The 70783-nt window shown below is 48.0% G+C and overlaps 2 protein-coding genes across 4 annotated transcripts; one reads left to right on the top strand and one right to left on the bottom strand.

Annotated features, from left to right (window-relative positions):
* The first annotated feature begins 38857 nt into the window (after positions 1–38857).
* On the top strand, positions 38858–49109 carry LOC120228596 (BLCAP apoptosis inducing factor). The gene is made up of 2 exons (XM_039227115.1): positions 38858–38940; positions 47164–49109. Exon 2 carries the CDS (start codon positions 47340–47342, stop codon positions 47601–47603), a length of 264 nt encoding a protein of 87 aa, XP_039083046.1. The 5' UTR covers positions 38858–38940; positions 47164–47339; the 3' UTR covers positions 47604–49109.
* On the bottom strand, positions 42920–45355 carry NNAT (neuronatin). Of its 3 annotated transcripts, none has more exons than XM_039227118.1 (3): positions 45176–45355; positions 44176–44251; positions 42920–43947 (listed from the first exon to the last, which is right to left on the bottom strand). In XM_039227118.1, the coding sequence occupies exons 1-3, from the start codon at positions 45245–45247 to the stop codon at positions 43718–43720; spliced, it is 378 nt and encodes a 125-aa protein (XP_039083049.1). In that variant the 5' UTR covers positions 45248–45355; the 3' UTR covers positions 42920–43717. The 3 variants fall into 3 exon arrangements, with proteins under 3 accessions (XP_039083049.1, XP_039083047.1, XP_039083048.1); XM_039227116.1 differs by having other exon boundaries at positions 43772–43947; positions 44171–44251; XM_039227117.1 differs by lacking the exon at positions 44176–44251 and having other exon boundaries at positions 43772–43947; positions 45176–45354.
* Positions 49110–70783: the final 21674 nt, after the last annotated feature.

Here is a 70783-nt window from a genome sequence, read left to right as displayed (position 1 = left end):
GGCTCATACTGCATTCTTCTCTGGGAAACCTTTTCCAGCTCTACAGCCCCCATCTGGGCCCTTCAGGCAACCTATCTCTACGGCACCACTTTAACCCCACCGGGAGCCCCCTCCACTCCCCCTGACTCGTTACCAGCTCTTCCTGTATCTTCCTAGGTCACCTCCCCTCCCTGTGAGCAATTACTACAGATGAGTGTTATATTTGTTTCTTGACCTGATCTACACCTGGGGTTCATCTTGTCTTCGGCTCTGGGCCACTCAGCTGCACAGAGCACACAGACAGAGGCTGGAATCTAGCTGGGTGAGATCCTGGGTGAAGACACACCAGATCGTCTCAAACCCTTCCTGACACCAAAGATCACAGGTCTCCTAAGTCCAGGACACTACAACTCAGGATTTTTTTTAAGTATGATTTTTTTTATTATGAATTCTTTCAAACCACTGAAGAATAATGTAATGGAGACCATGTACCCACTGCCCAGTTTTCACTTAAATCCAAACGATGCCTGATTTGCTTCAGTTCTGACCTTTTCTTTTTCCAAATTCCTTTCACCACCAAAGGAATATATTCAGGTTGGTGAGCTTTTGGGTTGTTTCTGGGTTTTTGCAGCTGTGGGCAGAAAAGTTTCAAGCAGTCTCATTGTGTGTCCTGTTGTGTATGTGCAAGTTTCTCTTGTCCTGAGATTGGACTTGCTAAATGTCCCGCTTCCTGAGATGCTGCCAAATTGTTTTCCAAACTAGTTGTATCAATTCACCAGCAATGCCTGAGAGGCCTTGGGGGTCTCCGCCCCCCCCCCCCCCCCCCGGGCCTGTGCATTTTCATACAACGGAATGCTACCCAGCAGCCAGAACGAGTGAACCATAACAAGCAACAATGAATATAAGCCTCGGCAGTAATCTAGGGAGAGAAAGAAGGATTCACAGAGCAGGCCACTCTATAAAAAGCTTTATAAATGACTGCCATACACAAACACGTATGTATATTTATCTATTTATTTTAATGTTTTACGTATTTTTGAGAGACACAGAGACAGAGAATGAGCAGGAGAGGGGCAGAGAGAGAGAGAGACACAAAAACAGTCTCCAAGCTCTGAGCTGTTAGCTCAGAGTCCAACACGGGCCTCGAACTTGTGAACTGTGAAATCATGACCTGAGCCAGTATTGGACGCTTAACCGATTAAGCCACCTGGGCACCCCTATATTTATTTATATATACACATTTTATTAGTTATTACCGTATAAAAGAAAATCTTACAGCTACAATTGAAGGCCCCTGCATGTACCAGTCTCCAAGTCAATTCCTTTCTCTTTCTCCCTAGCCCAAAGGAAACACTCTCAGGGAATAAGGCATGTAGCCTTCCCATCCCTGTTTTTAGATTTTATTTTTTTTAAGATTTTATTTTTAAGTAATCTCTACACCCAATGTGGGACTTGAACTCACAACCCTGAGATCAAGAGTCACACACTCCACCGACTGAGCCAATAGGTGCCCCCGTTTTTAGATTTTAATGGCTTATGAATATATCTAGACTGTTGGTGATTTTTTTTATATTTACATGAATGGTATCAAATCATACACAGTCTTCTGCAATTTGCTTTTCCCCCCCACTCACCATTATAGCTTTGAGATTCATCCATGTGCGTACATGGATACCTAAATGAGTGTGTTCAATTTGGTCATTTGCCACACTTTATATATCCATCTTCCTATAGATGGAAATTAAGTAATGCTGGATTTTGTGATTTCAAGATCCCAAGATCTCTGAATTGTGTCATTCTAATATTTCAATGTTGTCGAATGATTCTTGTAAAATATGAATCCATTTTCTTATCTCCTTGCCCTTGACTTCACCCCCATGGTCCGGCTGACGTCCTTTGGTCTTGAGTTTGCAAAGCCACAGACCTGGAGGGGCGGGGGAGGAAGGGATGGACTTGAAGACAGGGTAGGAGTGGGGCCTTAGGATGTAAGGAATGACCAGGCCTCCGGCAGCCACGAGACTCCAACACAGTCCCCTCATCTGGACTCTGGAAGGAGACTCAGAGGCAAACCACAAGCCCTATAACTGCAGAAAGGACTCCCCACCCCCACCCCCAGCTCCAGGGCTGAGAGTGATGACAGAACTCACTGCCAGGTCCAGAGAACCTGAGAGAAGCGGCAGTCTGTGCCCATTCCAGGCTGAGCCCCAGAGAAGAAGAGTCTGGGGACCCAGGCCTGAGATGGCCTCAGCGAAGCCCTGGTGCTTGGTGTGGCACGGAAGCATGAGGAAGACTGACCAGGCCCAGAGAGGCCTCGCAAACAGCAGCACGCGGCGGTGCCCAGCAATAGGCGGGCCGTGCGACCGATGGGTGAACTGACCTATGTCAGTCCCCAAAATGTCCTCCAACCCCATGACAGAGGGGGCCCCAATCTGCTTGGGCTTCTCCCACCCTAGCAGAACAGGGCCCCAAATGGCAACGACGTGTTATAGAAAAGCACAGGAGGGCGCCTGGGGGATTCAGTTGGCCGAGAGCCCGATTCTTGATTTCAGCTCAGGTCATGGTCTCACAGTTCATGGGTTCAAGCCCCCCATTGCATTCTGCGCTGATGGTGTTGAGCCTGCTCTCTCTCCCTCTCTCTCCGCCCCTCCCCTGCTCGTGCTCTCTCTCTCTAAATAAATAAATAAACTTTAAAAAGAAGAAGAGAAGAGAAGAAAAAAGAAGAGAAGAAAAAAGAAAAGAAAAGAAAAGAAAAGAAAAGAAAAGAAAAGAAAAGAAAAGAAAAGAAAAGAAAAGCATGGGAAGCTAGTGGAGAATGACACCCCCTGTACTCAGAGAGGAAGAATCTGGTTTCTCAGATAATAAGCTTTCCAGGTTCTAAGATTCCAAGTTCTCCAAACATGGAGGTTCAGGGATACTTAGGAAGTTAGGAAAATCTAGCTTTGGGGCTCCTGACACGTCTGCCAGAGTATGTCCATTGTTCTGCTTCTCCAGGCCCCTTCGGGAGGGCTAAGGAATGAGGAGGTGGGCCGCCTGGGTGGTTTAGTCAGTTGGGTGTCAGACTCTCAACTTTGGCTCAGGTCATAATCTCATGGTTCGTGGGATCGAGCCCCGCTTCGGGCTCTGCACTGGCAGCATGGAGTCTGCTCGGGATTCTCTCTCTCTCTCTCCCTCTTCCCCTCCCCCATCTTGTGCTCTCTCTCAAAATAGATAAATAAACATTTAAAAAATTTTTTAAAGTAAAGAATAAAGAGGTTTGGGGGAAAGTCCCTGTTCTCCTTTTGCCTCAAGGAGGCAGGGCACAGAGACCCTGTCAGTTGAAGCTATAGTGCCTTCCTGTGCATACAGTCCCTGGTCCACTCACTGTGCCAGAGGGGAAACTGAGGTCCAGAGAGGGCCCGGTTTGGCCTGGACACGTGGCAGTACAGACCCTCACACACACATCCCTCCCCTCCCATCATGACTCCGTCCCCAGTCCAAGCTCTGCTGAGGAGAGTAGCCTGGGGGGGGGGTGTGGGAGGCGAGGCAGGCTGGGAATGCGTCCCCACTGCCCAGTCAGCCATGGCCGCCTCCCCTGGCCCCGGGCCTCTCACTGCCGAAGGTTGCCATCCATTTTTCTGTCCACCTCATTTGTCTGCAAACCGTGAAGAAAAATCACTCCCGTCTCTCTGCCTCGGCTGCCGCTGTGATGTATGGCCTCCATCAGAGTCCCCTTCCCCAGCTGGCACCCCCCTTCTCCCCCAAACCCCCCAAGGCTGAGGGTTGGCGGGGATAGAGTGAGACCCGGCCAGCTAGCAGGGTGCACTTTCAGAGATGGTTCAGGAGATGATGTCCCTTGCCGCGTCTTTGTAGAGGGAAGGCAGTGTAGACATTACTGATCGCTGCTGTGTGGCCTCAGGCGGTTCGTGTCACCTCTCTGTGTGATAATGCCCCTCCTCCGCCCCCTGCACCCTCCCCCCAGAAGCCACACATGACAGTTTACAGCTCTTAGTTCCTTTGCTCTTTCCATCACCTCTGCAGGGTACCGGAGGAGAATAGCCCTAGTTTCTATCGGTCCTTTGTGCCAAGGCGCACACTGGGCACTGGGGACCCACAGCCACTGCCCTTGATGAGCCTTGGCATCTCGTGACACAGTCAGACATGCGAAAAATAAAAGGGCCGCCACAGTGTAGAAATGCAATACTCAAAGCCTTCCCGGATACAGGGTGCCTGAGATGAGGAAGGGTGTCTCTGCTGGGGTGGGGGGTGGGGGGAGGCGTGGTGCTGGTGAAGGGGACAGACACTGATACGTGTAGGGGAGGGGGAGCTCTGAGGAGCTGCCCTCTGTTGCTGGCTTCCTAGGCTCTCAAGCTGGACTCTCTGTACTGGCACCCTGCTGTGTGACCCTGGCCAACTCGCTTGGCTTCTCTGAGCACACTCTGATTTCTCCGAATCAGTGGAAGAGTCTCTATGGGAATCAGAGTGGCAAGGTCACATTGAGTATTAGAAAGACTCCACTGATGGCGCTGGGAAGAGAGGTTGGAGGGGTCAAGCTGGGATGCCCCTGCACCTTTCCAGTAAGATGGTCAATCCTTTATGTCAACCAGAGCCTGATTTCCTGAAGGCCCCAGGCACTGGCAAAGTTCCCATCTCAGATATGTGTGTTGGGGTGGGGGTGGGAATGGAGGAGTCCGGCTTCCGAGCAGGTCTGGGCTGTGGATGGGGTGGGGGGCTGGGCGGCCTCCAGCTCACCGGCCCCTCCACCTCCACCCCCCAGCCGGTAGAGCGTTCCTCCCTCGGAGAGCCGCGGTGGCGGTGGCTGTCAGGCGTGTCCGAACTGCGCTCCTGGCTGCCTCAATTTCGCATCCCCTAGGTAGCGCAGACACCGTGAATGGACCGGAAATTGAATGCAAAATCAAAATGCAGCAAATAAATGGATGCAAAAGTCATTTGGAGCCAATAATAAGAACCACCTCCGGACTCTAAAGCCGAGAAACTTCCGCGGAGGCTAAGCTGGCCTGGCTGAGAGGGAACAGGAGACTGGGCGCCCCCGCCCCGCCCCTTCCCGGGCGCCAGCTCCCCTCCCGCTGCCCCACATTACTGGAGGCTCTCAAGGTCACCCGTTCAGCTCCTGGGCCTACAGCCAAGGACACTGAGGCTTGGAAAGAGGACCGGTCCCCTTCAAGGTCCCGAGAAAGTTAAGGCCCTAGAGTCAGACAGCTCTGGGTTTTGATCTGTCTCCTCTACTTTCTAGTGCGTGTGACGGTGGGCAGAGTCTCCGGTCCTCAGACAAATGGGGAGAAGAAGGCTCTCCTCAGTCTTGGGCTGAGAGTTGGAGGATGAGGAGGGAGGGAGGGAGAGAGGAAGGCAGAGACGAAAGGAGGGGGAGAGAGGGGAAAGACAGAGTCAAAGGAAAAGAGTTTGAGAGAAGGGGCCAGAAATGAGAGGCAGGTGGATCGCGAGGTGGGGAGAAAGGAGCCAGACCCAGCCAGCTGGACAGATTGACAGGGAGACAGAGGGCTGGGGAAAGAGGGGGGACAGGGAGAGACAAAAAGCCTGTGAGGAAGCGGGGGTAAAGGGAAAAACAGACCGCAAATGACTGCAAGCCTCACTGGCGCCTGGACTTTCATCTCTGACGCGAGGGGAGCCTGAGCCCCTCAGGGAAGACCGGGGTGTTCAGGCTGGGGCTGAATAATGCATTTCACGTTCCAGCACTGTTTCATCTTTCCCTTTGTAAGCCAGGACTCCAGAGCTGAGCTAGGCTGCAGCCAGTGAGGGTGGGGGGTGGGGGGTGGGGTGCCGCAGGGGTGAGGGGTGCGGCGATGGGGGTGCTGGCTGGCCGGCCTCCAGGACGGAGCCAGGGCCCCAGCCTCCTCCCTTCGCTCCACACGCTCAGGAGCACCTCGTCCTGACTCTCCACTGGCACTGAGTTCTTGCCCAACAATTGGCTGTCAACTAAGGTGCTTGTGGCTAAGTAGTGCTAACTGTTAATAAAGGTGTTGACTGTTAACTAGGATGTCTTCACTGTTGACTGGAGTGTTCATGTCAACCAAGGTATGTGCTAAGTAGCATGTTTGAAGCTCACTGGGATGTTAGCTGTTAATACAGTGTTTGCTGTTAACTAGAATGTTCGCTGCTGGCTGGGGTGTTCAACAGCAACTAAGGGGGTTGTTAGTGGGGTGTCTGCTCTGGCCCCAGCTCTGGTGCCTGCGTTTACATCCTCCTCCGTCCCCCTCACCACTGCGGTGGCTGGAGTGCCTCCCGTCTCCCTGGCTGGGGCTCCTCAGTACCAGTACTAGGGCCAGCCGGCCCTCAGAGCCTCGGCGAGTCCCCTGCCCACACCTTGAACTGGTTCCACAGATGGTCCCAGCCAACTCCCTGCTCCTAATCTTACTTGACAACCAAGATGGAAAGTAGAACACTTTCTGGAAAGACCTACATATTTTTTTTTTAGTTTATTTATTTATTTTGGGAAAGAGAGTGGGGGGAAGAGAACCAGCAGGGGAAGAGCATAGAGAGAGGGAGAGAGAGGCAGAGGATCCGAAGCAGGCTCTGTGCTGACAGCGGATGCGGGGGTCCCCAATGCAGGGCTCAAACTCACAAACCATGAGACCATGACCTAAGCCAAAGTGGGACACTTAAACAACGGAGCCACCAGGGTGCCCCAAGACCTACAGATTTTAAAAGGAACACCTGAAATACATACATAGCCAAATGACTGACTAGATAATAGTGGAATGACAGGCGAGCAGAAGCACGGATCCCTGGCCCTGGAATTCTACGGGACGAACAGGCTGCGAGAGAGAGCGGGGGATTCCTGGGCCATTTCAGGCTTTGAAGGCACACGTGTGCATCTGCCGGGATGCTCGGAGGCATCATCTATCAGTCTGTCCCTCCAGGCTGGGTGACGCCTAGGGAATCAGAGCCCCGAGCCGATGCAGCAGGATTCTTGGGAGGGCCCTGACGCGGTAGCCAGAGGAGGTCTGAGCTCTGACCTCTGAGCAGTCACTCCCTTGCTGGGCCCACTCCTCAGGTCATTGTCCTTGCTGGGCCTCGGGTATAAAGAGAGGGTTTGAACAAACAAATGTTTGGAAGGTCCAGCCAACTTCATCTTATGGTGCTGCTCATCAAGACCCATTTCACGATAGAGAAATAGAGGCCCAGGGAGGTGGCCTGTCCTCGGTGTACACTCACCCTCCTCTAGATCCATCCAGATGGACTCGCCATCCTTGCCCCCCAAGCCAGGCTCTCCTGAGAGCCTCCCCTCCCCCCCCAGGACAATGGTCATGATGGGATGCAGTCACCAGCACTCTTTCTTGATTGGGAAATCAGAGTGGGGGCTGGAGGGGAGGCGAAGGCTGCCCCGTCAGACTGCTGCCCAGGCCCTCCAGCCTCTCTGTCACCTGGCCTGCCAGGTTGGGGCCAGACACACTCACACATGTTTGCAAACACACTCTGGGGCTCTTCAGGCAAAGACCAAACTCTGCCAACTTCCCTACCTCAGCTCACTCCCCTCCCACTCAGCCACATCGACCTCCTCATAGTGCCTCTTGAAGTCCACATGTCTCCAACCCCAGGCCCTTGGCACATGCTGCTCTCTTGCTTGAACATACACCCCTCCCCACCCTCCTCTTGGCCTCATGACTGACTTCTACTCAGCTCAAATGCCAATTCTCTGATAAGCCCTCCCTGAGCCCTGGTCCAGCTCAGATCTCTGTTTTTGGGTTTTTTGTTTTGTTTTGTTTTAATGTTTATTTACATTTGAGAGAGAGACAGAGACTGATTCTGAATCAGGCCTCAGGCTCTGAGCTGTCAGCACAGAGCCTGATACAGGGCTCAAACTCATTTGCTGTGAGATCACAACCTGAGCTGAAGCTGGTTGCTTAACCGACCGAGCCACCCAGGTGGCCCCAGATCTCTGATTTATGCTGTCCTTGGATGTACCAGGTAGGGTTGAAATGACTAGTTATGTGAGTGTGTGATGTTTTCCTCTCTCTTCTCCATCAGGCTGGGAGCTCTTTGGGGCCATATCAGTCTTGGTCTCCTTCACATCCCCAGGGCATGGGGACACTTCATGTGAACTTATGCAATGAATGAATGAATGAATGAATGATGGCTAACTATTCCTTACACACACCCAGAGAGGGGAGAGAAATGTGCAAACACACACACAGGACTTGGAATTAGGGGACCTGAAATCAAATCCTTCTTGATCCTCTCTGACTAAGTGACCTAGAAATGACTTCACCACTCTGAGCCTCAGTTTCCCCATTTGTAAGATCGGGATAAATAACCCCTGCAGTGCTGTGGGGAATGAAATGCACCAGTGAATGGGAAATGCCCCCAGAGTCGGTCTCTCCACAGGGGCACTGCCTGTTCCATGCGCACATACACTGAGCCCTGGCACGGCTCTCATTCCCAGGCCAGAGGCAGAGCTCACATCTGGCACCCCAGCTGGTGCCTCTTGGCCAGGCAGAGGGAACAGCTGTGACTGTCAGTCCTCACAGTGGGCCGCCGCGGACCAAGCGCTTGATGGGCACTTTCTTATTTAACTCTCTCGACGACATGAGGGAACAGGTACCTCTACTCACCCCATTGTAAAAGAAGACTGAGGCTCACAGCAATAGGATGCCTGGGAGAGGGGAGGCGAGAGGGTCTGGCGAGAGCCTCTTGTCCTTCATTTGCCATCCCTCCTGTTCAAACAGACCTCTTAGCCTTCTCTCTCTCTCTCTCTCTCTCTCTCTCTCTCTCTCCCTATAGCCACTGCCCCTGCTACTGCCACCTCTGGCCATTCTTCCCATCCCCCACCAGGGGCCATCTTCCCCTCCTCCCAGAAGAGACAGCTCTGCCATTCACTAGCTGTGTGATCCTGGGCAAATTGTGCCTCATTTTCCCCTTTGGCAAAGCTGGGGGTGATGATACCACCGGGGTCGTTGTAGGGAATAACAGCCAATGCCAGCAGAGTGGACGCTGTGGATGCCCTCCCCAGACCCCTGTAACCTCTGTGTGTCCACAGCCTCCTCCTATGGGTTTGTTGCTAATAAGCAAAGCTTTTCAGTCTTGACCTCAGACTACAGTGCACCTGAAGTGCCTGGAAGTTTCTGAAGCCCTGGAACAGCCCATGGCCAACGGCCAACGACTGACAGGCGCAGGAATGGGAAAGCCAGATCAGTCGCTCCCAAGCAGGACCGACTCTGAGGCACTTTTTACACTCCAGGCCTCCCCACGGGACCAGGCTGCCCTCTTACCAGTTCTCTTACGTGGCGTCTGGTAAGGGAGGGCATTAGGAAGGACCCCGTACCTTCTCAATAAATTCCTGTCATGGGAATCTTTATCTCAGGTCTGCTTCTGGGGACCCTGGCCTAAGCAACAAGGCAAGCTATGTAACACGGGCCAGGCTCCGAGTAAAGGCTCAGTCCATTTTAGCCACTATCATTCTAGTTGCTGGCAACTGGAAACAAACATCCTTGTCTCTCTCCGTCTTAATTTCCTCATCTATAAAACGGGCACAATGAGAAATCGACATAAATCTCTAGATAAATCTTCAGTTAATAACTGAGTGAAGAAATGGATACGTCTCACCTTAGCTGATGGGTGGTCATGGGTGAAAGAACAGTCTCTGCCCTTCCTCACCACCCCTACCTCCCCGCTGCCTTCCTGTCCCAGCAGCGCCCAATGCCATGCTTCTCCAGCCTCGAGGAGGAAAAGCAGCTCTCTGATTCTCTCCCCTACAGCAGGGAAGCTTCACAGACTCCAGAGATGTGTTGAGATCAGCACAGTTCTCTTCTGAGTTAACAACTGCCTCACAGCCAACCCTCCCCCCCAACCCTTCCAGGTCTAATTACGGAGGCCTGGGAGGCTACCCCATCCCACGATGTGCTGACCCTTGTGCTAGGTCATAGGAGGTGACTGTTAAATTTTCAGGAGTTTGGAGAACTGGTCGTTTAAACTGCAGACAACTTGAAATTGGCCACTGTGGGAATATTTACACCAAGGAAATTGGCGAATGCTGCACATCAGACTTCTATCGGTGAGCCACTTTATCAGCTCGCACCTGACTCCATCCCTTCCTCAGACCCCCATGGAAGCCCCAGTTCCATTGGACATAGAAAATATTTTGTAGTTTCTAAGTTGAAACAGCTAAATTACTTTGCTTTTTGCACATCGTCTCTTCTGACCATGTGAGACAGAATTCTTTTCGGTGGGTGGATGGCTCATTTTAAAAACAAATAAAAAGATTTCTTATCCACCTCTTAGCATCTCAACCCCCAACATACATTCCCCAAGGGAAGGCCCATCTTGACCTTCCTCTTAAAGATTTCTTGTCTCACCGAGTCTGAGATATATTAGCTCCTGGAATTCAAGTTATGGAATCCTAGATCTTAGTGTTGGAGTACCCCAATGAGGGCTGTCCCAGCTTATTCAGGGATTTGATTCTAGAGTTAGCAGGTAAGCAAATATTCTAACCCAATGCAGTCAAAATTCCCTGCACCCACTCTTAGTAAAGCTTTCAGAGATGCCCCATGGTGGAGACCATCCAACGTTCAGTGAATTCAGGGATGGAATGAATCTGTTCAGTTGAACAGAAGATCAAGTATTTGGTGTAAGTTTCGGGGCTGTGTATAATAAAACATATATCTTTAAACCCTGGTATTTCACTCAAGGTGGCAAGATGCCCATGCCCTTACCCCCATGAGAAGTACCTAGAAGGCAAAACCGCATACCTGCCATTTTACATTCTTGTGGTAGACATAGAATCCCAAACTATTGGCTCTTTCCCCCCGACCCCTCCACTCCAGTCATAGCTGGGAGCTCTAGATAGCCTTCAATCATAGAAAATGAAAAATCACAGGAATTTGGGGTTAGAAGACACCTCACAACCAGACCCTGTCAAATGCTGAAAGGTCCTTTACAGTATCCCCCCAAAGAGTTCATTTGGTCTCTGTCTGAATTCCTTCAGTGGCAGGGAGCTCACCACCTTGCAAGACAACCCATGTCACTTCCTTTGCTTTATATCATTTTTTAAAAGCTCATTTTATTTAGTTAGAGAGAGAAAATATGGGAGGGGCAGAGAGAGAGGGAGGCACAGAGAATCCCAAACAGCCCTGATGTGGGGCTCAAACTCAAATTCTGAGATCATGACCTGGACTGAAATCAAGAGTCAGACACTTAACTGACTGAGCCACCCAGGTGCCCCAACCCATGTGCGTCACTTTAATTATATTGTTGGAACAAGTTGTACTTTCCTGTGTCTCTGATCCTTAACAAACATCTTAGGGCACCTGGGTGGCTCAGTCGATTTAAGTGTCTGACTCTTGATTTCGGCTCAGGTCATGATCTCACAGTTCTTGGGTTCGAGCCCCACATCGGGCTCTGTGCAGACAGCATGGAGCCTGCTGGGATTCTCTCTCACCCCCTTTATCTTTCCTCTGCCCCACTCATGCATGTACACTCTCTCTCTCAAAACAAATAAATAGACTTAAAAAAAAAAATCTCAAAGCTCCTCCCCTACGGGAGCCAGGACACAGAGGAAATCAGGCCCTGCCTCGTTGGGGAGTGCTGAGGTGCCAGTGCTGAGCTAGGAATACCGCTCTGGGCACTCAGAGAAAGACCAGCCACTCTACTGAGCTCAATGACCCGTTGGCCCAACCCATTTGTGTGTAATTTCTAAGCATTCGCGGACCCCTACAGTCCCATGATCCCGTCCAAATCTTTTATAGTATAGATGAGAAAACAGCAGCCCAGGGACAGAAAAGACTTCCCAAGGTCAAGGTCACACAGCACCTAAGAGGCGGAGAGTCAGGATCTAAACCTACATCTTCTGCCTCAGATCCGGCAGATTCCCCACCCCACCCCCCAACTCCCACAAGAGGCCCCTTACCCCAGCCCAGCTGAGACCAGCCCCGAGTCTGAGATCTGAAGCAGAGTCCCTGCCCCTCTCTGGGGGTGAGCGGTGTCAGATCTGCGCGGCTACCCCAACCCTTCGGAGCCGCGGGAAACCTTGGTGCGTACCCCAGGCCACAGAAGAGGGCGGACAGCTGGGCAGGGTGATGGGTGGTTTTAATATTTAAACACAGTTTGCTGCCGCACAGCCAAAGGCAAAAGCAGCTGCCTCCTTTTTCTTCTCCTTCCTCTCCTTCCTTCCTTCCCTTTTTTTAAATCTTTAATGTCTCCCGCCAGCCGCCAGTGGGGGAGGTGGTGTTCGCGTATCATATTTCAAAGGGTTGCCACAGCTGGAGGGATATTCAGAGCATTTCTAGCCAATCCATTGTGTATAAATATATAGATATATATATATATAGGTTTCATTATCCCCTTCAGGGCTGCCAGAGAATATATTCTTTTAATATGTATAACATATTTGAGCTGCTACATGACTCGCAGAGGAGGAGGGAAGGAGGGAGGGGGGCCCACAATTGACATTTCAGAGGCATTTCCAGGGACAGGGAAACAGCTGACATTGGGAAAGCTGAGGCGGCCTCTGGGGTCCTGACTCCAGGAGGGCATGGGGTCTAAAGCGTCATCCCTATCTCGTGCCTGGACCCAGCGCTGACATCTTTGGTCCTTTGAGATGGTTCATTCGATCCTTTTGGGTATCCAGAGCTTTCCTTTGTTAGGCGGTGCTCAGCTCTAACAAAGGATTTGGGGGCAACGTTTCCTGAATCTGCCACAGCAGCAGCCGCAGAAGTTCAAGGCTGTGTGCTAGCTGTGTGACCTTGGGCAAGCAGCTTAAACTCTCTGAATCTCAGTGCCTTCATCTGTTAAAGGAGCTGGCAGGCCTGCCTGGCAGGCAAAAGCAGATCACGTATGTGAATGCGGAGCAAAGCCAAGTGGGTGCTCACAATTGGGGATGTGACCCAGTTATGGGGGCTGGGGGAGGGCATCCCTTGTGCTGAGACCCAGATGAAGAGGGTCAGGGAGAGAGAGTGTTCCATGTACCTCCCAAGCCTGCAAGGCAAGGAACAAGTCGGCCATTTGAGACCCACTAGTAGGATGGGTCCAGAATGAACAGGGCTGTCCTCGGCAGGCAGACAGTCTGGAGTGAGCCCGGGGCCCGAGTGGCCCTTTGCGGGTGCAGGGTGCAAAAACTGCAGCCTCTGCCTCCTGTTTGGCTTGTCCTTTCCTCTGGTTCCCCAACCGCGTCCCAGGAGGCAAAAAATAATGTCTTCCTTGGTAGCTAGGACTATTCAGAAACAAGGTCAAAATAAAAAGGTGGTTTGTTTTTTCCCTGGAATTCCTTGGCATCTCTGACTCTCCATAGCCTCTGGTCATTTGTCTCTCAGGGGCTCCCTCCTGAGATCTCCTGCCTCTGCCTCCCTGCTTCCCTGGGTTTGGCCACCTGGGAGAGGAGGACAGAGGTCACTAGAGTCCTCATGGGAACAGGACAGGGGCTCCCACAAATGGGCCCAGAGCAGCTGACTCGGCACCACCTGAGAGGTTCTGAGTAGATCTGGGGCAAGCAGCGTCCAGGAATCGGGGGGTCTCTTCTGGAAGAGGCTGTGTTTGGACCGTGCAAGGAGGGAGTCCCCAGGACGCTGGCCCAAAGGGACCCTACTTCCCAGTGCTCCAGGGTGATGCCTCGGCCGGGCTGAGTTTAGGAGCCTGCAGCTCAGAACCACAACCCACACACAAAGGCAGGGAGCATGGAGGGAGGCCTGGACTCCCTTCCAGGATCATTAAGGTTCTACCAGAGGGTTCGGCCACATTCTTCTGTGACCCTCTCAGCCTGCTTTCTGACCACCCTTCCGTGCCTCAGTAGAGGGCCCTTGCGTCCCCCTAATTTTTAAAGGCATCATCCTCCTGGGTTCTCCAGGTCCCCTAATCACCCATCAGACAGAAGAACCCATCGATCCTATTTTAAAATAATCTGGAATCCATCACCCCTTCATCTGCCACCCTGCTGGGAGCTGCTACCATCACCCCCCCGCCCCCCAAGTCATTACAACAGCCTCCTCTCTGGTCTCTGGCTTCCATTCATGCCCTGCCCCAGCCCATTCTCCACCCAGCAGCCAGAAGGATCTTTTAAAAATATGAATCTGATCATTTTCCTTGCCCCGTTTCACCCTTTCCACTTGCCTCGCCTTTGCATGGCTGACTCTGTCTCATCTTTTAGCTCCTGGTTTAAACGCTGCCTCATTAGAGGCTCTCCCCCGACAGCTCCAGCGAACAGCAGCCTCCCCTCCTCAGTTACTCTTTATCTCTGCCCTTTCTCGTTTCTTTCACAGCATTTATCACAATTTGTAATTGTTTGTTTGTTGTTTACGTGTCTGACATTCTGTCTCCTCACCTCTGGATGGCGGGGTCCCTGGGAGCAGAGCCTCATTTTTCTGCTTATGATTCCATCCCCAGGACCCAGCCTAAAGCCTGGTGCCCAGAGGGTGCTTGATACAAATTTCTGGAAGAACAGGAGGGCCATATTTGATTGACCCAATTCATCATGTTGAGTCAGGCTGTTTAGGTAATGACAATGCACCCTCTTGGGTCAGATGACCATTCTGTGATCCAGCCAGCAGCGTCCAGGAATGGCGGGGGGGGGGGGGGGGGGGGGGGGGGGGGGGGGGGGGGGGGGGGGGGGGGGGGGGTGTCTCTTCTGGAAGGCTCTGTGTCTGGACTGTGCAAGGAGGGAGTCCCTAGGATGCTGGCCCAGTCACTTCTTAAGCCTCCAGCCTGAGCGAGGATAAAGCAGAAAGAATGGGAGAGAACTGGAAGTGCTGGTTCCCTGCATACCCATTGTACGGAGGAGTAAAACAAGGCCTTCAGAGCCCGTCACTCACACTGGGCAGCTTCCAGAGGCACAAGTTCCCCTTGCCTTGCCCTCCAGACCGCACCCCTGGGCTCACGGACTTCCCAGCAGCTGATAAAGTCCCAGAGGGGACGGAGAGGTCGAGTCCAGCCCCCCCCCCCCGCGCCCCCGCCACTGCCTTGGAGCAGGCTTGCACAACCCAGTCAGAGGACCGCACTCCCACTCTGTTTCCCAAAGAGCCCCTCTGTTCCTCACACTAAATCTGGAGAGCGGTGTGGTGTGCTGGGATTTGGGATTGGTGTTTAGAAGATCTCAGTAGCCTCCTGCCCACCCCCATGCCTTTCGGTGACTCAGTTTCCCTTTCTGAACAACTGGCGGGATCTTGAGGCTCCCGGAGTCTCAGAACCGGCTAGCTGAGCGTGGTCTCTGGGGTCGCAGCGCGCCCTCCGCCTCGCAGCAGCAAAGCGTAGTCTTGGCTCCTCTTCTTGGCGGAGCGCCGGCGCCCCCTGCTGGAGCAAGGCGGGAAGACAGCCACCGGTTCCGTAGATGCTCCGGGGGCTGCCAGCACCCTGGGCCTGGGACAACAGCTGGCAAGAGAGTCACAGGCACGCGGAGGGGGACTCAAATAACCGCCGGCCTCAGACAGTCCAGGCGCACCCGCAAACATGGACACAATACCACTCGGGCCCTTCCTGTGGCCTCAGGAGCCCAGATGAGCAAGGCTGGTGGAAGGGTGTGGAGACCGAGCTTAAACTCAAGTGCCTGGTGTCCACACACGCGTCCTGGAGTCCCCTCGCGGTGTGAGGGGAAAAGGAGAGGGGAGAGAGCTCACAGAAACACCCACGAGGGAAAGGCACCCAGTCACCCAACGGTGGGAAAAGTGTCACCTGCACAGGGCAGACAGAGTCCCAAGGGGGCTGCATCTCAGCATTACAGAAAACACTTGGGAAAATTCTGGGTGTGGAGTTCGAGACCCTGGCACGACCATGACCATGTCCTGATTTCCCCTCTTCTGCAGCTGGTGTTCCTCTATGGGGTTCGGAAAGTGTCAAGATCCTCTGGGAACTATAGCCTCACCGGCAGCTGAGCAGCAGAACTGGGAAGCCCATGGCTTGGAGCCCTTCCACTCGGACACCAGGCTGGCTGGCTTTTTCTTCACTCATTCAGTGTAGACCTGCTGAGCACCTCCCACCCCGTGCCATATGCTTGCTGGGCCCCATGCACATCCAGTGGTGAGCGAAGTCCCTGCCCTCGTGAAGCTTGGTGGGGAAAATGGACCACAGGGAAAAAGCACGTGGGGCATAGGACACCAGCTGATAATCCAACAATTCCACGTTAGGTATGCCCAAGAGAATTGAAAACGTACGTCCCTGTGTCCACACAATGACTTGCACGTTAGTCGTGAGAGGTGAAAACTGGAAGTTGCCCAGGTGTCCATCAATAGGAGACCAACCAGCAACGTGAGGTGCATCCACACGCAGTGAAATGGAATGCACGGCTGATACTTGCAGCTACGTGCGTGCATCTCAGAAACTACGCTGAGCAAAACAATCAACCACAAAAGAGTAATGGCCGGGGCGCCCAGGTGGCTCAGTCGGTTAAGCGTCCGACTCTTGATTTCAGCTCAGGTCGTGATCTCGCGGGTTGTGCGTTCAAGCTCTGCATCAGATCTGCGCTGACAGAGGGGAGCCTGCTTGGGATTCTCTCTCTCTCTCTCTCTCTCTCTCTCTCTCTCTCCCTGTCCCTCTCTGCTCTTCCCCAGCTCTTGCTCTCTCTTTCTCTCAAAATAAATAAATAAATTTAACAAAATCAAAAACAAAGAGAATACATGGCAAATCATGCCATGCAGGAGAAGTTCTAGAAAAGGAGAAGCTAGGCCATGGTAACAGAGAGCAGATGGGTGAGGGAAACTTCTGGGGTGATAGAACTGTTGATTTGGTGGTGATTAACAGGACATGGGTATTTGCCGAAATTCACCAAAATGTATGCTCTAAAAAATGAACATATTGTACGTAAATTATGCCTCAATAAAGTTGGTGTTCAAAAAGATATAATGCCAAGAGCTACAAAGACAATAAGATAAAGGGAAAAGGGGGAGATTCAGGATAATGTGGTCAGAGATACCTCTCTATGGGGATGATACCCGAGCCAAGACCTGAACAAAGTAGAGGAGCTGGGCTTGGGGATACATTAGGGGAAAATCCAGGCGGCAGGACCAGCACATGCAAAGGCCCTGAGGTGAGAAGTCTCCTCCCTCCATGCCCCAAATAACTGAAACAAAGCATATGCCCACAAGTATCCAAGGGCTGCTAATTACTAACTTAGTTAAAACAATAAGAAGAGATGGTTTGCTGTTCCCTCACCGCATTCCCGGTTTTCTGGTCATGCCCACAAAGACAGCTGCAAGTGGTAGACTTATCCCAACTCTGGGTTCCACCTGGACAAATACAACCTGCAGCTCCAGGCGAGGTTGAGAAAGGAGGGGTGACTCTGGCATTTCTCACTTTGCCGTCTCCCTTTGGGGGAGACCCAAGGCCAAGATTCGGGTGCAGGTGGTAGCCCTGGGAAGCACGATTCGAGAGTGGGGAAGCAAGTCAGGGGAGGGAAGGATGCCGATACAGTGTTGTTGATGGGGGGTTCATGTTGTGGGCAGCTAAGGCTCAATCCAGCTGGGGGCCTCTGGGACACAGGGGGACACATGTCTGAGCTGTCCCACTGGCTGGGGGCAGCAAATCCTTGGCCTGTCCAGATTCCCTGTGTGGACTTGGCAGCAATGGCCAGAGGATGCCCTGGGACAGACAGACACAGCAAGATGTTAGTGAGGGTCAGGCCCAGCCACTTCTGCCAGAGCCTCTGCCTGGGGGCACAGGGAAGGAAGCTTTTTGCCATATAGTGTTCTGCAGATTTTGTCCCGTCGCAGTACATAAGGATCTGGAATCTTCTAGAAAGAGGTGCAGCCTCTCTGACATGGCCAGCTCTGGCACCTCCTGTTAGAAGCACCCTGCCTGGTATCGGGGCACCTGGGTGGCTCAGTCAGTTGAGCATCTGACTTTGGCTCAGGTCATGATCTCGCAGTTTGTGGGTTCAAGCCTTGCATGGGGCTCTGTGCTGACAGCTCGGGGCCTGGAGCCTGCTTCGGATTCTGTGTCTGCCTCTCTCTCTGACCCTCCCCTGCTTATGTGCCTTCTCTCTCTGTCTCAAAAATAAATAAACATTTAAAAAAAGAAGAGGAAGAAGCAAAAGGCTGTATCTTCAAGCTCCAAAGCAGGATTTTCCCCAACTCCTGACCCCCTTCAGCCCCATATCCAATCAGATCCCCAGGCCTGTGGATTCTCTGGGCCCTGGTCTCACACCTTCCTGCCTCTCGCTCCCCAGCCACACACCCCCCTTGCTCCGTCCTTGCTGTGGCCTCCACCACCCTCATGGCATTGCCACACTTTCACCCCGACCCACCTGTATTTCTTATTTACTTCCCATGAAGTCGACTTCCCACAGTGTTGAGTTTGATTTTCATATTTTTATCTTCAGAGGAAACGAAAATAATATATTATTGAAAACGCCTTGTGAAATCTTGAGTTTGACGCCCCTCTGCAAATCAGCCAGCCAGCCCTCTAATCCGTCCAGTGATACTGATGTTACATCGAAGGCCATGCTGCAGGTCAGGACCAGTCCAACCTCCTCAGCTGTGTGTTAGAAATCCAGGCTCCACCTGCACCTCCAGACTCACAGCCCAGCACCTTGCACACACACACGCACATGCATACACGCACACATACACACACACAGCCACAGTAGCATTTATCTGCTTCCAATTTTTTTGTTATGCTGTTCCCTCTGCCTGACACTTTCTTCCCATATCCTTATATCCCTGACACTCTCCTAGTCATCCTTCAAAAGCCAACTCAAATAGTAGTTGCTATCTAGATTTTATCTCCTCTCTGAGCTCCCAGAATTAACTTTTCCCTTCTTTGGCTTCCCACACTCCTCTGCTCATCTACCTGTGATGGTAGGAACCAACTGGTAACATAGATGCCTGCCTGGACACCTTCCTCCCTACCTGGCTGGGGGTGCTTGTTTTAGAGGAGCAGGGTCTTACTCATCAAGCATCTGACAAACATTTACTGAGTATCCTCTAAATGCCAGGCACAGTGAAAGGTATGGTAGATACAGCCATGAGCAGGACAGACCCAACCTTCTCTCCCCTCAATCTTACAGCCTGTTGGGGAAGACAGACATTAACTACATAGACAAACAAATGAGTATATAATTTCCAAATTGTGGTAAGTATTATAAGAAAGCATCCCAGGTATTCAAGAGAGAACAATGGAGAAGCCATCTGAGTAAGGAAAGAGGAGAAGGCCTCTGTAAGGAGGTAACATTGAGCCCTGAAGGATGGGAAGGAGCCAGCAGGAAGAAAGGCTGGAGACCGTGTTCGGAGCAGAGGACGCAGCCTGTGCAATGGCCCTGAAGTCAGCCATTGTGTGTTCCTTTTTTTTTTTTTAATATTTATTTAATTTTGAGAGAGAGAGAGACAGAGACAGAGTGTGAGCTGGGGAAGGGGCAGAGAGAGGGAGACACAGAATCCGAAGCAGGCTCCAGGCTCCAAGCTATCAGCACAGAGCCCGATGTGGGGCTCGAACTCACAATCTGTGAGATCATGACCTGAGCCGAAGTTGGATGCTCAACTGACTGAGCCACTCAGGTGCCCCTTTCATCATGTGTTCTTTGAAGAAAATGGAGACCGGGGCGACTGAAGCAGTGTGGCTAGGGGGAGAACAGGGAGGTGTGTTTACTGGGATGGCGGAGACCTGATGACCCGGGGTGTAGCAGGCCGGCGGTGCTGGCCACCAGCACCCACACACTCTCACAGCTTCCTGTGCCTCTGTGCCTGGAGAACTCACCTGTCCATGGCACTGAGCTTGGCCTGGGGGTGACCCTCCATCAATGAGGATCAGAGTGTAGGGCATTAAATATCCCATTCTTCACCAGGGCCAGGGCCAGGGGACAGAAGGGCACTGAATCTGAGGTCCTCACTCTTGGGGCTGTGCAAGTGTGAGAGTCACCACCAGAGAGTAAGGGCCTTCTCAAATGTTTCTATAACCACTTTATGGGGAGATAATTCATATACCATAAAGTTCTCCCTCTTAAAGTGTACAATTCAATAGTTTTTAGTATATTCACAAAATTGTTCAACCATCACCACTCTCTAATTCCAGAACATCTTCAGCACCCAACAGAAACCCTGCACTCATCAGTCAGTCCTTAACTCATGTCACCACCCATTCCTCATCCCCTAGCAACCACTAATTTACTTTCTGTCTCCAGGGAGAGACAGATGTGGTGACCATGAGAGGGTATCCATGCTTCTTGAAGCTTTCATGAAGGCTCAAAGTGCCAGGCAGACCTTAAATAATGGGAAACGAGGCTGATCAGGTGAAAGGGGCTCAATGCCAGCCCCAGGTATGTGGGCTTGATCTCAAAGGCTCAGAGCAAAGGAGGATCAGGGTCAAGGGTAAGGCTGGAGGTGGGGAAGGCAGGAAGGAGGTTCATACTGGTGCTGGGCTGGGGCCCTGGGCATGCAGCAAGCATGAGGGGCTAAGTTGGGAATAAGCTGGAGGGAAATTGGAATTGATCATATGGGGATTATTTTGAGCTGGAATTATTAAAATGTCAAACTGGACCACTGAGATTTTTCTTTGGTTTATTCATGTACTGTTGATCCTTCTAACTTATTTAATACTTTTTGTTATTCAAATAAATTACCACTACACACCCAGCAGAATGACTAAAGTATAAACAATCGACAATACCCAATTTTAGGAAAGAGGAGGAGCGAGAGGCATTCTCTTACTTAGCAGGTGGGGATGTCAAATGATGCCAAGAGTTTGGCAGTTCCTAATTAAAGTGAAACATACACTGACCACACGATCCAGACACTCCGCTTCCTGGGATTTTACCCAGGAGAAATGAAAGCAAACGTGCACAAAATGACTTGTGCAAGAATGTTTGTAGCGGCTCTCTTCATAATAGCACCAAACGAAAGAACGCAAATGCCCATAAGCAAGCATTGTAATTTATAGTGAACCATTGCTCAGCAACACAAAGGAATGAACTGTTGCCACACTGAGTAACATGGATGAATCTCAGACACATTTACTCCAAGTGGAAAATGTCACATAGATTACATTGGATATGTTTCCATTCATTAAAGCTCTAGAGCAGACACAAAGCATCTATGGTTATATGAGTCAGAACAGCAGTTACTTCCTTGAAGAGAGGACTATAGATGGCATAGCGGGAAGGCACGGAATTTTCTGGGGCGCTGAAAACTTCCCACGTCTTGATTTGGGCGGCGATCATTTGAACGTGTATAATTAAGACTTGTTCACTTACATCTCAATGCGAAATAATTATGAAAACAAAACAATGCTATCTGATTTGATTTAATTTTTCCTTGTTTCATGTTGAGACAATTGTAGATACACATGCAGTTGTAAGAAATAATGCAGAGAGATCCCATGTAGCCTTTCCCCAGTTTTCCCCAGTGATGACATCTTGCAAAACTGTAGCAAAAGATCACAACCAGGATATTGACATGGATATAGTCCACTGGTCCTTTAAGGTTTCCCTAGTTTTGCTTTCCTTTTGGGAGGGGGCATGTGCACACGTGTGCATGTGTAATCCTATGCAATTTCATCACACGTGTATGTTAGTGTATCCATATCCAGAACCACAGTCAAGCTGCAGAAGAACAATCCTGTTGCTACAAGGATCTCTTGTGTTGTTCTTTTAAAAACATACTCACTCTGGGGCACCTGGGTGGCTCAGTCGATTGAGCATCGACTTTGGCTCAGGTCATGATCTCCCAGTTCACCAGTTGGAGCCCCACATTGGGCTCTGTGCTGACAGCTCAGAGCCTGGAGCCTGCTTCATATTCTGTGCTGCCCACTCTCTCTCTTTCTCTCTCTCAAAAATAAGTAAAAACATTAAACCATTTTTAAATAAAAGCATACCCCCTCTCACCTCTCTATCCCCTCACCTCACCCTTAATTACTGGCAACCAATGATCTGTTCTTGATGTCTTTAGCTTTGTCATTTCAAAAATGTTATGTAAGGGGTGCCTGGGTGGCTTAGTCGGTTAAGCGTCCGACTTTCGCTTAGGTCATGATCTCACGGTTCGTGGGTTCAAGCCCCGCGTCGGGCTCTGTGCTGACTGCCAGCTCAGAGCCTGGAGCCTGTTTCAGAGTCTGCGTCTCCCTCTCTCTCTGACCCTCCCCTGCTCACGCTGTCTCTCTCTCTCTCCTAGAAATAAAAAAAAAAAAACATTAAAAAAATGTTGTGTAAATAAAATCATATAGTATGTAACCTTTGGGGACTGGCTCTTTTTACGGAGCATAATTCTTTAGAGATTCATCCAAGTTGCTGCATATATCCACAGTTAGTTTTTTTTTATTGCCAAAGAGTATTCCATACCACAGTTTATTTGGCATTAACCCGTTGAAGGACGTCTGAATTGTTTCCAGTTTGGGGCTGTTACTAATAAAGCTGTTATGTATAGGTTTTTCAGTGAACACAAATTTCCATTTCTCTAGGGCAAATACCCAAGAGTGCTGCTTTTGGGTATACGGTAATTGCACGTCTGGTTGTTGTTGTTGTTTTTTTAACTGGCAAACATGGGGGCACCAGGCTGGCTCAATTAATCAGATTAAGTGATTCTTAATCTCAGGGTTGTAAGTTCGAGCCCCAAACTGGGCGTAGAGATTACTTAAAAAAAAAATAAAATCTTAATAAAAAATTCACCAAACGTGTTTATCAAAATGACAGTACCATTTTACAATGTACCACCAACAATGTATAAATGGTCCAGTGTCTCCATATCCTCACCAAGATTTTCTGTTGTCACTATTTTTTTATTTTAGGCTTTCAGATAGGCATATAGTGATTTCCTGTTGTGGTCTGAACTTACATTTCCCTAATGATGTTGCACATCTTTCCATGTGCTTGTTTCCTTGCCATCTGCGTGTCCTCTTCACTGAAATGTCTGTCATGCCTTTATCCAGTCTCTAAGTGAAATTTTTAAAGTTTTTGCATTTTGAGAGTTTTTTTATATATTCTAGAGGCCAGTCTCTTATGTATTTTCTCTCACTGTACATTTTGTCTTTTTATCCTTTAATATAGTCTTTCATGGAGCACAATTCATGATGAGGTCAATATTTTTTTGTTTTTATTCATTTATTTTGAGAGAGCACACGTGGGGGAAAGGCAGAGAGGAAGAATCCCAAGCAGGATCTGCATTGTTCACACAGAGCCCAATGCAGAGCTTGAACTCATGAACCATGAGATCATGACCTGAGCTGAAATCTAGAGTCGGCAGCTTAACGGACTGAGCCACCCAGGCGCCCTTAATTTTTCCTTTTATGAATTGTGCTTTTGCTGTCAAGTCTAATAAGAACTCTGCCTAACCCAGACCTGGAAGGGTTCCTTTTCTTTTTCTTTTCTTTGGCTAAAAGTTTTATACTTTTACATTTCAAGTTTGTGATCCATTTTGAGTTCATTTTTATATAATAAGTGAGATTTCGATTGTTCTTTTTTCTTCCCCTCCTTCCTTCCTCCCTCCTCCTTCCTCATTCTCTTCCTTCCTTCCTTCCTTCCTTCCTTCCTTCCTTCCTTCCTTCCTTCCTTCCTTTTGTTCTTTCTCTCTCTCTCTCTCTCTCTTTCTTTCTTTCTTTCCTCATGGATGCCCAATGGTTCCACACTGTGTTATCTTGCCTTCACTGAAATTGCTTTCACATCTTTATCAAAAATCAGTTAGGCATATTTGTGTAGGTCTAATTTTGGGTTCTCAATTCCCTTCCATTGACCTATGCGTTTACTCTTCTGCCAGTACCACACAGCTGAAATTTCTGTAACTTTACAGTAAGCCTTAATATCAGGTAAAGTAATTCCTCCTACTTTATTCTTTTGATTCATGATTGTTTTCCTATTCTAGGGTTTGTGCCGTTCTATACAAATTTTAGAATGAGTTTGTCTTTGTCTATTAAAAAAAGGCATTTCTGGGATTTTGACAGGAACTGCATTAAACCAACAGGTCAACCTGAGAAGTGACATCTTTACTATGTTGATTGTCCCAATCCATGAATACAGTATGTCACTCCTTTGATTTCTCTCCTCAGTATTTTGTAATTATCAGCATACAGATCCTGTATGTGTTTTATTAAGTTTATACTTTAGTATTTTATGTTCATTGAAAAGACTGTAAATAGTATTATAGACCATCCAGCTGGTGTCCACAGAGAATTGGAAAACTTATTGATGTATGGGAAAACCCATACTTTAGGTGTCTGTCAGAAGTAAAGTACTGTGTACAGTAATAGTTGTAGACAGAGTGTTTTTCCCTTTACAACCCCTAAATATTTTATGGTTTATAAGCTATTTTAAATTGAATGTCTGAAAATTAATTCCCAATTATGTGCTGCTGCTGTATAGGATTTCATTTATTTATTCACTTCTTTATTATACAACTTACTTGAACATGTCTTATTGTGGTAAAATACACATAAGTATTCTATTTTTTCTGATGCTATTATAAAGGCTATTGTTTTTGCAATTTCCTTTCAGAGTGTTCATTGTCTGTGTATAGAAACAAAACTGATTTATGTGAGTTGATCTCACACCTTGCTACTTTGCTGAATTCATTTATTAATCCTAAAAGTTTTTTTGGTAGAACCCTTAGGTTTTTCTACAAATAAGATTGTATCATCTATGAACAGAGATAACTTTACTTTTTCCTTTCCAACTTGGATGCCTTTTATTTATTTTTCATGCCTAATAGCTGTGGTTAGCACTTCTAGTACTTTATTGAAGAGAAGGGATGAAAGCAGGCATCCTTGCCATGTTCTTGATCTTAGGAGAAGCTTTCAGTCTTTCCCCATTGAGTGTGATGTTTCTGGTTGGTTTTTCATATATAGATTTTATTATGTTAAGGTGGCTGCTATTCATGGTTTGTTAAGTGTTTTTCTCACCAAAGGTTTTGAAGTTTGTCAAGTGCTTTTCTGTATCAATTGAAATGATCATGTGGGAGTTTTTCTTCATTTTGTTCATGTTATTCTAGGAATAAATCCCACTTGGTCATGGTGTATAATCATCTTAATATGCTGCTGAATTTGGTTTGCTAGTATTTTATATTGAGGTTTTTTTGTATTAATGTTCATAAGGGGTATTGGTCTGTTTTGTTTTGTTTTTTTGTTTGTTTTTTGTTTGTTTGGTTTGGGTTTTTTTGTTTTGCTTTTTGGGGAGGTTTGGGGTTTTTTTGTTTTTGTTTTTGTTTTTGGTACTGCCTGCATCTGGCTTTGGTATCAGAATAGTGCTAGCCTCATAGAACAAGGTAGGAAGGGTTCCCTCCTCTTTAATTTTCTGGGAAAGTTTGAAAAGGATGAGTATTGGTTTTTTTAATGTTTATTTATTTCGCAATTCTGTTAATGTTTTGTAAGAACCAACTTTTGGTTTCATTGATTTTTCTCTACTGTTTTTCTACTTTCTATTTCATTTAGCTCTGCTCTAATCTTTATTATTTCCTTCCTTCTGCTAGTTTTTGGGTTTAGTTTGTTCTTCTTTTCGTAGTTCCTTAAGTTGTAAACTTAAATTGTTGATTTAAGATATTTCTTGTTTTTTATTTTATTTTCTTAATGTTTATTTATTTGTTTTGAGCACAAGTGGGGGGGACAGAGAGATGGGGAGACACAGAATTTGAAGCAGGCTCCAGGCTCCAAGCTTTTAGCATGGAGCCTGACTTGGGGTTCAAACTCAGGAACCATCATCACGACCGGAGCCAAAGTTGGAGGCTTAACCAAATGAGGCACTCCTTTATTTTATTTTTTTAAAGTTTATGTATTTACTTTGTGAGAGAAAGAGAGTGTGTGTGAGTGCACATGCAAGAGGGAGAGGGGCAGAGAGGGAGGAGAGAGAGAATCCCAAGCAGGCTCTGAGCTATCAGTACAGAGCCCGATGTGGGGCTCGAAGTCACAAAGCGTGAGATCATGACCTGAGCAGAAATCAGAGAGTCAGACGCTTAACTGACTGAGCCACTCAGGCACCCCAAGATCTTTCTTGTTTTTAAGTATAAGCATTTATAGCTATAAATTTCCCCCTTAACACTGCTTTTGCTGTGTCCCATAAGTTTTGGTATTTGTGTCTTCATTTTTGTTTAAGTATTTTCTAATTTCCTTTGTGATTTCTTTAAGCATTGGTTATTTAAGAGTTTATTGTTTAATTTTCATAAACTTTTGAATTTTCCAGTTTCATTTCTGTTGAGCAATTTACTTTTTATAACTGAAGAGTATAGCACGGTCACGCCTACACTGCTCAGTAAAGAGAAAGGAGTATTTATGATCTATTAGAACAAGCCCTTCATCTCAATGCTGCTCAGTTTTGGATGAAGATGAAATTCCCAGCAATAAAGTAATTAGAGGATTCTCATTTTCAGAGTTTTAAAAACACAGCAGCGAGAATCTCTCTTTATACTCAGAAAGTTCTCAGACTCATTCATTAAACAAGCATTTACTATTTCACCAAGCAAGGTGCCAGAAAAAAGTTACACCAGTGAATGAAACAGGGAGACATCCCTGCCCACGTGAAACTTCCATTATAAAGGGAGAAGACAGATAATAAACAATAAATATACCAAATAAATAAGTTACATAATATGTTACAAGGTGGTAAGTGCTATGGGAAAAAAATAGAACAGGGTGCGAGGGATCTGAGTTTGGGGTTAGGCTGCAGTTTCAGATAGGATGGTCAGGGCCAACCTTGTTCCATACATATGCTGCACTTGAATCAAGATTTACAGAATGTGAAAGGGTAAGCCGTGAAAATATCTGAAAAGAAAGAGCATTCTAGCAAAGGGAAGAGCCAGTGCAAATTTGAAAAGGGAGCACGTGTCTGGAATCTTCCAGGAACTACTATGAGACTGGAGAGCTATGGAAGTGATGTCAGAAGGGTAGAAGGGAGGTAGCTTATGGAGAGTCTTATAGGATTTAGGATGAAACTCTGGAACAGATAAAGGGGCATTGAGGATTTTGAGGAGAGTTTTAACACGATTTGACTCATTTTGAACAAAATCACTCTGGCTGCTGCGTCTTGACCGCGGTAGAGCAAGGCTGGAACAGAACACCAGCAGGGATGCATCTGCAGCAATCCAGGCAAGACAGGCTGGCACCTTGGATCAGGAGATCAGGGTAGGAATGGTGAGAAGTGGTTGGGTTCTGGAGATATTTCAAAGGTGGAGTCACAGAGATTGACCATATGTAGAAAAATAATCAAGGATGACTCTAAGATTTTTGGCCTTAGAAAATAGAAGGATGGCATTGCCATTGGCAGAGATGGGAAAGGCCACAGGTAGAGCAGATTTGGGGTGGGGGAAGGATCAGGATTTCTGTTTGGGATACACTGAGTTTGAGATGTCTGTTCAACATCCACGTGATGGTATCCAGTAGACAGATAGCACATCGGGAGTTCAGAAGAGTGACATGAGCCCCTTCTCTGGTAGGGTTGTATGGACGGTGAGAGTTCTCATTATTCCTTATCAGAATGATGTCATTACATTTGTACAATGAACTTTCATTTCTGGAAGACATCTGAAGCAGTCTCCGGAATCTATCCTTCCACTGAGTGTGACGAGTTATTTATCGATGTCCGCAAAGTGATGGGTGAAGTGTTCTTACCCCCTCACGGCTGCCTTCCAGCTTGGGAAAATACTCACAATGATCTTGCAATCCAATTTCTAAGTGTCTCTTCATCTGGTGTGAAATACTTTCAGTGAATTCTTCCACTGAGTTTATAACCGGACCATTGAGACCACAAAAAAGGGTTTCCAGCATTCATCTTAAAGCTGATGGACTGTGTGGGGTTGATGATCTCCCTCCGAGGGTACAGGTGTTTGTGTGGGATCCCAGAGGCCACAGGACAGCCACCTCTTCTCGAGTGCTTACTGCATGCCATGGTCTGCACTGTGCCAATTGCCACGTCTGCACAAACCCATCGAAGCGTCACAATCGTGCTGGGAGGAAAGTACTGTCACTGTACCCATAGCGCTGGGGAACTGGAGGCTCCAAGAGACAGAGTGATTTGCCCAAGTTCACATAGTGCATGAGTGTTGGAGACGTGCTTTGGGGGGTCCTGGAGGTGTCCTCAAAGTAGCTGCGGTCTCCTGGGTCAGTGCAGTGAGGGCTGATTCCAGGTCCAAGGGTTTGGAGGCGCCAAGCTTCCTGCTCTGAGCATTTGCTGAGGGCTGGGCCACCCTGGACTTGGAACCGTTCTGAACTCCTGGGCCGGGCCTCTGGATCCAGGCCCCTGCTAGTCTGCAGCCCCTGCTTGGTGTGTCTGGGAAAGACACTAATGATCAAAACAAGAGGGCACCACCGCGGACCTTCCCTGCACCTCTCACCCCCTTCTGAGAACGCTAGACAGAGTAAAAGTAGGGTGTGGGGGCAGATGGGTTTTTATTGACTCTTCTCCTGCCTGAAAAATCAGCTTCTTTCCAACTGTAGCCCTGATAATCCTTGAGATCCCCTTCCCCCCTCCCCCTCCTCCAGTCTCCAGCCTCATTAACAGGAGGTGACAGATGGAATGAGGAGGTCAAGGTGATCACGGAATTAGAGTAGGGCTCAGGGAAGATGAGGGAGGTGGCATTTGACAGGGACCTTCCTGTTGGTTGTGAGGTGCCCCTCAGACTTGGAGGGTGATGCAACCACCCATAGCCCTCTTAACTATTTGTGTTTGGGACTGGAGATTAGTTTCTGGGATGCCATTAACTGTCAAGCAGGTTGCAGCCTGCACAAGAGCACTCAGTCAAGGAGACATTAAAATCCCAGCCATTGCCTCTTGCTGTAGAGCCGAATCCACCTGGAGGAAAGGGTGACTTTTTCTGATTCTCACAAAGATATTATATGGGCTGGAGGTAGGTCTGTTCATTAAAGACCAGGTCTTAGAATGTTACATGCAAAACCTAAGTGTTTTATTTTAACTTAAAACATATAAATGTATATTTACTCTCCAATCTTTAGATAGAAGTCCAAGGTCTTTTTTTGAGGAGTCCACAGATTGGAATACCCATTCATTACCTACATCTATCATTTCCAATTCTGGTGTCTTAAAAGTGGAATGAGACTCATGTGAAGTGACCCACAGGCAGAATTCTTGTGGATTTCTCTCTCACAACTGTCCTGCCCATATCTAATTAGAAAGCACTATTTTGGGGGCGCCTGGGTGGCTCAGTCAGTTAAGCCTCTGATTTCAGCTCAGGTCATGATCTCATGGTTCCTTGAGCCCTGCATCAGGCTCTGGGCTGACAGCTCAGAGCCTGGAGCCTGCTTCAGATTCTGTGTTTCCCTCTTCTTCTGCCCACCCCCCGCTCCTGCTCTGTCTCTCTCTCTCTCCCAAAAATAAAGAAACATTAAAAAATTAAAAAAGAAAAAGAAAGCGCTATTTTTACAGCTTGCCATTACTGGGGCCTCACAGACCCCTAGCTAGGTATCAAAGCTTCTGCAAAGGTGTTTTGTCCGTGGGTAGTTGCAAGGTATTGTTGCTGAAGGGGGTACCAGTGGAAGACCTCACATGCTAACTGGTATCTTTCCTCTGCCAGTTTTTTAAGCTAGCATTTATCAAGCATTTATTTTGTGCCAGCTTGATACTAAATATTTTTCATGCATGATCCACCACACTAAGAGGTCAGATTTATCAGCCCCATTTTACAGATGAAGACACTGAGGCATAGGGCGACAAAATGCTTTGCCTTGTTTTCCAATCACACAATGTCTTTGTTTATTCAGTTCTAAGACACATTTTTTTCACATTGCTAAACCTAGGATGTTGACGAAATACAGAATAAATGAAGAAGCCATGATTTGTAAAGATGTTTTTAAACTTTTAGTCAGAAATAATTTCAAACTTAGAGAAAAGGGCACAAGAATAGTGCAAAGAATTCCCATATGCCCCTGACCCAGAATCACATATATTATTAACATTTTGCCACATTTACTTCAAAATTCTCTCTCTCTCCATGAAAGTAAGTTACAGATGTCATGCCTCTTTCCCCCTAAATATTGTCCAAGAACAAGGAATATGCTCTTACACAATCATAGTATAACTATTAAAATCAGAAAATGTAACATTGGACAATGTAGTATTATCTGGTTCATAGTTCATAGCCTACCTTCAGATTTTGCCAACTTTTCCAACCTGCCTTAGAGCAGATTTTTCTGGCACCAAATTCAATTCAGAATCACATGTTGCATTTTGATGCTGTATCTCTGTCAACCCTTTTAAATTCCTTTCTTTTCTTTCTTTCCATTGACATTTTTGGAGAGGCAGGCCAGTGACTTTGTAGAATGTCTTAAATTTCAATGCGTCGGGTTATTTTCTCATGATCTGATCTGGGTTATACACTTACAGCCCGAAGATCAGGTATGTGATAGCTTCTCAGTACATCCCATCGAGAGGCACACATATTGGCTTGTCCTATCAATATGATATTAACCTTGATCACTGGGCTAAAGTGGGGTCCGTCAGGTTTCCCCACTATCGTCGTCACTCTTCTTTTGTAATTAAAAGGCTATTTGGAAGGAGACACTTGGAGGCTGTGAATATTCTTCTAGCAGACTTGCAATAGTTTTAGCATTTGTGGATGCTTCTTCACGTTTATTGCTATTACAGTTGAAAAGCTATGATTTTCTTATGCTCTCACGCCTTCTATATTTATTAGCTGGCATTCTGCTCTAAGGAAGATCTCTCCTTCCTCTCCCAATTATTTCTTTATTAACAGTATAGACTCATGGATTCTTCTCATATTAGTCAGTGGGAAATAACGCATTACTGTCATTACTTACGTGAATGTGTCAGTGTCACTGAGGCAGGATATGAGCTCAGGTCCGTCTGATGGCACAGCCTACATCCCTGGCCACTGTTCTATGCTCCATGCTGCTTGCTAGCTTCACCTTGAGCAAATTGCCTACATTCTCTAAACTCAGCTTTCGTAGTAGACGGATCTAAGAGACACATGACAAAGATTCAAAAAGGAAAGTCTGTGGCGTTCCCTCTCAGCTGAGTCCTAGGACAACCCCCATTCCCTGCCAGGCCGTTCAACACCATTCTGTTCAGTCAGGTTCAAGTTGCACCAACCTAATGCCTGGTCCTCTACTAGGGGCTTTGTACACACAGATGAGTGAGACCTGGCCTCTGCCAGATGGAGGCTGCTTCACGCCACTGTGTCCCAGGGAAAAACAATGCGGAATAGAGCCAATAGAGCCACAGCTGAGCCACGATGGACATGTAGCATGAATGAGACATAAACACTTGTGGCCATCGGCCACTGAGGTTTTGGACTGGTTGGTCCCTGCCGTATAATCTGTCTACTACCCCCTGTCCTGGGCTCTGAAAGTACATCTAGGACCAAGGCAGACTTAGCCCCTCTGGCCATGGAGCTCACAGTCTACTTCGGAAGACTCATGCTAACCAAATGAGTAGTTATTTAATCATAATTATATGAAGGGCTACAAAGGAAAAGCACTGGTACTGGGACAGCTCCTATCCAGGGTAACCAACTTCATCGAAAAAACCAAGGAAAGCTCCTGAGGAAGCAACAGTAAAACTTAGACCTTAAGAATGAGTCTGAGAGGGCCTGGTGAAGAAAGGCAAGCGAGATATCCCAGCAGAGGGAACAGCATGTGCAAAGGCCCTATGAAAGGAAGTCTTCAGGTTTCCTGCACTTTCCAAGCTTGCTTCTTCAAGTGCCTCTCAATTCTGTGAGCCCAGAGATCCTACTGATATGTTCCTTTTGTACTTAACTTAGCTGAAAGTCTACTGCTTTCCACAGAAGGAATATAATAAACACTTTGTACTTTAGGCAGGAATTTTTGGCTACTGTCTGTACTCGGAATCACATCAACCCAAGTCTCTCAAATAAACTCTCAATGGCCTCGTTGGCCGGAAAGAAGTCCTTGTGCTGAGTACACGTGGGCTCATCTGGCTTTTCCAAGGAAAAGCTAAGAGCATCCTTTTGTGCAACTAAGGATGGAAAAGCAATCTGATTTCCTTTTTTTGTTTGTTGGCTTAGTTTTGTTGTTGTTGTTCATTCTTCGGAACAAGGCATTGTTCTACAGAGTGCCAGGGGAGCAAAGCCCGGCAAGTTTCTCAGCCACAATCCGGCTCTCATTACCTCTTCCCACCCCCAGGTCAGGGGTAATCTGGCATAACTGAGCCAAAAAGAAAGAAAAAAGAATCTCTACCTTTTGGGTTAGATTCAAAATCTTCTCTTTTTCAGTCTTTCCCACATCAGTCAACCCATCCACTTTTAAAGCCAAAATTCCAGGAATCATCCTCAATTCTTTTATTTACCCCCTCACATTTGAGCAGTCACTGAGCACTGACAGCCCTGCCTCCAAAACACATCAGAAATTAGCCCACCTCCCTATGTCACCACTGCCTCCAACCGGGCAGGGGCGGGGGCAAGCTAACGCCACCCAGACACTCATCGTGGCCTCCCCACTGTCTTCTCTCTTGCTTTCCAATCCGTTTACTTTTTAGTTAGAGAGATCTTTTAACAAGAGGGGTTAAAGATGCAGACTTCAAGTCCATGTGGCCTGGAGTCAAATCTAGCAAGGTCGTGGTCACCTAAAGCTATGTAGCCTTAGGCACTTGACTTCATCTCCACCCCACCCCCCTAATCTTCTTTTTCTGGTCTTTAAAATGATGATAATACAATCTGTTCTCTTATACAAATTTTCTGCTTGAAGCCCCCAAGGGCTCTCCATTGTTTTGGATAATTTGAACTCCTCTCCTTGGCCTTTAAGACCCTGTGTAATATGACCATGACCCAGGTCACTCACCTCCCACCCTCAGTGATCTAGCCACACTGGCCTACTTGTGGTCCCTGGAACAGCCCTGACCTCTCACCTCTCAAATTCTGCTGGGGCGCCTGGGTGGCTCAGTCAGTTAAGCATCTGACTTTGGCTCAGGTCATGATCTCACAGTTCATGGGTTCAAGCCCTGTGTCAGGCTCTGTGCTGACAGCTGGCTCAGAGCCTGGAGACTGCTTCAGGTTTTGAATCTCCCTCTTTCTCTGACCCTCCCCTGCTCACACTGCCTCTCTCTCTCTCAGAAACAAATAAAACATTAAAAAAATTTTTTTTAAAAATTCTATTATCTTGTGCTTGCTTCAGCAGCACATATACTAAAATTCTATTATCTTTGCCTATAATATTGTCACCCACATTCATAATCCTATAGAAGGATTCTTGCACAGAGAGATGAGACACTGAGGCTTTCTTTGTCCAGAAAACAACTTTATTCATCTTGCCAGCACAGGCTCAGTGGGTTCATACCTGAAAAACTGAGCCCTGGGCACAGCAGGGTATAGCCTTTTATGCAGTGTCTACTTCTATTTTCCCATATATGGTGACACATATAGTCTGATTGGACACAGGCAAGTTACATAGTCATGTCAGTTATGCATACGTGTATAGGAGCTGACTGGTCCACATTGCCTTCCTTTGTTCTGAGAAGGCTTCTACCACATTCCTCAGGGAGGGGCTCCACCACAATCCAGAAAGCTCCTTCATTCCCAGGATTCAGGTAAAATATTCTCACCTTCAGGAAGACCTCCTTGGGCACCCCCAGACTAACTTAGTCCCCTTGCTTATGATTTTCTTACACTATAGAGTGACATGCTTATAATCTGTGTTCTATATCTGGCTCTTCTGTCATTGGACTGTGAGCTCATCAAAATCAGGGACTCTCTCTTGCTCACCACTGTATCTCTAGAGCCTAGCATGAAGCCTGGCGCATACTAGATAATAAGTGTTTGCTATAGGGATGGATGAATGAATGAATGACAAGTGGGATTCTGAAACGTAGGCTTCATAGCTACATTTCATGACCTTCTGGGATGAACTTGGTCCCTTGAAAAGGAAAAGCTGTTTAGGTCCTGAATTCTCCAAAGAATACTAGGGAGACATTTTATAGCTTATTCTAAGCACAAAAGCCTAAGCCTCATTTAGTCTCCCTTAAATAGTTATAGATTATAGTTCTATTCTATAGAGCCAGTAATATGATTTTTCATGTTTTCCCAGCATTAATCCAGGGGTATGACACAGAGGGGTTAAAAATGCAGACTTCAGATCCATGTGGCCTGGAGTCAAATCTAGCTCGGCCATCTACAGCTGTGAGCCTTAGGCACTTGACTTCATCTCCCTGAATCTTCTTTCCTGGTCTTTAAAAATCATACAATCTGCTCTTTATAAAATTACACTGAAAATTAAAAATTATGACACTCAGTGTCTGGCACCTAGGGAGAGCTTAATATACGTTTATTTTCCAATCATTAATGGGTTAATGACAGGAAGAACGCTGGGCATTTCCCCACATTGCCACCAGATGTCGCCACAGACTTGGCTAAAATAGCAGCACTCCTTTTGGAAGTCTGAAGCCGAAAGACTTTAGAGGTGGAGAAACTGAGGACAAAACCTGCAGGGACCTCTCAAGGTCATGAGAGCAGATCCAGGATTTGAACCCACTGGTCCTGCCCCTTAAGGATGGCAAATTCCACACCAGTGCTCCCATAGCTCAGCCTGCCCCTGGAATAGCCTGCGCTATCCATTTGAACTAATAGGTACCCATGAGTGCTAACTATGCAACAGGGCCCATTCTAAGCATTTTACAATATGAGCTCATTGAATTGGCAGAAATAACTATAAGAGGTAGATTCTAATGTTTTCTTCATTTTATGGAGGGGAAAAGTGAGGCACTGGGAGGGTAAGTAAGTTGCTCTAGAAAACGCAGAGTGGGATTAAAACCCTGGCATTCTGGCTGCAGTTTGTGCTATCCTAGAGCTTACTTCTTTGGTCACCTTGATAATAATGTTTGTTATTAGATTTTAAATCTGTTGATATCACAGCTTCTTCGATGATTTAAAAAATCACTGCTGTCCCATTACAGGCTACGTTGCCCGAATCTAAGTCCAAAAAGTCATTGGCAAATGATGTGATGACATAGGAAACTAGGTATTGTAGTTTCACAAAACATCACTCTATAAATAACATAACCTTTTGCTGATTCTTCATCGTTTAGCCCCAAGTTTGCTATCCAGTTCCAACAGAATTCCATGGACTTGGTTGCCGGCTGAATTGGAGGCTTGGAGGACAAAGGAAAGGAAGAAACTTGGCCAGGTCTTTTATTCATTCACTCATTCATTCATTCCACAGTGACTGCGTCCTACTCTCTGCCCTGTACTAGGCTCTGAAGCCAAGAAATGACCCCTATATTAGCCCTGCCCTCAAGGAGCTCACAGTCTAATGAGAGTTAACAGACAGAAGTATGTACACACTGGCCATGACCATCTTCCCAGATGGTCTGTAGATGGCATTTGTCTATTCCCTCCATTCCTAGCATAGTGCCTGGCACATGTTAGGTACTGGATAAATGTTCGCTGAAATGAATACAAAGGCTTCATGGAGTGGGCAGTAATTTGATCTGGGGCTTTGAGGACTAGAAAACTTCTGACAGGTGAAGACAGAGGAGAGGACACACCCTCTCAAGAGGAAGAATGACAAGGTCATTGTAGAAAGATCATCCTGACTTCTGTGTGAAGGATGATGGCTTTGGGTGAGATGTGGGGGCAGTTAGAGGCTGGTTCAGGGTCCAGGGGTGAGTGTATGGTGGCCTGGACCAAGGCTTTGGAGGGGGGGACAGAAAAGGCCCGAAGGAGTATTCAGAAAGGATGGACAAGCCTTGGAGGCTGTGGAGCAGGAAAAAGCAGGAGTCATGGGTGACTTTGGGTATCTGGTGGAGCAGAGCAAGTTGGAGAGACCTTGGAAGGAGTTGAGGCCTGTTGAGCAAGATTTGGGGGCATAAAGATCTTCCAGGTCCCTCAAGTCAGAGCCCATCTTTGGCCTCATTTCTACCTCCTGGAACTGAGGTTGGAGGGTAGAGCAGTCATGTGGATACAGAGGAAGCAAGCCAGCTGGGCAGGAGCCAGCCACATGTGAGTGAGAACCCCTGCCTCACATTCTCCAGTCTTCTGGGGCCCCAAGGGGAAGAGGGCTGGCCACAGTGGCCTTGTCAATGCCCAGACCTAGCATGAAAGTTACTGGAAGGTAGAGTCTCTGCGAAATGTACCTTCTGATTCTTCCTTAGCAGCACAAATCACACACCATGGGTTGGGAGGACATCTCCCTCACTTTTATTATATTTAATTTTTCTTGGGCTGTTAAGTACATAAAATATATAAAATCCCCTAATCTTAAGGTATAGCTTGATGAATATGTGCCCATATAATCACCAAGCAGATTCAGATGTAGATCTTTTCCAGCATTCCAGAAAAGTCCCTCTTGTTCCTTTCCCATCTCTACTCCCCTCCCTGCAACCCAGGTAACTACTATTCTGATTTTATCACCATAGATCAGTGTTGCCCACCCTTGAACTTTATGTATGAATGCAATCATACAATATGTACTGTTTTCGTGTCTGGATTCTTTTAGTCTGCTTAATGTCACTGTGTGTGAAAGTAACCCATGTATCACATATGTCAGTATATTGTACTTTTAAGTATTCCATTGGATGAATGTGCCATAATTTGTCACTTCTCCTGCTGATGGACATGGAGCTATTTCCAGTGTAAGCTATAAATAAATCTTCTATGAAAATTCTTGTGTGAGTCTTTTTGTAGACATAGGCACTCATTTCTCTCGCAATGAATACCTAGGCGTGGAAATTCTAGGTCACAGCAGAGGTATATGTTCAGATTTAGTAGAAACTGTTGGTTTTCAGAAGCGGATGTACCAATTTCCTCTCTCTAACCAGCTGTATCTAAGAATCTCAGTGGCTGCACATCCTTGTCTCTACTCTGAGATTCCTCTTTTCTTCCAGTGTTGGATATTGGAACACTGGAGATTGGAATGGGTGCATTGATCTCTCAGCTCATAAGCAGCAAGACGAGAACCCACACCCAGTTTGTTCTCAGCTGGGGAAGGAGTGGACATCTTGATGTGGATGTGACTCTAGGAACCGGGGTAATCATCTTATGACCATGAGCATGAAATCATCATGGGGATAGCAGAGCAAAGATGGAATTAACCTGGGAGATGGAATGTCCTTAAAGACACTGCCAAGCCACTCAATTAATTTGCCATTGGATGCCAGCCTACTTATTTTTTAAGCCAATTGATTTGGGGATTTTTTGGTGGTTTTGTTTGTTTGTTTGTTTAGAGGGGAGGACTTATAAAGGATACAGTCCATTAGCCCTCCTTTTAACCAAATCCAATGGTGCCATTTCTGTCTCTACAGCAGTCAGCCCCAGTGAGCACTTTCTCCTTGAAACCTTCTCTTTGGGATTCCATATTCACCTGGTCTTCCTTCTACCTGTCTGGTCACTGCTTCTCAGCCTCCTTTCTTGGCTCCTCCTCCTCCTCCTTTTTTTTTTTTTTTAATCTATCTTCTCTCCCTTGGATCTCATCCAGCATCATGATCTCATCCATCACCTGTGTGCCAGCATTACCCAAATATGCATCTCCAGCCCAGACCTCTCTTCTGAGCTCATCTCATATAAAAATGCCTATTGATTCTCTCCACCTAGACGTTGCCCAGGCATTTCAAATTTGCCTTCTCAAAGTCAAACTCTGTATCCTCTCCCTCAATTTGATCTTTCTTCAGGTTTCCCTACCTTAGTGAAGGGCTCTTGACTCCTTCCTACTCAAGGCAAAAGTCTAGATATTCTTGCCATTGCCTTAGCACACATCCACATCCAATCTTTCATCCTTTACTTCTCTACCTCCCCAAACCACCACCCTGAGTCATTGTTACTTTGCAGCTACAAAGCTGCAACAGCCTTCTAACTAGTCCCCCCCACCCCCACCCCTCCATACACACACCTGTTCCCAAGTGCCTTCCAAGCCACGCAGGCAGGGTAGCCTTTCAGAAATCCAAATGTTTTATCATTTCCCTAATGGAAATGGCTCCTCGTTACTCTCAGGATAAAATCCAAATTCATTTGGTACCATTACCTGCACTACTCCTTGCTTATCCCTCACCCCCCTGCCTGCTCCTTCCCATCCCATCTGGGACAAGCGGTTCTTTCTGCCTAGTACATTTCCCCTCTCACTCTTGCCCTGCACAACTCCTAATTGTCCTTGGTTTCTCACTCTAAATGTCAGCTTCGCAAGTACAATCCACCCTTGCCCCTCACCCTATGTTAGGACCCCATTCATTTTTCATAACTCTCCTTACTTTCCCCCTTGGCACATCCCATGCTGCATAACTGTAATATATATTATATATATAACTATACATATATACATATATATATATATTATTGACACAGAGTGGTTATTTGATGACTCTCTTTCCTCCTCCACACCCCCGCCCTACACTTCCCCCCCACTAGAATGACAGGGCCTTAAGATTGGAGTAGTATCTATGCCACCCTCCACTCCACTCTCTTGCTTTTAGCAATGCATTTAATACAATAAGCGCCCAAGGAATGCGTTTAATTAGCTGATAAGTGACTCATTCAATCCCCATAACAACCCTATGAAGTAGGCATTTCATCAGACCTAGGGAAGCTGAGGGTCAGTGTAGGCAAGTTGCCCGAGATACAGTGAAAAGGGAGGAGTCAGGTCCTGACCCACGTTTGGTCCTAAATTCTGAACCTGATTTTTCCGCTCCTGAACTTTGGCCGCTTGGTGAAAGGGCCAGGGTGACGGCGGACTTTGAGCCACGGGAAGGTTTTCCCGGATGACACGAATGATCCACACCGGGCACTGGAATCGAGAGTTCACCCACGGAGGCTAAGGTACATCCCCTTCGCTTTCAAAGAGTAAGGATCACAATCTGCTGCATATGCATGAGGGGTCCATGAGACCATAATTCGGGTCTGCCCAAGATACGCCTGATTAAAAATTCTTCGGGCTCGAAGACTTAAGAGCCCTCAGAATTCCCTAAAGATAATAGAAAGTTTTCAAAGACTCATATGAAACAGACATTTGAGGAGGTATCAGACTAAGACGTCCCCAATTTGGATCGTGTGATCAGGCGTATACTAGGGGCAGCCCAATCCCAGGAGGGGTCCTCGGCCTGCTCCACTAGAAGACGAAGGGGGCGTCTCCCCGGCTTCCTGCGGCGTCGGTGGCGAGCCGAGGTGGAGGCAGGCTGCGGCAGCGAAGGCGACAGTGGCGGCGGCGCCATGGCAGGGCTTGCAGGTACGGTGGCGTCGGCCTCCTGGGGACGGGATAAGAGGCCCTCAGTGCGGCAGTGCCGCCATGTTGTCCCTTCGGGGTCACCTTAGGCGTCGCCCGGTCCCTTTCTGGGGTTTTTCTTCCGCGCACCCTGGGGGCCACCCCTGTCCGGTGTCACGTGATTGTCCTGTGTGGCCGCAGCCTGGGCCTTGGGGGGCCCTTCCCGGCCGGAGGGCGGGTCACCGGACTCCTGGGTCTCGTTCTGGCCTCCAAGGTCAGCGCTTGCCTGTCTGTTCCCAGGAAGGGACAGACAGAGCCGGGGAGCGCGGGGCTGAGGGGCGCGACTACCACCTCTTCGGCCCGGGGCCCATGGCAGGGGTCCCGGGTTCTGAGAGTCCTAGAGTCCTACCACTCGGTTCCTGCCACTTGAGTCGCATTTTTTAAATCAGAAGGGGCGTGGGGGATAGGGGGAGAGGGGTCTTCCCCACACGTACGGGCACCTGCTTTGGTGTCTGAGGTGATAGGTTGACGCTCTGCTTTGAGTCACGGGTGCTTCTCACTCCCTCGTAACTTTTCATCAAGTCTGGACACCCGTTCCCTTTTCTCCAGTATATATGGGGAGTGGCCCTCAAGGGCAGCCGAAGGAACGGAATGCCTGGCACACCAATGGCCTAGAAAGAAGAATGGGGGATGGGGAACAGTTGCTTTTTCCTTCCCCCTTCCAGACCTTGTGTAAATTCCTTCTAGGCCTCCGTGCTCCTTTTCAACGCTAAATGTTGGGACAGACTGGGGTCTGTCCCGGGGAGGAAATGCTCTTTCTGTTTATAGGTTCGGATCGTGTTTTATCACTTTCAGGGAACTGGTGTGTTGGGAACAGCTTCTGTTTGCCCTGCCTGACATGGTCCAACCATCCCCTCCGCCTTCTGGACGGCAACGCCAAAGCCAGGACCAAAAAAAAAAGTTCCAGCTTAACTGCTATTGCCAAGTGTTAGATCTTGCTTATGTGTTTGTTTCAAATCAGAGAGACTGATTAATGTCAAGCAAATCTGTTAAAGGATTCAGAGCCCTGGTCAGTTTTCAGTGACCAGATCAATTCCATATCTGAGATTGGTCTTGTTAGAATTGCTGCCAAAAACAGTTTAACCTTTTATCTGTAATACTGTTGTTTCAAAGAGGACTCTCGAAGTCTGGGTTTGGCTGTCTTTTTTTTGTTGTTGTTTTCTTATCTTTGAAACCTATATGCATTCCATCTCAAGCCTGTCACTGTGTGCTATGTACCGAGGATCATGTGCTGCCTGCCTCTTTGACTTCCTGTTCTGGGAACGCTCAGTAATCTGGATCCTGCTGGGGTATGGGCCCTGTGGGAGGGGGGCTGGATCATTCTCAGGGAAGATGGCGACATGTCTCTGGGGCATATACAGGAAGGCACGGGTCACCAGGGGAAAAGAGAGTGTTATTAGAGTAACGTTGTGTGTGTCGGTTGCACGTTCGTGCACATGTAAATCTCTGGGGGTAAGACTAACCGCAAATTCAGAATCCCACTTTGGGATGCTGGCTCCTGAACAGATACAGTTTGAAAATAGATATCGAGCAAATGGCTCATGGCAGACCTGCTCCCTCACCCCACCCAGGGGTAATAAGCTTCTGCTGTCCTGCAACTGAAGCTGGGGAAGCCCCCCGCCCCTCAGCCCAAATCCAGATACTCCACAGATCGAGATACCACGTCACATAGCACCCCACACGTCTGAAAGTTATGTACCTAAACCCCCCGGAGCTTAACCTAAGTGCTAGACTAAGACATCAACATCTTCTTGGGGTATTCGTGCCAAGAATCTTGCCCGTTGGTGTCCTGCAAAGCCATCCCAGTCCCCTCTCAACTCATCTGCTGTATCCTTGGTCTTAACAGGGGCAGAGCCTTGTGGTGGTAGAGAGTTTAGGAAGAAGGGAGGCCTGCGGACTAAGTGCCTTACAATACAACTAGTGATTTCCAACTTCTACCATTGCTCTCTATCAGAATAAAATGTTTTAATGGTATTGCTTCTGGAAAAATTTTTATAAACAAGGTGTGTTTGGACCAGACTTCTAGGCACCGCACAGGAATAGGAAGTGAACGCATTCCCTCTGTATTCTCCAGTGGGTTGTGTTTGCTGCCAGAACATGAGGGTTTGGGGATGAGGGGTGAACGTGGAAGAGTAGACACTGCACACTCAAGCCCACCCATGTGGATGCAGGCCCCCAGAACAGTCCTTGCCTGGAGGTCTGTCATCTCACCGTGCCACACTGATGAATGGATGGAAAAGCCCCACAGATCGGCTTTGCCAAGGTTATCTAGAAAGCCCCAGGGCTGCCAGCAGCCTCCTGCCTTTTAAAGGGGGCCTGGGAGGCTAAGGGGAGAATGCTGTGTCCAGAGCAGCAGACCCTTGCCTGCCTGTCTACATGAACCTGGCTGCCTTCTAACCGGGCTGAGGTTGGAGTATCTGGGACTATGGGGCTGTGGGCACACCCCTTGAAGACTCTAGGGGGAGGCAGCCTTGAGAACACATGTTGAAATGTTCATGGTTCTGTGGATTTAGTGTCGAAAGCCACAGAAACTCCCAGGCGAGGCCTGCCAAGGTACAGCTTCAGAAGGGAGTTGTGGGCATTGCCTGCTGATGAGTCACCCTGGGGCAAGAGGAGACCTGCCTCACCTTCAGGCTATAGTATGAGCTGGGAGCCACCCAGCCTAAGGAAGATGGAGTCTCATTACACATCCCTATCCCAGTCCTGATGAGTCCTGATTGCCACTTTGGTGACAGAATATTTCTAGTATCCTGGAGTTCACTGGGATCTTAGCAGCTCTTTTACAGAGGGGAACTGAAGTTGAGGGGTAGGAGGTAACCTGGCCAAGTTCCCTGGGCTGACTGGTGACAGAGCCCAGTACCAGAACTGAGGTCTGCCCCCTCTACCCACATAATTCTCTGATGCTGTACTCAAGTTATAGGTGCCTCAGAGGTGCTTGCAGTGGGTTTAGAAACAAGGGGTTGCTCAGAAGAGGGGAAACATTATCTGGCTCAGGGTAGGCTAGGTGCTTTGTGCTCCAGAAGTGTTTGTGACAACTGTGACTAAGGGATTTGGGAAGTGGCAGAGAGAGAGATTTATAGCCCTCCAGATCCTCTCTTGGTGTTGACCCAGGAACAGGTGTGTAATGACAGGGACACATTAAGCCAGAGACAAGGCTGAACAGGCGGCAGGGCTATTTGGTGAGGCAGTCAGCTGACCATGTGAAAGGAGTCCTGAGTCACTCAGGAGTGAAAGAGGGGAGAAAGAAGTCAGGAGCCAGCCAGCCCACCCACCCTGACATGGCAGGGGAGAGCCCAGGGCCAGGGACCTGGTAAGCACCCCTAAAAATATGGAGGCTAATGCCAGCAGAAGTGAAGAAGCCACCCATGGAGAGCGCTGGAGAGAGGCTTCTGGGGAAGAGGGAGGAGACCCTGGGTAGTAGCGAGGAAGGGCAGAATGCCCTTGCCGTGGCCCTGGTAGAGGTTGTAGGGCCCAGAGGGATACGCTGGTCAGGGGTGGCACCACGCCATACCGCTTATCCCAGTGCTCATTAAGCCAGTGCCCACCCTGCCCAGTGCTCATTTCCTTGGGGCTCCTGGATGATCTTAGCACCCCATCTTGAGGGCTACTCCCACCTTTTGCCTCATCCCATCTTTCCCACGGATTACCTACCAAGGCCCCTCATTCCATGACAGTGCAGGCACCCACCCCTCTGGGGAGATGGTCCCTTATCCCGAGACCACAAGTAAACATGTAGACTCTTCTCTTTGGAGTGGGGGAGGTGGTCCTTTTTCTCAAAGCAGTGTTAAGTTAAATTGGAACTGAGTGTGTGAGGGTCCCAGCTTATTCTCATTTTGTTGCCTCCCACTCCCTCCCTCTCCCAGGCAGTGTGCCCCTTCCACAGCGGGTGCGTCAGCCCAGTCTTAGGAGTATGTTTCGAAGCTGCAAAGGAGTCACAAGAGACAACTTTTTGGTGCACCTCCACCACCCCGCAGGGTCCTAGGACACTGTGCGAGATGGGGGAGGTACTGGTTTTTTATTTTTTGTAGAGGTGGTCCCTGTCCTCCAGGAGCTTACAATCTAGCTGGGGAGACACAACTAATGCACACTTAATACAATCAGTACAATTAGCGATTACCACAATATTGACCACAACTGCGTGAGACCAGGGAAAGCAAGATCAGTGAGGGGCTAGGGGCTTGGAGAAGGTCTTTTAGTAAAGATGGGATTCATTTACTGGTTGAGTAAGTCCAAATTGAGTGACACATTTCTTTGGGGTGGGCTTAGAAGGCAGTGGGGGAGAGGGGGAAGGGGAATCGAGGGAGCAAAGACAGCAAGGCTGGAATCCACGTGTTGTAGGCAAGGGACAGTGAAAGGGCCCCACTCTTCCTTAACCCTCCTCCCTCACTCTTGCCCTCCAGTCCCGCCACACAGGCACGCAGTTGGTGCCTTGTCTGTTGCATCGAGATTCAGGGCTTCCGCTGGTGATGTTGGAATGTCCATTCTGCTGGCTGGTGTGGTTGTCTGGATCTCTTGTGGTGGGGCCTGCTGGCATGGCCATGGCCACGGGGCTGGGTTGGCGCTGTCCCGACTTGGTCCAGATCAGAATGCATTGCCTGTGCCCAGATCTCGGGGGTCTGCTCCCCCCACCCCCCCTCCTCCCTCTACCCCGCCCAGCAGTCGGAGGGGCGCAAAGGGGTTTGGAAGGGATCTGGTATTGTCGTCATTGTCGGTGCTGCTTCTCCGGGGGCCTACCGGCCCCTCACTGACCTTGGCAAATGCTCCTCTGGCGAGAGAGCACAGGGGACCCCCCATTCCTGCGCGGCGCTGGCTCCCATGCTGGCCGAGAAGCACAGGAGCACCCGGTGACACGGCCGCCCAGGGCTGGGGGCTGGGGCCTCAGTTGGGGGCTCGCTGCCGGCGCTCTCCCAACACCTGCCGCCCGGTCCTCGACACCGTGTACGCCAGCTTCTGCAGGGAGTACCTGAACACCTGCGGCGAGAGACCCAGGACCTGCCCTTAGAGGCAGGTACCCGCAGCGAGTCTGCAGCGCTGCCGTGCCCGCCCCCGCCCCACCCCCTGCCCCGCCTGCCTGTCGGACTTCGAGAGGCAGGCGCGGGCGCAGCTTGTCCACGAGTCAGGGCAGCTGGAGCTTTTCCAACTGTGCTGAAGGCTGCATGGCAGCAAGCTGATTGGACCCACAACTTAGGTATACCTCACTTCTCGCAATGGGCTGTGTCCCTGGAGGATTTCGAAAAGCGAATCCTACCCAGTAAATGCAGCATTCCAGGAACACCTTAAAGGAAATATGCGATTCCTTTGGCAAAGGATTCCTTTAGCAGGGAATTCTTCCTGCAAGGGGTGCTTTTGGGTAAACGACTTTATGGGCAAAGTGCTTTCTTCTGATTTATTAATTTTTGCAAAGCACTTTGTCGCTATGATTTCTTTTTTAAATAAAGTGAATTGTCCTTTGGAAGCGCTTCTTTTCTCTTTCATTTCTCCTGCAAAGAACCTCTCTGATTGTTTTCTTCAAAGCGCTTTTATCTGATTCATTTTTTCTGTTAGCTCCTTTGTCTAATTTTTTCCTGCAATGCGCTTTTTATCTAATGCATTTTTTTTCTGCCAAGTGCTTTTACCGGATTTATTTTTCCTGCAATGCGCATTTTCTCTAATTCATTTTTCCCGCGAATTACTTTTCTCTAATTCGTTGTGGGTTTTTTTATGAAGTGCTTTTTTCCTCTGAGAAGTGCCTTTTTCCAACTTATTTTTCGTCCCACCTTCGCAAGCGCTATATTTATTTTTTAAAGACAGTTTCCCCGCAATGCGCAATTTTTAAGACGGAAAATTTTGCTATGCGAGGATAAAGTCTCTTCGCAAAACAGAAGTGCCCCGCCTCCCTCCTGGGGTCGAGTCTGAGTGTAGCGGGTTTTTCTTACCGCGTTGGTCGCTAAGAGCCTCGGCGATCGTCAGCGGCTGGCGCCCGCCGCGCCCCAACTCTTTGTTCCCGGCCGGGCGCGGGCGCCCTGGGAAGGGTCTGCGCAAGGAGGAGGGCGCAGGGAACGGGCGGGGGCATGCGGTGCCAATCGCGGCACTCGGGCAGGCAGGGATCGCGGCAACAAGGGTAGGACGGGTCCAGGAGGCGGCAATTGCGACGTGGGCTTGCCGGTGAAGGGAGCGCGTGTCGGGACTCTTCTCCCACCCGGAACCCAGGCACACTTACCTGCAGCAGCACGCGGAAAATGTACCAGCCGATTATGAGCAGCTCAGCTGAGGCTGCCGCCACTGCCGCCATGGTTCCAAGAGCGGTGGATGAGTGGTTGAGAGCAAGCGCGGTTCGCCGAGGTCCGCTGGTCTCGGAGTCCGCTGTTGCGCGCACTGCCGCAGCCGCGGTGGCCGCGCCTTAAGTATCCGCCCGCCATGCGAGTGCGCATGCGCGCTTGGGGGTGTCCATGAGGAGGGGTGGCCGGGGGCGCTCCTCATTCGCCAAGAGAGGAAAAAATAATCCATCTGCTCTTTCCACATCGACCCCCGCCTCCTGAGTTCCATCTTAGCCCCTTTCCAGAAGATTCCGCTGTGCCCGCTTTTGAATTTTAGTGTAAAATGGAGGGGAACTGCAACTCTTGAGAAGCGCAAAGGGTTAGGGTAGGGGGTATACATCTTTGGTGTGGACCTCCCCCTCTCCGACCTGTGGCCTGCAAATTTAACCCGTGTCCCGTGACGCACCAGAACCCACCTTGGGCACGAATGAAAAGCCAGGAAAACCCAACTTAGCAAGGGATCATCTGCCCCACAGAGCAAATAAAAGGTGCCCTTTCCTGGAGCCTTGGCTTCACAGGCGCCTGGTTAGTACTCTTATTCTAATATTTGGTGTGCTGTAAGCCTGCACCCTCGGCTTCACGAGAGTCCCTGAGCGCGTAACCTTTCCCTGATTCCTCGAGTCCCGCTTCTTACGGTTACTACCACGGTGACTGTTGTAGGGAAGTGAGCCAGGGCATTGAGCTCTAGGCGCAAAATTGGTAGTCACCGGGTAACTACCTTGTAGGAAGGATGCGGGAGGGATTGGTGCTTTTGTGTGCATGGAAGGAATGGGATGAGCTTTCGGAGACGTGGTCGGAAAGTGCTCTGGGATAGTTTTCTGCTGGACAGGTCTTTTCAGCCTCCGTCTCCTGCTCCCCTCCCCCCAGGCCCTGCTAGGTCTTAACACAGCCAGCGAGCTTCTTTGTACCCGTTGCGCTGGGCGGCTGGAGCCTGGAAAGGGATTTTGCTACTGCCACCAGAGGGTTGTGGCTGCCACAGCTCCATTTCCAGGCACAGCGGGAACACCTGAACGCGGTCTGGGAGCTCAACCCCAATGCACTGGTGGCCCGCCGCTCGAGAGCGCCTCTCCAGCAAGCCGCCTAGCGCAGGGGCCGACTGGCATTTGCCCCCTACGTGGATAGAAAATTAATTTTGATTAAAAGCTCACAGAGGTCAGGTTCTATACAGTGCCAGCAGCAGATGGAAAAGTGTAAGTGATCCAAGCGAGGTCGGTTTGGATGAAGTAGTATGGTGATTTATTTATTTATTTTTTATTATTATTATTTTTTTTTGTATGTTGACTTTCGAAGAAGTTGGCTGCTTTGGACAAAATGATCCTGGGCTGCCATCTTAAGACAAAATATTTGGTAGTGCCCGTCACTGCGGCATCACGGAGCACGCGAAGATCCATTGCCTGCGAACTCCAGCCGGCAGTACGCTGCTCTAGTTCTCCCCTGAGCACCTGCTGTGATAGATACTAGATACAGAATCCAATTCTTATTACTTAAGGGCACAGCAGTGAGCCCATGGCCATCGGTGGCAACCACAGGGCGGTATTGTGAGGTCTGGGCCCCTTGAGGACGGGCTGCAGCCCCAGGAGGCGATACATGATCTCTGCTGGGCAGGGCCCAGGCAAAGCCAGTGCACTGTGCGGGACCTGCCCGAAGAGCCCTCCGGCCGAGCTGGACACGCCTAGGGGAGACACCCCAGGAGGCCGCCTGCACCTGTGATGTGGACAGGAGGAGACTTCCATGGGTGGGCAGGGAGGAAAGGGCGTTCACATTTGCTGTTGTTGACCATGATCCATTTTCCCAAATAAGTATACATTCTGTTCCTGTTTTTTTTTTTTTTTTTTTTGTCTGTCTGTCTGTCTGTTTTTTGTCTGTCTGTTGTGTTGACTTTTCTCTTCAGGATCCCTGCTGCCTTGGTGATCCCAGGCTGACAGCCAGAGAGCACAGCGGCTCAGCTCCTGGAGAGTGAGGGTTGAAGAAAGCGGAGGGCAGCTGCCTGCGCCCGCTGGCTCCCATTGGGTCGGTTCCTGCAGCGGTGCCCGGTGGCCTTGGTGAAGGCCCTGCCCGGCAGAGATCATGTATTGCCTCCAGTGGCTGCTGCCCGTCCTCCTCATCCCCAAGCCCCTCAACCCCGCCCTGTGGTTTAGCCACTCCATGTTCATGGGCTTCTACCTGCTCAGCTTCCTCCTGGAGCGGAAGCCTTGCACGATTTGTGCCTTGGTATTCCTGGCAGCCCTGTTCCTCATCTGCTATAGCTGCTGGGGAAACTGTTTCCTGTACCACTGCTCTGATTCCCCGCTTCCGGAATCGGCGCACGACCCCGGCGTTGTGGGCACCTAACAGCCTGCCCGGTTAGCTTTCCAAGGAAGCAGAAGATGGGAGGGGAGGCATTGACATAGGTCATAAAGCATTGGAGTTTCAAATCCCGCAGCCCTGCGGGTGCCACATTCCTGACGGCGCCTTTTTCGGCCTGTGATGTTTTATCCTTATAATGTGAATAATGGCACTGACCGGTGCTTTTATTGTAGAGTCCTATAGTCGTGGGTGGTCTTGTGATTGTGTGTGTTCTGTCCCCATCTCAGTTCCTCCCTCTGCTCCCCAAGGCTGGCAGGATGGCTCCCCAAGGCTGTACCCATCCTACTCAACCGTCCCAGCATGACCTGGGCAGATAAAATGCCAGTCTCATCACCTCTGTGGGCCCTCCTCATCAGGGTCTCTTCCCTTCCCAGAATGTTACCAACTCCTCAGTCCCTCTCCTGGTTTCCCTTTAGTTCTCTTCTGCCCTTTTCCTTTTTGGGGGAGCACCTGTCCAAGACAGGGCTTGTTTTTGCACTTATCTCGAATTTAAAGAGATTGCTGACGCCCGAGAGCCTCGCTTTTTCATCCCCCTCGCCCCGGTCAGCAGGCTGGACAGAAACGTGTCTTGGCTGTTTGTTGTCCACAGACCTCCAGTATTTTCTCCACTTCATTTTTAAGAAAGAAGTGACAGATACTTGTTGCTCTTTCACCTGGGTGTCTGGGCTCATGCTTATCAGCCCAGCCTCACTTTCTTTGCCCTTCTTCCTGCCTTTCTCAGCTGTCCCAGGGAGGGGGGCCTCATTGTGTCTCCCGTGCATGCTCTGCAGGATTGAGGTGCAGTGTGTCCACGTAGATCTAGCAGTCCCCAGCTGAGTGAGTGGAAGAGTACTTGTGTGTGTTTTCATAACAGCCATGATTCCCTTGATAGGTGTTTGAATATATTTTGGTGTGCCGTGAGTGTGTGTGTATGTGTGTGTACGTGTATAAATACATGTGTATATTCCTTTTAAAGAAGCTTTATCGAACGTGTTCTGATTTTGAGGTTTAGCAATAGCTAGCTATAGTAGGTGCCGCTACAGTTTTTATTTAGCATGGAGATTGCAGGGTCACCAGCACACTGGACTCCAACGTGGTTCAGACAAGACAGAGGGGAGCGGTGGCCATCGTCCTCGTGCCAGGAGCTCCTTCAGTCCTGCGCATATAGACTGTACGTTACGAAGAATACACAGGAAGACTTTGTGACTTGTCACTTGCTTTTTGCTTTTTCTGCGCTTCAGTAACAAGTGTTGGCAAACGAGACTTTGTCCTGGCCCCTGCCCACCGGGGACTGACATGGGTGTCCGTCCAGTCTAAATCATCCATCTTTCTCTTGCCTGAGTGGGGAGGGCGGTGGGCCAGGCAGAGGACAGAACTGGAGGCAGTCCATCTAGGGAATGGGACCGTGTGGCCACACTTGTGGAACATTTGGACTGCTATTCTGGAGCTTTTATTTCTGGTGTGTTCATTGCACAGCTGTTTGAAATGTTTAATAAAGCTTTATAAACTTTACTTTGTGGTTTTATGTGGCTGCAGTCCATTTGGGTCGTGGTGTTGGATTTCTAAGTTGGTGGGGGACAGAGGGTAGCATGGAGGGGCTGGGTCCTTGGCGCCAGAGTACCTTAGCCCGAAAATTTGATCTGCTCTCTGGAGAGCAGATGGTGGGGTTGGGGGAGGGGGGCAGGGGGCAGGCCAGGCGGTGAACAGGAGGGAGTCTGAAAGTTTTTAGAGATGAGACATTTGTGTTTCTCAGCTCCCATGGCTTCTCGCCTGAAACTGTTTCCCTCCATAGGAGATTTGAGTAACCGATCCCTTGACAAACAACTTAGGACAGCTGGAGCTCTAATCATCAAGGATTTTTATGGTGCTGCTTTTGAAGTAAAAATAAAGTGAAACCCCTCATGGCATTTCAAGTGGAAAAATAAATAAGGCTGGCCTCCAACCAGGGGGCTCAAGGTGATGGCTGGAAGTGCGAGAGTGTTGCGGGTCCCTGTCGACGGGCACATGCTCCTGTGACTGTGACCTTTGAGACAGAACAAGTAGCTTGTCGGGGACCTGTGCCGGGTGTCCACCTCTCAAAGTCTTTTCCTTCTAGAAAACATTACTGGAGCACTGCCTGTCCAAAGCACAGTGCTGTTGAAATAATAGTTGTGAAAGGGCTTTGGTGATTTCATAGAAGGTCACATGTTTTAGCTAGACTTTTAATTTATTGCTGTAAAGTTTTGTGTAGTTTTCTCCTGCCCTTTTAAATTTCCCCACTGTCAGTTTGTCCCCTTTCTCATTCCTAGCGATGCATATCAGTGCTTCCTCTATTCTTGACCAAAACTGGCCAAAGCTTTGGCCTTTTTAAAGGTATTTTCAAAGAACTGAACTCTGATTGATTATATCTGCTGCGTATTTTCTATCTGATCCTTTTGTGCTTTTATCTCTGAATTCTTCTCTTTTGAGTTTCTGGATATATTTCATGGTTCAGCCAAGTCTTGACAAGGTGAAGAGTCCTACATGTGCAAAGGATGGTTTGCTCAGCAAACAGACCCCCTGTACTAGGCTTGCTGGGGATTTCAGGGGCGAGACCCAGGCCTGACACTCCAGGAGCACGGGATTCCAGCCTAGTGAGGAGGACATAAGAAAATAGACAATTGCAAATTCCAAAAACAAAACAAAACAAGCAAACAAAAAAGGCATTTGTGGCCCCACTCTCCTGTGGAGGCACCTGGATGATAAATGAAGCCAAGATTATTGTTTATTTTGCTCTCCCTCAGAAAACAGCTTTCTGTCGTAGGTCAAGCCTGTCTAAGAGTTACAAACAGGCCTCCCTCTGAAAGATTTGTGGCCCTTTCCAGCAGGGAGCCCGCAGCCCACTGCTCCCTCCCAAGGTGACTGCCAAAATCAGCACTCTGTCTGCCCAGCAGTGCTGCCTTCCACCTTGGCGAGGCAGCACTCTGCCTCCTCTTCCTGAAACACCTTTCAGGAAGGTGAAAAGTGGTTACCTCTTCTGGAAAAGAGCAGGGGCACCGGGCCTTAGAAAACCGTGCTCTGCAGTCCCTCTGTTGCAATGGCTTCTAGTGTGAACTGGTTGCTCACATACGTGGTAACCATGAGACCCTGTGAGGCATTGGTCTGGGCTTCTTTCAGAACTGGTCTGCACCCTGCTCTGGGGGTCAGTTTCCTTATAGATAAAATGCAGTCTTTGGAGCAAACTGCAACCCGGCCCTAAATACTGAGGATCCTTTTTCCTAGGATCTTAGGGTCCTCCTGGATGCACTTGAGGAAGGTGACCGAGCTCTGAGAAGGTGACAGTGTCCTTGTGGGAAAGCCTGCATATGCTTTATGCTTTAGTCAGTGTACCATATAAGCCCAGATATGCCTCTGTCAGGAAGCCTTCCTGGACTTCTTCCCTCCTCCTGGAGATCACTTGCCTAGAGCACTTTACTCAGCCCTCTGTGAGTGCTAGGACTAGTGCTGGTGCTTGGCAGATCCTCTTAGTAGTGACTGGGTTCCTCCCACCCCTCAAGGGGGCCTGCATTGTTATCCAGTCAGTGGGTACTTTCAGAATCCTTGTAGGACTAGGCCTGGGGGCCACACAGTGGACAAGGTGGAAACTCCCTGCCATCTGGGAGTCATCCAGGCTAATGGGAAAGAGCATGACATTGGGCAGATCATCCCACCAATATGTAGAAAACTATGGGTTGTGGCAGATGCTGTAACGGGAGACAAACGGATCTGATGCAGACCAGGGAGGCTTGATGGTCAGGCTGGGACCGGAGAACAAATATAAATGTTTGAGCAGTGAAATAATAAATGAGATGTTATTTCTCAGCATTTCATCAAGCATCTCTGTTCTTACAGATAAAGAAATGGGGCTGAAAGTAAAAGGAAGGGTCACCAGTATCTGGCTGTCCTAGAATCAGCCCCAGAGGCTTTTGGGTCGAGAGGTGAGGCTGTTCAAAGCTTAGAGGACTGTACTGGAAAGGTTCTGAGGGGTCTAAGGCTGACATGCTGGTGACAGACCCCAAAACTCAGTCCTGAGAACTCTTCAGTCTCCAGCTGACTAGAACCATCACAGACAGGGATCTGACAGGAAATAGGGGGTAACCCCGTCAGAACAGCATTTTCAAAGTGAGGATTCTTTCAGCCGGGAACAGGACAGCCTTGGAGCGGCGAGAGCTGCAGGGCTGTTGAGAAGGCCATTGCTCTGGCCAGCTGTTGGGACCGGGCAGAAGTGGATCTAAGGAGTGATGGTGGGTGGAGAGGTGAAGGCAGGAGGAAGCCGGGGAGGGAGGAGACCAGAGAAGGGCTGTCCCCAGTGTCCAGTCTCCCAGCATCCAGCACAAAGCTCACCCCCTCATGCCCTACCCACCCCATAATGGGTGAAAGGGTCACCACTCTGAAAAAAGGGAAGAACTTAGGGGTGCTCTCCTCAGCAAGTGGTGGAAGATGGTCCTGACTCAGACGGGCTTGTCCAGCCCCAGCCCAGCACCCTGCCTCCCTGGTGTCTTCCCATACTCCGGAAGGGGGAGAGCTGGTCTGACAGGCTTCAGAGAGAGAAGTCAGTATCTTGAAAAAAACTGATTACGAAGTGTGCTTACTCGGGGAAGGGAGGAACCTGGCCAAGCAACAGCTGAAGGCTACATACAGAAGCACTTGGTCTCTCTTTGGGGTATTGGGATTAACAGTGGGTGGGAGCTTGGAGCAAACCTTGAGAGATGAGGCTTCAGGGAACCCCAGGCCCTATGCCCCTGCCTTTGTGACCACACCTTCCTGACCCTCAGTTTCCTCACCTGTGAAACGGAGGTCATAACATCTACCATAGCCTGGCTCAAAACATAGTCTTCCACAAATGTTATTTGCTCTCTTCTGTGCCCCTCCCCCCACCACCAATTATTATTGGGCTGAGGCCTCTTAGGGAAGTGATCTGATCACCCAACTCTCCAGCTCATTCGTTCATGTAGGGAGCACTTGCCAGGCCCCCCATGCCAAGCTCAGAGAAGCTGATGCAGAACAAGGCTCTGCCCTCCTTGAAGAGCTCGGCTCGGCAAGGAGGAGGCACCGAGACAGTCAGAGAGGCAGATAATCGCAGTGCCGTTATCTGGCCTCTCACCTCTTTTCTGGGGCAGCTTGTGGAGAGCCTGCACTTCGCTGGCTCACCACTTCTTTCAAAGCTAAACCCTCAGCCAATTCCCTGACCCACACTGGTGACTGCAGCCCTCTAGGGGGCCTGATCCCCACCTACCTCCATTTCCCACATGACTTTGGTCTCCAGTGCTCACTCTTCTCCAGGCCTCTGTTTCCCCATGTGTATGCCAAGGAAGGGGCAGACTGGAAGTCTTTAACATCTCCAGAGCTGCCATCTGTGAAACATTAGTGAACTTTACCCTTGTTATTTCAGTACCCTGGTTACTTCTTAGAGATACTGGGTAAAAGAAAGTGTGTTACAACAAGCAAGTTGTTTAATGAAAGGATTTCTTGCGTTAAAGAATAAACTCCAAATCTTTTTGGGTGCAGAATTTGAGAGTCAAGGCACACTTGGGAAGGTCTCTGGGGGAGGAAGACAGACGAAGCCCATCAGTGGCTCCCTGTTGCCTGTGCTCCCAGCTCCTTAGCCTGGCCTTCAAAGCCACATACAACCCTTGAGGGTGGGGGCTTGGTCTTTGTCCTGTGACCAGGCACAGGCCTGACCAGGCCTGGCAGAGAACCTGCTGATTGGCTGGCAGGGGGGATGGATGGAGCAATGGCTCTAATCAATTTCTAGCCTTCTAAGGACTTAGGTGACCCAGTCCTTCCTACATGTAAGAGAATTCAGTTTGCCTCCCAGCCTCTATTCAGCAACTCTGAAGTGACAATATTTTCCACCCTCCAGACTAATATTTCACACATAGATATCACAGAGACCACCATTTCTCAGATATGTGGGAAGAACCTTGTAGAAGGCTCCTGCCTCTGGCAACAGGTGTCTGAGTCTCCTCCCTTCACTGGGCCTCAATTTCCCATTTGTAAAATGAGACATGTGGACTAGATAATTGAGAGTTCCTTTCCAGCTCTAGCATCACCCTCAGATGCCCTAGTGGCTAGGGAGGTCATTGTACAGGGAGCATGGTATCTCCAGGATCTGGGTCAAGTCCACATCTTGGAGCACAGAGGAATCATCAAGAGTGATGGCCATGGTCCCCCTAGAAGAAGAACTTGGCAGAGCTGGCTGGGAGATTTTTCTGCTGCTGGTGAAATGTGCTGGCAGAGTCTCTGCAGGTAGGTTGATGCAGGTGAGGGGTGGGGTTGGGCTCTCCCTTCTCACGTGATCCCTGAGTAATGGTTCTTTTCAGAATTGGAAGCCTCAAGGACTCGTGGGTGCCAATTAGATTCTGCCATTCATATTGGCAAAGCGGGTTGTGAGCCATCTTTTCACACACTGTCCTGGCAGGTCTTCCAGAAATGTTTTCTGCTCCCATTCCTTGAATTCCTCTCTGTATTTCACTCTCTATGCCTGGAATCGTGCTTTCCCATAGCCTTCCATTCCCTGTCTGGGTAGCGTGTTCTGTGAGAAGACTATGACCCTGATGCCATAACTAGCCAGGAATGGCTTAGCTCAGAGTCAGAGCCGTGAGAGGAAGACTTGTCCAAAACTGGGGCTCTGACTGTTGAAAGAAAAATATGCATCCATTTCCAGTGTCCCCTCAGAGCACACATCCAAGTTCAAAAACTGTTTTAAAAGGTCAAAAAGGAGACAAGAGCCCATTAAGAAAACAAAAACAGGGAAGAAAGGAATTGGATAATTAATAAGTGTCTGAATAGGGGAGCCCCACTAAGGTGAAAAGCAACAAAATGGCATCAAGAAGGCACAGACCAACCAATCTGACTACATCAAAACTAAATGTTCCCAAAGTCAGTGTCGCAAAGAGAACCAAAAAGCAGTGAGTAAAATATCTGTAGGTCTATAATGGATAAAAGAACAAGAGCAAAACCTTAATAATAAAAATGCAACAGAGCAGTGCATAATTCACCTAAACTGAGTTTACAGAAGATGAAACAGAACTAAAAATTTTATGAAAAAATATTCAATCTACTAGTACCTGAAGATCAACAATAAAAACCGATAAGGAAATACAAGTTTTCACCAACGACTTAGGGGGGTAAAGTTTAAGAACATCTAACGCTGATGATACAACGAACCAGGCACTATTGTGCAAGGCTAAGGGGACTGAATGGGTGTGTACATTTTTTGAAAAGTAATAGGATAGTCAAAGAGAAGGAGAGATGAAAGTTTCAAGATAGGGCAAACGGTCTATTATTTATACAACATCTTATTGTCTAATTTGTGTCAGGCATGGTGCTAGGTGTTAAATAAGATCCAAATAAGATACTGTATCTGTTCTTAAGCATATAGTCAAAGAGGTAAAATAGACAGATACTAAAATGACGTATAGTAAGAAGAAGACCAGAGATATGCTTGGGACACGGGCACAGCATGAAGCAGCTGGGCTGGGCTGTGCACGGGTGAGGCTTTGTGGGAATATCGGGGGGTGAGGGTCTCCTAGAAGAGATGTCCAGATGGGCAGGAGTTATTCATGCAGGGGGCAGAGACCAAAGTAAGTAAGCATCATGGATGAGTTCGCAGACGGTTAAGGATTGCCAGAGCAGAAAGTATGAGTCAGGGAACAGAGAAAGCGGGATCAGATAACACAGTGCCATGTCTGTCTAATTGAAGACTTTGGTCTTTTTTCTCTTGACAAGAGGGAGCCATTGAAGCATTTTGAACAGGCAGGTGCCATGGTAAGTTTTCTGTTTTAGGGTCATTACTCTGGTTGCTTGGAGACATTTGGAGGTGCAAAGGCTAATGAGGGAATGGTTGCCTCAGTCCAGGTAGAGAGGGCAAGGCCTGAATTAGGGCAGGGCCAAGAGGCTGGAGAGAAGGTAACATCAGAAAAGCCTGCTCATGGGCTGATGGCTGGGCTTAAAGAAAGGCAAGGATGGCTTCCCTGTTTCTGTCCTGGGTGACTGGGTGGATGGGAGAAGACCCAAGTGAAAAAGCAGGCTAGGGGCTCGAGGAGGACTGTTGAGCTCAATTTTGGACAGATTGAGTGAAAAGTGGAGGTGGCCTGCAAGGGTGAGGCAGAGCCTTTGGGTCCAGCAGGAGATTTGAACAGAAGACTTGGTTTGTAACTGACGGTTCTCGTAGCCGTGGGCTTTGGTGAGCTGGCCCCAGGAGAAATGGCTGAGAAGGAAAAGGGTCCAGATGGAGAATCTGTGCTCCGTATAAGGGCTGGGCAGAGAGAAAGAAGAGGCCACAAAGGCAACAAGTCAGAACGAGATGGTAAAGGCACCTGGAGCCCACAGTAGCCTGGAGGGTTTCCAGGAGGGCACGCACACTCGGCAGACGGAAGAGAGAAGCCAGTTAGGTGAGGACTGAGAACCACTGCAGGGAGAGACTGGGGGCCTAGAGCCCTACAGGAGCAGTGTCCTGTGACGAATGGGGCAGAAGCCACCGCGGCTGAGCAGAGTACAACGAAAGGGAAAGGAAAAGCCGGTAGCATGGCCACCCGTCCTGCGGAGTCTGGGATACTGGGGAGAAGTGCTGGAGTTACGATATGGGTCAAGAAGAATTTCTTCTGAGCGGGGCTGAGAAGAGAGAAAGACAGACATGACAGAAGAGAGGTTGAAAGGGCTGTCACCTAATGTTCTCCTGTCTGTATAAATCAGAGGTAAGATCAAAGGACAAGGTTGGTAAGGAGAAAGAATGTCTATTGGTGACCCTGACTAGAGCTGCTGTCAAGTAGGAGAGTCTGTATGCCAGTTGCGAGAGTCCACAGAGGAAGTGTGGGCGTCTCTCGAGGGGGATAGATGGAGAACTAGGGATGAGCTTGAAGGAGAAGGTGCGGAGTTCACAGAGCAGGGCCAGACACTGAGCCGTGACTGACATTTTAGGAAATGCATGCAGAAAGAGGAGCTGCCAAGGAGACCGAACGGGAGGGGCTGGAGGAAACCAGAAAAGAAGGGATCCCAGAAGCCCAGGGAGGTGAAACCTTCCAGAGGTCAGGGTGGCCACTGGTGGGCCATATGCACCCACCAGGTGGCAGGGGCATCCCCTGGACCTGGTCTTTGCTGACCCTTGCCACAGCAATTTTGGGGGAGGGGCAGAAGCCCACCTGGGTGGGTGGTGATCCAGAGTCTGGCTGAGAAAGCAGGAGGGAAAAGGGGGTGCTGGGAGGAGGGGAACAGCAGGGCCCAGAAAGGTGCTTCTGCTTACCTGCGGACATTTGGAGGGAGGAGGTCTTGGGAGCCATGTTCAAAGAACAGGGAGAGATCATGAAAGGGGCCATAGAGAGGTGGGATTAAGTGTAGAGGTGAAGAGATTAGCCGTGTCGGTGGAAAGGGGCAAAATTAAATCATGTACATCTTACCAGGTAGCCTGATCTCCATGTTCTTCTGGAGGCTTTTCCTCTGCCCTCTGGGTACCAACTACAGCTCTAATTAGCAGTGGTTTCATCCTGCCTCGTGTCTGGGGCCATGTCTTCCTCATTTTTGTGCCTTTCGGCACCTAGCAACAGGCAGCGAGCTAGATAGAGGCAGAATAATTATTTTCTGCTTGAAATCCAATGTCTGGGATGGAGGTTCAGAATTCAGTTTCATCACAAAGATTTTGTGATAATTCCCAGGGAATCTGTGAACAAGGAAATAAAATTCAAGGTTGAGGCTGTCTGCGTCTCAGGAAATGCAAGCTGTACCCCAGCGTGAGCACAGGTCTTTATCGTACACACGGTGGGTGGTGACCATTGTCTCGTTGGGTCAAAGCAATCCCATCCTCCCACCCCTGGTGAGTCACACAGCTACCATTAGCCCCATTTCACAGGTTAGGAAACTGAGGCTGAGAGAGGGAAGGAGAGAGTGATGGGCAGTGAAGTGGGTGGAGACTGGGCACTCTCTTCAATGCTGCATTCAGCATCTACGTGGTACCACGTGCTGGTATCTCCTAGACATCACGTAATTCTGTTTCTTCCATATTTGAACAGAAGTCAAAGTCAAGAGAGAGCCTTGGTCTAACTGACTGAACTCAGGACAGGTCCTTGCTAGGACCTGGGTGGTGAGAAGCAGGACCTGGAGGAGGGGCCTCTGTGGCCTGTGTGCAAGAGCAGCCCAGGGCCCACCACAGCTACATAAAATAAAGAGCAGGAAATTTCCCTAAATGTAACAAGGGGAATTGGGAGGAAGGAGGGATGCTAGAAAGCCCAAACCCCCAGACATCCATTACAAGAAGTAACCAGCCCAGAGGCAGGGAGATCTGATAGGAGGCCATGGTCCAGATAAAAGAGGGAGATACCTGAACTAGACCAGTGGAGATAGTGAGAAATAGATCAGAAACTTGTAGTAGATAAAAACCAGAAATGATTGGTGTATGATTCACTATCAGGTGAGGGAGAGGGTATGAGAGTGATTCCCATGTGTGTGAGTGGACCGTGGGCAGGTGGTGGGGAGGCCCTTGAGAGGAGGAACACAGCCTGGGGAGCCAGTGTGAGAGGCAGGACAGTGGACTTAGATACAGCCAAGGTCAGGGTCACAGCCAGCTGGAGTCCAGCAGGCACTTGGGTCCAGGGTCTAGGACTCAGGAAGAGATTTGACTGGCAGTACTGGCCCAGGGCCATGGCCATTCAGAGAGTAATGGGAACCCCAAGAATGAGTGAGGCCACCAGAGAGAGAATGGGACAGGACCCAGGGCAGAATCCTGGGTTACAGTGACATGTGAGAATCCAGTCAAGGTGTGAGGAGGTGACAGAGAAGGAAGGACCTCAGAGATGCAACAAACTACTAGGAGAAGGGTTGCCAGGGCAACCATGGTAGTGAAGTGTTCCAGGAGAAAGTAATCAACATTGGCAAATGCAGGAGAGAATTCCAATAAGATAAAGACAGAATTTTTTCTTTGGATTTGATGATTAATAAGCTTTTGGTGACCCTAATAAGAACATTTTGGGGGAGTAATGGGACATAAACTGAAATAATGTTCAGATGTGAGGGGGAGGTGAATCTGTCACCAAGAGTCCTTTGAGGAATCTGGGAAGGAAGACTTGGAGATGTGAAGGATTAGGGGTAGGAAGTTTGAGCGTAGGAAAGTTATGAGCAAGTTTATAGACAGACATCAGCTCCCAAATGCAGTAAGCATTGTTTAGTGACAAAAATTTATTCATTCCACGTGTTCTGATTTAGTACCTATTATGTGCCTGGCAGTATGCCTAGTGCTGTGGATACTTGGGTGAATGAATTGGAATAGGCAGGATCCCTGTTCCTCTGGAGCTTGTATGGTAGTAGAGGATGACAACGTGAATCAAATAACGGCACACATAAATATACAACCTTGAGAAGCACTCTGAAGGAAAGGTACTGAGTGCTGGAGGGTGTACAACAAGGGGACCTGCCGTAGGCTGACTCCAGGAGGCTCCCCTGAGAAGGGGACACTTGAACCAAGTTGTTAAGAAGATGGAGAAGGAGTTCATTGGACAAGGAAAACTGGGGAAAGGCCTTCAGGGCCGAGGGAGCAGTCTGTGCAAAAGGAGATTGAGATGAGACCAGAAAGGCAGGAAGTGCTGGCTGCACAGAGCCTTGAGGGCCAGGCCTGAGCTCCTGCATGTGTCCCGGAGCAAGGGGAACAGGGCGAAGACCTGCTCTGGTATGTCCCCATAATCTGAGACTGGCTGTGCTATGGGGAAATTGTGAGAAGAAGCACAGGTAGACTTAGGGAGACCAGTTAAGAAGTTTTCTGTGGTCATGGTAGATAGGATTTGGACACAGTCAACGTATTCTGGTTAGTCTTGGTGCCGATGGAATGAAATGGGGCAAGGAGAGGAGGAGGTATTCAGAAGGACCCGTGTGTTTCTGGCTTACCTTACTGGTCAGTGCTGTTCTCAGAACCGGGAAACCCTAGAAAGGGACTGGGTCTGTGAGGCCGACCCCAAGTCTCGTGGCACACAGCCGAGACATCCAAATGGAGATGGGGAGGAAGTAGCTGAATATGTACATCTGGAGCATAGAGTGAGAGATTACCGAGATGGGCTCAGAGCTCCTGAGGGATCCTGGGTAGAAATGTAAATTAAAATAGTGTCAGATTTCTGGAACATTCTGAGGTTATGAAGAGTGGCTGAGGAAGAGGAGGCCAGAAATGGAGTCCAAGAAGCATCAACACTTGGAAACTGTAAAAGGAAAGAAGAATCTTCCTAGGGTGCTGGAAAGAAAGAAGGACCAGAGAGGTCCTTGAGCAGGACGAAGTGGTCATCAGTGAGTATGTGCAGAGAGGTCGTAGGACAAGGCTGATCCGCGAGTCCCAGTCCCTCCCATGTGGAACTGCACAATCACCATTGTGCCCCTGGCTGACTGGCACCCACCGGGGCCCATGGGAGACCATCTGGGGACCTTGGCCAAGGCAGCTTAGGTGGAGGTTGATTAAGGAGAGAAAGGAAGGGGAAGCAAAGTCTAGGGCTTTTTAATTTTTGTCTTAAAGGAAAGAGCAAAGCTGGCATATGAATATTCTGAGGGAAGCAAGCCTGAGTGATGAAGCGATTAAGGATGGAGACAATTAGTGTGAAATGAGCTCCCAAAGGGGCTGGGATCAAGTGTAGAGGTGGATAAATTAGTTTGGGGCAATAATGTATATTTGACTGAATGGGGCAAAATTAAATTATTTACCTTTTAGAGAGTAACTTGATCTCCGTGTTCTTTGAGGAGCTTTTATCTGACCTGGGCACTGACTACAGTGCTAATTAGACCCGTTTTATCCTGTCTCATGGCTGGGATCCTGTCTTATTTTTTGTGTTTCTCAGCACCTAGCGACAGGCAGTAAGCTCTCTGGGTGCCGAATCAGTATTCTCTGCCTTGGAATCAAATATCTGAAGTCAACACTCAGACTTTTTGACCAAAGAATCTATGACAATTTTCCAGAAGTTACAATGCAGGAAAAAATAGGGGCATTATGTCATGAGTGGCAGGGGTGTGGGTGGGTGGAGAAAAAGTAGAGGAGTCAGCTCCCCTCATCTTTGTAAGCTCTATGCCATTTATACATGTTCACATTCATCATCCCAAGTGAACTTCCCATCCCCCCCGCCCCCCAAGAGACAAAGCATTACCCACTTTCATAGAGGAGGACACAGAAGCCAGAGGAGGGAGGGCCATACTGACACAGAGCACAAGTGGCGGGAGCTAGGTTCAGACTTCAGTACATCTAGAAACAGGCCTTCCGGTGACCAGGCTGAGCTGGAGAGAGAGAGGAAGAGAAGGGGTCCAGGAGGTGCAGGTGGAGATGCTCCAGGCACTTGCAGAAGTTGGAAGTACAGTTCAACTGGAGATTACCAGGCATTAAAACAGTGATGGGATCCACAGCATGGGCACTAGAGCAGGTAGCACTCTTTGCTTAAGAAGCCTCCCCACCAGGGGCACCTGGGTGGCTCAGTCAGTTCTGTATCTGACTCTTGATTTTGGGCTCAGGTCATGATCTCATGGTTCGTGAGATCGAGATCCACCTCAGCCTCTGTGCTGCCGGTGTGGAGTCAGCTTGGGAGTCTCTCTTTCCCTCTCTTTCTCTGCCCTTCCTCTGCGAGTTCTCTCCCTCAAAATAAATAAATAAACTTAAAAAAAAAAAAAGAAGCCTCCCTACCACATTATTTGTATGTTCATTCTATATTTGCCTCTAAAACTTCTATATTTTTAAAAGTTTAAGTCTTTAGCCCATCTGGAATGGATTTCCACATGCAGTGTGACACAGAGATCTAATCTGATCTTTTCCCAGATGGATAACCAGCTTGCTAAGCACCATTTATTGTCCCAACACCATCTTTTCTCCCAGTTCCCTGTGTCTAGACTCTATTCAGATCTGCTGATCTATTTGTCTACTTCTGGGCCAATACCAAATTTTAATGAGCACAGCTTTATCTTACTGACTGATAAGGTAAGTACCCCGCCCTCCCTGGTCCTTTGTTCTTTTTCAAAATTACCTTGATCATACTGCACATTTACTTTTTCATATACAGTTTAAAATAAGCTTATCAAAGTTCCATGAAAAAAAATCTTGTTGGAATTTTGAACGGGATTGTACCTCTCTAGGATGTCAGTTCTTCTCATCTGTGAACGTGGTATCTGTCTCCACTTAATCAGAGTCTTATCTTTTTGGTTTGGTTTTTAATGCCTTTTAATAAAGGTCGGTTACTTTTGCCATAAAAGTTTTTCACATTTCTTAATAGGTTTATTCCTGAGTACCTTATCAGTACCTTATCAGGAAAAGAAAGAGTTTTCCCTTTTTTCTTTTTGCTTTCCATATTTTAGTCAATTTACTAATCACTATGCTTCATTCACAGACACAAAGTAAACGTGCTTTGTCCCTGGGCACATAAATAAGAACACAGCACACATGTAAAGCAGAGCTAATTGGCTAGAAACAAATTAGAATTTTTGGATTAAATTTTAATTATACAAGTAATACATGAATACATTTTCCTTTAAATAAAATTAGAGCATTACAGAGAAAGTCTGCTGACACCCTCCCCACGCCACCCTGCATCTCTGCCTCAGGCCCCTCCCTCTCCTTTAGAGGTAGGGGCTCTTAGGCTTTTTGCTATTTATTTAAATGTTTTCTTACGTCCATTGGAACACATCTTCTCTGTCCGTGGGTGTTTGTTTGCACAGAAACGGTGTGTACACATTGGAGGTGTTGCTCTCAGCTTTGTGCACCCTACGGGGACCCCTGGGGTAGCTCCGCGCAGCTGGCGGTGGTGGCCATGACCGATCATACCACCTTGATTTCCTTGTTTCCTATTGACTGACTGTTAAAATGTCTCCAACACCATTCCATTAAGACAAACCTGTAAGAGCGTCCTTGTACATTGCCTGTTTTACACATGCAGACACTTAGAAACGGAATTGATGGGTGATAGGGTATATACATCTTAAATTCTAATAGAAACTGCTACAATATTTTCCAGAGTGCCTTATTAGTGTAATCTCCTGGCAGCCGTGTACGAACATCCATTTCCCCAGACCATTTCCAAGTTTTGCATTTTTAAGCAGTCTGATGGGTAAAAAATAGTATCTCGTTTTAGTTTGAATTTTTCTGAATTACCTTCAAGACTGCAGGCTTCATGTGTTTACTGTCCACTTATATTTCCTCCTCTGGATTGCTTGTCCATATTCTTTGCCTATTTTTTAAATTTTTTTTGTCTTTTTGCTATTGATTTTTAGGAGTTCTTTATGTATTTTGAATACTAAGACTTTGTTGTGTATATTGCACATGTTATCTATATTGTGATTCTTACCATTTAATTATATGGTATCTTTTGTCTTAGAGAAATTTTAAATTTGATACAGTTGAACTTATCAACCTTACTTTTGAGCCTTTTTTACAGTCTTACTTAAGAACACCTTTGCTATACCAAGGTCATAAACATTTCCTGTATTTTCTTCTCTAAAATTTATAATATGTATGTATTTTAAGCCTTTAAACTATATACAAGAAATAAGTTCATATGCATGAGTCTTTAGGATCTGACTTTAAACTCCCTATCCCCAAATAGATAGGTAATTGTTCCAACACCATTTATGTAATAATATATCATTTCTCCACTGATTTAAAATTGCTACTTTCAACTGCACTGAATTGCAACGCAGATCTCTGTCAGAGCTCTTTCTGCTCCATTGATCTGTTTGTCTACTCCCGAGCTTGATAATTTGCTTTGCTAACTGGCGGGACAAATCCCACCCTTTTTGTTGTTTTTGCAAAATTGCCTTGGTCATCCTTGCATATTTGTCCCGCCACATGGATTTTGAAATCAGCCTGCCAAGTTGCAGGAAAAATTTAATTGAGATTACATTGAGTGTATGGATACATGTGAAGACAATTGGCATCTCTATCATACTGACTCTTCCTACCAGTGCTCAGTGCCTTATATACCTCTCTCGGGTCTGGTCAGGTCTTCTGTGTCTTTCCAGGGAGTTTTACATTTTCCTCTGGTCAGAGTCTTGCATATTTCTTGGTAAATTTACACCTGGGTTCACTTGTTTGGCCCGTGTTTTTCCTTATTCCCTTTCAGCCTGTTTACTAATCACTGTGCTTGGTTTGCAGACACACACACAAAGTAAACGTTCTTCCTCCCTGGGCACAAACATATAAGCGTAGCCAAACACAGCGCCGGCAACACTGGCTGAAAACAAATTAGAATCTTCTCAAATTACACTTTAATTAAACATGTAAGCATGAATATATTCTCCTTTGAATTCTCTATTGAAAGTAGAACAATATGAATATAGCTCAAGCTCCCTTTGGGCATCCTCCAAAATCCTAGTTTTCTACTCCCTCCACAACTTTATGTGTCTCCTTTCATAGAAATCTATAGTATCGATGTGGATATTTTGAATGAATCATCCTACTTTATAAGGATCTTACTGTATGTTGCGTTTTTTTACTCAATCATATATTTTTAGGATATACTCATATTGATGCAAACGACTCTCCCCTGTTCCTTTTAATAGCTGTATTATATTCATTCATGCCACATTTTTCTCTTCTCTGAGCTCCATGGACATTCAGTTGCTTCCTTTTTCCTCCGTTGTAAGCAGTGCTGCGCAAAACAGCCTTCCACGTGCCTCCTCTGTAATTTTTCCCTAGGATTGAGAATGGGATTTTGGATCTCAAGGTTTCCACATTTTTAGTTTTAACAGATACCACCCAGATGTCCTCCCTAAGTTCTGTGCCATTTACAGTTCCAGCAAGAGGGTACAAGAGGCCTCAAAGCCCCATGTCATAAGCAGCTGTTTTAAATATTTGCCAATCTGATAGGTGAAAAATTGAATCACTTTTTAAATTTATATATACTTGTTTGCTAGTGAGATTTTCATGTGCATTGCCATTTGTATTTTCCCTTTTCTGAATTATCTGTTTATTTTTGCTCATCAAAAAAAATTAGATTGTTTGTCTTTATCTTATTGATTTGTGGAATTTCCTGATATAATCCAGACATTAATCTCTTGTATATACATGGCAAATATTTTCTTCCAGCCTGACTGTCACCTTTAACTCTTTGTAGGCTCTTTTAGACAGAAGTTCTCAATTTTGACCTAATCAGGTTTATTGGTGTTTTCCTTTATTCCTTTTATTTATAGATCACGTTTATGCCTTTCTTACTCCTAAGGTTTAAATATGTTCTGTGTTCTTTTCTAATAAATTTACCTTTATTGGGGTCTTTAATGCACCTGGAATACATTTTTATGGTTGAAATGAGGTATGATCTAATCTCTTCCCAAACACACAACTGGTTATTGCAACACAGTAAATTGACCAGTTCATCCTTTCTCCGCTGATCTGAAGTGAAGCTCCCTCACACACTGAATCACAGCATGTCAGTTGGTGTGAGACCCCCATTCTGTTTCACTGGTCTACACATTCCTGTCTGTACCAGACTATTTTAGCTATAGCTTCATGCCACCTTTTGATATCTCTTAAGTAAAATGCTCCATTTCATTGTGCTTTCTTTTCAATTATCTAAGCTAACTATCACTGCACATTAAATCCTCTGCATGAATTTTTAAACCTGCTTGTCAAGTTCAGTGAATTTCAAGATTCATTTGGGGAAAATTGACATCAGCACAATACTGAGCCTTTTGATCTGTGAGTACAGTAGAACCCTACATTTATTCTGATCATCTTATATCTCTTCAGTTACATGGCTTTCTCCATAAAGAACCTACTCATTTGGGGATGGCTCAGTAGGTTAAGCGTCCAACTCTTGATTTTGGCTGAGATCATGACCTCATGGTGGTGGGATCAAGCCCTGCATCAGGCCCCACACTGAGCGTGGAGCTGCTTGGGGATTCTCTTTCCCTCTCACCCTCTGCCCTTCCCCCACTCGTTCTCTCTCTCCCCTCCCCTGAAAATAAGTAAACATTAAAAAAACAAACCCTACTCATTCCCTAATGAGTTTATCCCTGTATTTTCATTGTTGTGAACAAGTTTTCTTTACGCCCCCTTTTTTGTTTTGCTTTTGCTTGCTACATTTCTTAAAAATCTACTTACTAATCACTGTATTTCATTCACAGACACACACAAAGTAAACGTTCTTCCTCCCTGGACACAAACATGCGAATACTGCCAAACACACGGAGCCGGCATAATTGGCTGAAAATGAATGGGAATTTTTTCAAATTAAAGTTTAATGACACAAGCGAAACATGAATACATTCTCCTTTTTAAAAAATAGAACACTGCAGATGATGCTAACGTCCCTTTTGGCCACCCACTGCCATCCCATTTCCTTCCTCCTCCCCAGAGGTAACCACTGTAATAGGCTCAATGTGCACTTTTCTAGACTTTCCAAAAACTTATAAATTCACAGATGGATACCCACAGGAAATATATGTAATAGTTGTCTCAAATAATGAGAATTTTCTCTTTTCCTTTCCAATTTTCATTGATATTGACCTGGATTTTATTATGATTGTGGAATAGAATGTCAGTATTATCACCCATCACAGTGTGAAAGGAAAGATGTAGAAATCTGGATGCAGCAGTGGGGGGAAAGGGGTGCTGGCAGGTCAAGAGTCTATGGGCCTGCAGTGGAACAAGGTGTGACGGGGCAAATGGATTTCTTGAAATCGGGAAGATAACCAGTAGAGGTATTTTAAAATTCTGTTGGGGGAAGCTAGAATGGAAGGGAGTACTTTCCAAGTGTCCCAAAGCCTAATCCCCCATGTGGGACATCTGTGGATCTCATGAACTAGAAATATAGAAATAGGGTATAGCAGATGCTGTTCAGAGAACTCCCATGATCCAGCTTTGACCAGGATCTCAAGGAAGCATCTTCAGGCAGCTTCAAGGAGCTCTTTCTCTGATTAAGGCAATGCACCTGGAGAGCTTTTTTGCCCTCCACCCTGCCCCTTCTTTTCTGCCTACATGTTGTTGAAGATGTGATGCATGGAGCTCTGACAGCGATCTTGTGACCAGGAGGGGAGACCAGGAGATGCAACTCTCTGTTTGACTCAGAGCCTGGTCTCCTGGAACCTCTAACTTCTGGGCTTTTCCTTCTCTGAAACCAATAAATGTTCTTACTATTTAAGCCACTCTTAGGTGTTCTATTAGTGCTGGTGAGAGTGTTCTTCCTGATACAGGAAACCTAAGAGCTTTTTTTTTTAAAATTTTAACGTTTTTATTAGAGACAGAGCATGAGGATGGGAGGGGCAGAGAGAGGGGGAGACACAGAATCTGAAGAAGGCTCCAGGCTGTCAGCACAGAGCCCAATGTGGGGCTCAAACTCACAAACCATGATATCATGACCCAAGCCAAAGTCGGATGCTCAACTAACTGAGCCACCCTTAAGAGCGCCCCCTTAAGAGCTTTTTAGAGTTGGGGAGGGAACCTCCAACAGCTGATCACATACTCTGGGGTGAGAGTTTAAGAGTGGGAAGAGGGTGGGGAAGGCTGCTCTTCATCAAAGCCCTGCTATTCTCTTGGATTTTAAAAAAAAATTTTTAATGTTTTATTTATTTCTGAGAGAGAGAGAGAGACAGCATGAGCTGGGGAGGGTCAGAGAATCTGAAGCAGACTCCAGGCTCCCAGCTAGCCGTTAGCACAGAGCCCAACACGGGGCTCAAACCCCCAAACCGTGTGATCGTGACCTGAGCCGAAGTCGGACGCTTAACCGACTGAGCCACCCATGTGCCCCTCTTGGATTGTTTTTTTTTTTTTTTTAAACTGTGTATGTATTACATGGAAAGTAACAGAAAGTTTTTTTTTAAACAATTCTGATAAGCGTGTCAAAATTTAACCAGTGGTTGCCCCGGGAATGTAGCAATTTTCTGAGCTGTCCTCAAATTATTTCTATAATTACAAAAATGTCCAAGACCCAGGTTCTTAGGAGATGGCACAGGAGAGAGGTGGAGTTTGAGGCAGGGAGAGAAGTGGCTCAGAGATGAAATCCTAGACAAAGACCTCTCAACCTGGTCTTGTGAGGACAGCCATGGGCTCAGGGCCCGTGTACCGCAAGAGAGCGGGGACAGGTCAGGCCAGCAGCATACACATAGGCCATGCATCACCCCAAGGAGTCTGAGCTTTTATTTTAAAGGTAATGAGGAACCAGGGATGTGTTTATGCAGAGAGACAGATGTGAACCCATTTTCATGTAGTCACATTTCTTCTGTGCCAGAGAGGGGAGTTCAGCTCAAACCCACTCAGGAAAAAGGAGAACTTGATTGGCTTCCATAACCACACCATGGACCAGGCTGGGCCTCCAGGCCCCCTGGAGCTGGGAACTTGGCCATCAGACCCTCCCTCTCATCTCCAGGCCTCCCCATCTCATTGTCTGCCAGCTTCACTTTCTCCGGCCTGCTGCTTCCACATCCTTGTAGTCATGGCTATGCGTGCGTCTCACTTCCCTCAGGTTGTGACCAAAAAGAGACCAAGGGGGGAGCACAGGAGTTAGGTCAGAAGGCCTCACGTGAGCCAGTGCCACTTGTTACTAGTTTCTCTGTCCTCAGTGTCCTTGTCACTTCATAGTAACAGCACCGGTCTTATGAACACCAGGGTGTTGCAAGGGTCAAAGGCGATGATGCTGTGAGATGCTTGGTGGGGACCTGGCACGTAGAGAGTGCTCCATAAATGTTATGAGCTCTCTCTGTTCCCAAGTCAAAAAATCTGGGGACAGGCTCTGATTGGCCCAGCCTAAGTCAGACTCAATCAGCCCTGGCCAATCAGTGATGGCCAATGAGGTATAATAAGGTGAATCCCATTCAAAACAGAGAGCTTGGAATGCAGAGTGACTAACAAGGAGAGTTGGTATTGGTCTAGTAAAGAAGACAGTGGATGTGTCCTGTTATCCCTCTGCTGTCTGCAGAAAAGAGTTTGAAGAGGGCCCCATAAGCCTGGAGGGAGGGAGGGTGCCTAAGAAGCCACCGCAGTTGTCCCTGAGAAGTGTTGCAGGGCTGAGCTGAAAGACATGCACATGGAGAGCAGATAGATTCAAGAGAAGTCTTGGGAGATAGAACTAGGGAGCTTGGTGCCAAGAGAGATAAGAGAAATAAGAGAGAATGAAAGGTGGAAGGTGATCCCAGGTTGCTGACCCAGAAACCACCACAAACAGAGCCTGGCCAAAGTTTAGCTTCTCTGTTTCTCCAGGACTCAAGTTCACTCTACCACCACTACCACCACCCCCTTCCGCTCAGCTGCACAAACTTACTCTTAGTTCAAGGTAGATGCAATCATTTCCGGACTTTACCTAAGTCTCTCTTAAGCAAATTCTTGGCCTATTTCCAGCTTTTCTGTTTCCCACTACTCCTCCCTTCTCCCTGAGGGTGCTCTGTGTTCTGGGATCTCTTCTTTTGCCCTGGCACCAAGGTGTACATATGATCCTGAATCACCAGGATCTGTCCACTGCCATCCACCGAGCCCAGACGTCCCGACTGAGTCCTTGTCCTGACCACAAAGCATGTCCAAGTCCACCAGCCACACTCCCCCTACTTCCCAAACCCTCACCATCAGCACCTTGCTATGGGGACACATAGGACCCTGGGGAACACCCCCAGGCCCATCTGTCAGATACTTCTTCTTGTCAGGGCTCTCAACTTCTCTAGCCTAAGCTAGGGGGGTGGATTGGTCTTCTGGGCAACACCATGAAGAGCCAGGCAACAACCCCTTCTACTCTTCTACTTCTTTTGGGAGATCTGGTATCTACTATTAGTTTTGTCTCCATATGATTCCCCTCCTCACTAGCTTGCCAAACTTTTATTTCCTTTCAGGCAGAAAGACAGCTTCTGCATTCTTCCCCATTTGCTGTTGATGATATGAATTTCAAGTTCTGAGTCCCTCAGTTTCTTTTTTCTTTACCAAAAGCCAGTAGCAACAACCAAATACCCTGTCTACTGCTGTGGGTTTCAAGAGACTATTTGAAACCATTGACCATCTTGTTTCATTCATGCTGTAACAACCCCAGTCCCCCCCCCAAAGTTCTGCCTGAATCAAGAGAGAGTGGCCATGCCACCATCATTCCCTGCCTTCTCTATATACACATACTATCCTTACATTGAGAGATGGCATCTGCTTTTCCTGCTCACAAGTCTGGGCTGGCCTTAGTGACTTTCTTGGTCAATGAACATAGCAGAAGGGACATCCTGAGACTTGTGAGACTGCATCATCAGAAGCTTTGTAGCTTCTGCACAGGACTCTTGAAACACTTGGTCTTGGGACACTTCCTCTTGCAACCCAACTGCCATGCTGTGAGAAGTCCAGCCTGTGTGGTAAATGCACGTGTGGGCACTCCAGAGGACAGCCTCTGCCAAGCTCCCAACTGGTGGCCAGCTATGTGAATGAGCCCACTTGCACTGTGAGCCCAGGCAAACCTTGAGGACTCAAGTCCGGCTGCCATCTGACTGCAGCTGCAGAAAGACTTTAAGCAAGAACCACCCAGCTGAGCCTTGTTAACCCCTAAACCATGAGGAATAATAAATTGTGTTTTTAAGCTACTAGAGTTTATGGTCATTTCTTATGCAAAACAGTGACAGGCAAGGAAATGGGATTACAGGGAGCACATTGAATAGTATATAAAAGATTATCCTAGGGATGCCTGGGTGGTTCAGTCAGTTGAGTGTCCGACTTCGACTCAGGTCCTGATCTCATGGTTCACGAGTTCGAGCCCCACATCGGGTTCTGTGCTGACAGCCCAGAGCCTCGAGCCTGCTTTGGATTCTGTGTCTCCCTCTCTCTCTGCCCCTCCCCCACTCATGCTCTGTCTCTCTCTGTCTCAAAAATAAATAAAAATAAACACACACAAAAATAAAAAATAAAGAGATTATCCTACTGCACAACATTTAATGGACCATTATAATACAGTATGGTAAGAGCAGTAATGGAACATAGATATGCATGGAGCTTTCCAGAGATGACCACTGGTCTGCCTTCTTAAAGAGGAGCAGGAATGAGCAAGGTAGAAGGAATGGGAAGGACATTCCAAGCAAAGGAATCAGCATAAGCAAAGCCCCACAAGTGAGAAAGTAGCAAGAGTGAGCGTACAGGCATCTGGTATTACTGGAATATGAAAGGAGAGGATGGGAATAGTGAGACAGGAAGTGGACAGAGATCAGGCTCTACAGGGCCTTGGATGCCCACCACATCAAGGAGTTTGGACACCATCCTGTAGTCAATGGGTCTTATTGAATGTTTTTACACCAGTGACATTTCA

Source organism: Hyaena hyaena, unplaced genomic scaffold (genome assembly GCF_003009895.1).
Source record: "Hyaena hyaena isolate Hyena2069 unplaced genomic scaffold, ASM300989v1 scaffold_25, whole genome shotgun sequence".
NCBI lineage: Eukaryota > Metazoa > Chordata > Mammalia > Carnivora > Hyaenidae > Hyaena > Hyaena hyaena.
This window is presented reverse-complemented; position numbering and strand designations above follow the sequence as displayed.

Coding starts and splice junctions, on each gene's coding strand:
- NNAT (XM_039227118.1), bottom strand. CDS start 45,247: ATGGCGGCAGTGGCGGCAGCCTCAGCTGAGCTGCTCATAATCGGCTGG. Junction 44,252..45,175: donor TTTTCCGCGTGCTGCTGCAG/GTAAGTGTGCCT, acceptor ATTTCCTTTAAG/GTGTTCCTGGAATGCTGCAT. Junction 43,948..44,175: donor GACACAGCCCATTGCGAGAA/GTGAGGTATACC, acceptor CTCTCGCCGCAG/GTGTTCAGGTACTCCCTGCA.
- LOC120228596 (XM_039227115.1), top strand. CDS start 47,340: ATGTATTGCCTCCAGTGGCTGCTGCCCGTCCTCCTCATCCCCAAGCCC.